The following is a 72,089-nucleotide window of genomic DNA, read 5'->3' as shown; positions in this document are numbered from 1 at the left end:
TAAACTTACCAAAGGGCCCGTCAAAAACACTCCCAGTACTAGCCTATACTAGTAATTAATTTCACCCTATGAGAAAGTCAGATTTTGTTAGATGTGCTTAAATACTCTGTCCATGTTCTGTGATTGAATAGTTTTTCACAATAAAACTGTGAAGCAGGGTACCAAAACGAATTCCTCCTACTATACCCGGACGCTACTGGATTAGACTGGTTTACATTAATTATGCAGTAATACACTGTAGCTTTGACTAAAGACCCTGAGTATCAAATGAAAACAAAGAAACAGAAAGTGTTAGATAATCCAGCAGCCTGTGTGGATCTGGTTCTTGTAACAGGGTTTGTGTATCTTCTGGGGAGTAAAAACAGTGACAATGTTAATCCAGTTTAAACCAGTAAAGTGAAAACAGGTCAAAGGAATCAAACCAGCCTGAGAAAATCTAAGATATTTATGTTTTTATTGCAAGACTGCATGAGGTGTTAGTTTTATAAACTTGTCAGCTGTGCAAGGTCTATTTGTTCAGGCCTACGGTACACTCTTAGAAAAAAAAGGTGCTAAGTAGAACCATCTAGGGTTCTTCAGTTTGTCCCCATAGGCAGAACCCTTTATGTAGGGTTCTTCATGGATCCCTCTATTAAGAGCTATACCAAGAACCCTTTTAACTTTGAAAGGTTCTTTCTAGAACCCTCTATGAATGCTTCCACCAGCCTTATTAACATTTAAAAATACTATTTTTATGACAATACATTAAGGACACATGCTTATTGCATGACATACTGTAGACTGACCAGGTGATGTCACTTCAATCAGTGTAGATGAAGGGTAGGAGAGAGGTTAAATAAGGATTTTTAAGCCTTGAGACAATTGAGACATGGATTGTGTTTGTGTGCCATTCAGAGGGTGAATGGGCAAGACAAAGTATTGAAGTGCCTTTGAACGGGGTATGGTAGTAGGTGCCCGGCGCACCGATTTGTGTCAAGGACTGCAACACTGCTGGGTTTTCACGCTCAACAGTTTCAAGAACTGTCTATATTAAGAATTGTCCAACTCAATATTAAGAAGGTGTCCTTAATGTTTTGTACACTCAGTGCATATCATAAGGCCTTTCTTTGAGGGACTGGTTATATTTTGGAATACACAGTGGTGTTAAGACATTTCTGGTTGAAAGGCTACATTAGGACTGCAAGTCACATTATGCTGGCTTGCAAAGTGAGGTGTAATTCCAATTGGAGTCCAGCCAGAGTGAGAATATCCAACAATTTGAACTTTTAATCACCTGCAACCTGCATTCAAAATGACTGCCATGGTAGGGAAGATTGATTAGTGAGGCTACCTAAATAATCCAAACTGGAACAACCATCTCAGTAACGAGTGCAATAGGTCCATCATCTATGAGTATTAAGTTAATATAACTCCTGAATCAACACTATAAATATTACACTGAAAAATCAGCACTGGGTAAAACTGGCTAATTTGCTGTGTAACATACAGTACACAGCTGATTCACTTATTCCCTTTTATTCTCCTACTCTCAGCTTAATAACATCACAAAAATACTCATTTGAAAGAGAGAGATCATGGCAAAGATATCAACTATGCCAGCACTATGTAAAATGATTAAGAGAATACCAGATAAATGCAAAAATAAATATAGATGCAGTTAAAACATTCTCACACTTTTTACATTTATCAGAGAACTCAAACTGCTGATGTGAAAGTTATTGTTATGTCAATTGTCAATGAGCCATTCAATATAATTTATTTATTTAGATTTTACATTGTCATCGTGATTTTTATGCAGTTTATATAAATACTTACGAGAATCATTGATATTGTTCATTCATTTGACCTAATTTAAGCCAGGCACATCAAGATTCAACAATATGTGATTTATTTCTCATGTATTCCCAAATGACCTCTCATTTGCTGTTTTCTTATGACTTCATACCATAGCTACTTCTGAAAACCAACATGTTTTATTCATAAGAAATACTTGCAGCTGTTTACAGGGTCAATTAATGTATGTCTAATATCTTCATCTTACTTCATGATTCTTATGGGTTAAACGTGGGATACAGGCAGCATTTACCGTAAGACACGTTTTTTGTTTAATGGGGTGAAAGAAATGTAATAATTGGTGACGAATGGGTCTATTTAAAAAAAATATGTATATATATTTTTTATTTTTTATTTTTAGGGGTGGATCAGCTTAATATTGCGGAAAGAATGTTGCTTCCAATGTAATTGTCTGCATCATTTCCAATCCCCCATATTTTTTGGGGTAAATATATATATCCATTCACGTATGCATACATATACACATATATACATACACATACCTACATAGACATACATACTTTTTAAAAAAAGTATACCTTTATTATTATTCCCTGCAAACCCTACCACCGATCCCCCAATTGGAGTAAACTGATAAACATTTCTGTTTTTACCTTCAATTTATACATCTTATACACATTTTACAGACACAGTCTACTTTATAATAGTTCTCTCTTGTTTGTTCTTAGTCCTTCCTCTATTTCTGTTGTCCATCCAGTTTGATTTCCACTTGTAACTGTGCTATTTCACAATAGCTCCGCACCTATACACATTTCACAGATCCCGTATGCCCTACATTGTTTATCTTGTTATTAGTCCCACCCTTCAGCTCCACTCAACCTTTCCCATCTATCTTCCAACATCATCCATTTCGGATTTTTATTTGCCATATATTTTTCAACTGTGCTGTGATGCTTCACAAAAGATTTGAACCTTCCTATTCTCATAGCTTCCACAGATTGTAAATTAAAAATAAACATTTTTGCTAAAATAATTATTATATTATTGATTGATTGACTATGGCTTTCCAAATCCCCCAATATTGCTATCTGTAGCGTTAGTTCTACGCAAATGTTGCAATTCTTCAACCATTCCTGGACCTGTGACCAAAAACGAGCTACATGCGGACAATACCAAAATAAATGGTCTAATGACTCTGCCTCCTCACAGCTGAATCTACAGAGCTGGGAAGATTGTATCCCCCATATATATAACATTCTATTAGTTGCAAGAATTTTGTACAATAATTTAAATTGAAAAATTCGAAGTTTTGAATCTGGCGTTGTTTTGCGTATCAATTCATAAACCATGTGCCATGGAATGGGTACATCGAAAATCTCTTCCCAACTATTTTGCAATTTATATGGCACAGCTGTAAGTTTTTTGGTCCTTAAATGAAATTGGTATATGTTTTTATTTATCACACTTTTCTTTAACCATTTATGTTCTTTAATATAAGGCCAACATACAAGTTCCTTACTTTTATCCCCTTCCACCTGCCTCTTCCATTTTTGTGGTAATGCTGCAATTAATTGGTTGTAATTTTGGGTAGAGCAGACATTTCCATATGTCTGTGTTAGCTGCATGTGTGACATTACTCCACCAGTCCTATTTATGATATCATTCACAAAAATTATACCTTTTTTAAACATTTCTTCGATAAATACAGTTTTTTTATCAATTACTATATTTGAATTTAACCACAAGATTTGTTGTACTATTTGTTCCGTCCTTTCAGGTGGATTCTATTTAAGTTTTAATAGTTTAATAAAGGGATAACAGCTCATCCTCTGTAAGTGTTATACCGTAGTAATGAATTATGGCATGGGGCCCCAAAGGTCAGGCCCAGATACAGTACAGTATATGTTAGTGGCCCACCGCCTGGTGACATAGAGAGGACAAGACAAGTCGGGTTGTGCTTCAAAAGGATTGCAGGGTGTGTGTGTGTGTGTGTCTGTGTGTGTAAAAGTGGTGTGGACAGTTTGGAGAAAGGGTAGCCCTCAGATCTTCCTGGGGCTTAGGTTTGAGTCTAGCCCTCATCACAGGACACCCTTATAAGGTCATAGCTGTACACTGGTCCTGTGTTCCACCCCCCCCCCCCCCAACCCCCCCCCCCCCCCCACCCCCCCGTCCACATTAAACCAGAGAGGAGATAAGACAATGATATATACCAGCAGTATAAGTGTTGCCTTCTGGTTGTTCTCTAAAGACGAAGTGAGTTTGTGCTCTCCTTTCTTTTGATGCCACAGCCAAGTGATGTGAATGATGAGGTAGTCTGCGGAAACGTGATATACTTTTATTGTGTAACAGTAAACATGTCTCTGCATTTCGCCACTAATGTTCCTAAGACAAGTGTTTAGATGCAATTGTTTTACAAGGTGAATACAGAACTGGTGTCTTTTTCACAAAAAAAGTTTCTAGGACACTTAGTTTAAACTTGTAATGCAGCTCTCCTCCTTTCAGCAAGGGTACAGAGAAACTTTATTGTAACTAACCGTGGCAGTACAGTAGAGTCCCATACAGTAGAGCGGTTTGCTAGTATTAGCCATCCATGGCTACTTGGAGATGTTTCTAGAGGGGCTGTGTGATGTGATGGTGGTGGTGGCCGGGTGAGGGGGACACACACATGGCTCTGATTAGATTATCGTTTACTCTTGGCTCTGTCACCATGCATGCCGAAAGCCAGAGGGCTGATTGAGTTTGAAGAGGGCCTTTGTTTGGTATAAAAGGTTTATCATGCCATTCAGCTATCATTTATCTTCTTGCCAATCTTGGCACATGGCAGAGAGAGTGTAGGGTCTGTGTGTGTGTCTGTGTGTGTATGGTGTGTGTGTGTGTACTGTGTGGACATGTTTAACTATTCTTTCCGGGACCAGAAGTCCCTACAAGAATAGTAAACAAACAAAAATTTGACCAGCTGGGGACATTTTGTTAGTCCCCACAAGGTCAAATGCTATTTCTAGGGAGTTTAGGGTTAAGGTTAGAATTAGTGTTAGGGTTAGAATTATGTTAAGGGTTAGTTTTAGGGTTAGGGTTAAGGTTAGGTTTTTGGGTTAGGTTTAGGGTTAGGGATTAGGCAAAATAGGATTTTGAATGGGACTGAATTGTGTGTCCCCACAAGGTTAGCTGTAGAAGACTGTGTGTGTGTGCACGGTGTGTGTATGTCGTTTTCAAAGGGATGTCTGATTGTGTCCTAAACAGTTTGAGAAACCTGATGAGTGGTTAATAAAGTGCCCACTCTGATTAAAGGCAATACTTTGGATATGGAAAGGAACACAGAGAATATAGTTCCGCTGAAGCCCTGAACAGGCTGCAGGAAACCTTTCCAGTTGAAAGAGAGCCCAGTGTCCTGAGGAGAGGCAGATAAAACAGACAAGCACACTATGCTACATACAGTGATGCCCAAGACCAGCTTATCATAAGTTGAGATATTATTATATCCCCCTCCCCACAATACAATCTAGACTCTATTGTCCCCAAGTAACTGTTCTTCAATGTGATGCATGGACACTGAATAGACAATATAAAAGAGGAAATATAGCATGTAAGTCAATTGTCAATAATTGTTCAATGGATGTGTGTGTGTGCGAGAGCGTGTAAGTGGGTGTATGTGTGTAAACCCGTGGTAAAATTAATACGATTTCTGGACAGATTAGGAAAGGATGTTGAATCATTATTATTCCATGTTTGTCTTTACAACTAAGAGTTAATGGTGGTTATTGGTGAGAATGGAGAGGGGCTGTATCTGGGGGATTGGGATGGGGTGACTGGTAGAGCATCAGACACTTTTCTGAGGTGTGCGTGGGGCCTCCACTCATCCCTTTTTAGTGTCTTGGAGGACCCACTCACCCCAAGTAGACAGTCACAGCCACTTTACTTTAATTGATACGGTAATACAAACCAACCACAATATTTAAGAGGCAGGCTTTCTTCAAATGTATGTACAATTTCTGTATAAAGTATCCGCAGTTTTTTTTGGTACATTAGGAGAGGAGTCTGAGCTAAAAAGCCATAAAGACATACTTTGCTTAATGTTTTTTTAAATGTTTTTTTTTGTGTGTTTTTTGTTAAATGTCTGCTCAGCCCATATGCTCTACAGTATATATGTAAGGTACAGTACCAGTCAAACGTTTGGACACACCAACTCATTCAAGGTTTTTTTTTTTTTTTTTTTTAATTATTTTCCACATTGTATAATAATAGTGATGACATCGACACCATGAAATCACACATATCGAATAATGTAGTAATCCAAAAAGTGTTAAACAAATCAAAATATATTTTATATTTGAGATTCTTCAAAGTAGCCACCCTTTGCCTTGATGACAGCTTTGCACATTCTTAGCATTCTCTCAACCAGCTTCACCTGGAATGCTTCTCCAACAGTCTTGAAGGAGTTCCCACATATGCAGAGCACTTGTTGGCTGCTTTTCCTTCACTCTGCGGTCCAACTCATCCCAAACCATCTCAATTGGGTTGAGGTCGGGTGCTTGTGGAGGCCAGGTCATCGGATGCAGCACTCCATCACTATCTTTGGTCAAATAGCCCTTACACAGCCTGGAGGTGTGTTTTGGGTCATTGTCCTGTTGAAAAACAAATGATAGTCCCAGTAAGTGCAAACCAGGTGGGATGGCATATTGCTGCAGAATGCTGTGGTAGCCATGCTGGTTAAGTGTGCCTTGAATTCTAAATTAATCACCAACAGTGTCACCAGCAAAGCACCCACACATCACACCTCCTCCTCCATGCTTCATGGTAAGAACCACACATCCAGAGATCATCCATTCACCTACTCTGCGTCTCACAAAGACACGGCGGTTGGAAACAAAAATCACAAATTCGGACTCATCAGACCAAAGGGCAGATTTTCACCGGTCTGATGTCCATTGCTCGTGTTTCTTGACCCAAGCAAGTCTCTTCTTCTGATGCAGACAATTACATTGATGGAAACAACAATCTATCCGCAATATTAAAGCTGATCCACCCCCTAAAAAAAATAAAAACAGCCTCTTCTTCTTATTGGTGTCCTTTAGTAGTGGTTTCTTTGCAGCAATTTGACCATGAAGCCCTGATTCACGCTGTGTCCTCTGAACAGTTGATGTTGAGATGTGTCTGTTACTTGAACTCTGTGAAGCATTTATTTGTGGCTGCAATTTCTGAGGCTGATAAATCCAATGAACGTATCCTCTGCAGCAGAGGTAACTCTGGGTCTTCCTTTCCTGTGGTGGTCCTCATGAAAGCCAGTTTCATCATGGCGCTTGATGGTTTTTGCGACGGCACTTGTATGAACTTTCAAAGTTCTTGAAATTTTCCGTATTGACTGACCTTCATTAAAGTAATGATGGACTGTTTTTTCTCCTTGCTTATTTGAGCTGTTCTTGCCATAATATGGACTTGTTTTTTTACCAAATAGGGTGTCACGGTCGTCTTCTTGAATGAGATTGGACCAAGGCGCAGCGTGTGCAAAATACATCTTCTCTTTATTTTGAAGATGAACACGAAACAAAACACTTATACAAAAACTATACAAAAACAACAAACAACCGTGACGCTACAAACGAAAGTGCACACACAAGCTACTTACGTTCAACATAGACAATTCCCCACAAACAGCTAAAGCCTATGGTTGCCTTAAATATGGCTCCCAATCAGAGACAACAATAACCAGCTGTCTCTAATTGAGACCCAATTCAGGCAACCATAGACTTTCCTAGATACCTACACTCAACCATAGACACAGCTAGACTTCTATACTAAACATAAACCCAACTACTCTAATAAACCCCCTAAACCTTACAACCACCCTAGACACTACAAAAACACATACATTCCCCATGTCACACCCTGACCTAACTAAAATAATTAAGAAAACAAAGAAAACTAAGGCCAGGGTGTGACATAGGGCTATCTTCTGTATACCACCTCTACCTTGTCACAACACAACTGATTGGCTCAAACATATTAAGAAGGAAAGTAATTGCTCAAATTAACTGTTAACAAGGCACACCTGTTAAGTGAAATGCATTCCAGGTGATTACCTAATGAAGCTGGTTGAGAGAATGCCAAGAGCGTGCAAAGCTGTCATCAAGGCAAAGGGTGGCTACTTTGAAGAATCTCAAATAGAAAATATACTTTGATTTGTTTAACACTTTTTTGGTTACTACTGTATATGATTCCATGGGTGTTATTTAATAGTTTTGATGTTTTCACTATTATGCTACAATATAGAAAAGTGTACAAAAATAAATAAAAACCCTGGAATGAGTAGGTGTGTCCAAACGTTTGACTGGTACTGTATACAACAACTATGTACAGTGTTTATACTATGATCCTCCCATTGGAATGCCCACCGCCCTCATAATGTATGCCATGTCTGCTGAAATGTTTTACATGGTTCTTCAATTACCTCAATTGAATAAGGCTTTAACATAACAAAATGTGGAAAAAGTCAAGGGGTCTGAATACTTTGCGAATGCACTATATATATATATATATATATATATATATATATATATATATATAAATATAAGGAATGGATGGATGGCTTTCTCATAATTCTATTGAACATTTGGAACAAAGTAGCCCCCTTATTTACACAAATGACAACACACATGCCACTCAATTCATTACTTCCTAGTTCCATATATCAAACAGTTATTTCAGTTATATTAAAACCAGGAAAATCTGGAGAGTCCCCTGCTGATTATAGGCACAAGTTTCATAAAGCAATAGAATGGCAAAAGTCTTACCAGACTTGATACATATCAATCAAACATGGTTTATTAAAAATAGACACAAACAAATACAAAAACACGTTTAAGTTTAATACAATATGCAAAAAAACAAGATCTAGATTTATCAATAATGGTTGTTGATGCCGAAAAGGCTTTCAACTGTCTTGAATGGCCTTTTCTATGTAAAACTTTGTAAGCTTTCAACTCTCCAGCTGAAATAATACATTTAATAAAAATATTGTATAAATGTCATAAAGTTAAAATATAAACAAATAATACCCTTATCTGATGAAATTGCTTTAGAAATAGGCACAAGACAGGGATGTCCCCTCTTCCCCCTACTGTTTGCACTGGCAATTGAACAGCTTTCAGAAAGAATTAGACTGGACCCAAAAGCAACAGGTATCAGTATTGGTAAACATTTATATAAACTAAACTTATTTGCAGATGATATCCTGTTAAACTTGGCCAATATTGAAAACTCAATGCTCCCTTTGCTAAAAATATTTTCAGAATACTCTAAAACCTCAGGTTATACAATGAACGTGGAAGAAACTAAATTATGGAAATGAAAAAAAGAATAGCTCATGAAACATCAAACCTTTAAGTGGACCACACAAAATATTACATACTTAGGATGCTTAATAAGTGACAACAAACATCAAATATATAATGAATTTAATTCCATTTCTCAACAATATCAAAGCAGATGTAATTAAATTGAATAATCTTTCCATAAATCTTACAGATAGAATAAACCTCTTTAAAATGGTATGGCTGCCAAAGTTTTAGTATTTATTTTTGGTAATACCAATTACCCCACCAAAGACATTATTTCAAAAAGTATACTCGGTTATAACAGCTTTTCCCCGTGACATATAGTTCAACGCACTAAATAAATGTTATGATTCCACCTGTCATCAGAGGGCGGCACAGACCATCCTAGAGATATTAACGACACCCAGGTGTGTTCGATTTACTCATTATAATTTCCCTGTTAAAAGAGGTGGGTTTTCTGTTGTCCTTTGCAGAAGTGTGAATTGTTTATTGTGTGCGGTCGTTTCCTGAGATAGTTTTCGAGACTTAGTGTTTGTTGGTTTTTCAAGTGTACTGTGATCCTGTGGCTACCGTTTCTCAGTAAAGTTTTGTGTTTAGCCTTAACCACTGATTCCTCATCTGGTCTCTTCTCTGCACCTGGGTCCAACCTTACCACATCACAAGAAGAACAATGTGTACATATTGAAGATGGGAATGCTCATCCCCAGAATCTTTTCATGGGTTTATTTTCAAATGATAAAGCTAAGAACATGAACATTTTCATTGTTAAGGACACTAACAATATTGAAAAATATTAAATGTATAGAATGTATTATACAAGAAACAAAACTCACTAATTCCGTAGCACAACGGCGGAGTCATATCTCAATTGCAAAACCAATAATGACTCCATAATCCATGCTTTCTAGGAACATGATAAAGTCTGGAAGTTGTGGGCAGAGCTAGAAAGTTGGTTGTCAGAAGGATTACAATGTAGAATTACTTTGAATCCATCTGTCTGCATATTTCAAGACATGGCAAATGGGCTGGACGATTCTCTTCTCACCACTCCTCTTGAAAAAAAGTATTCTAAAAACGTGTAAGTCAATCCGCCATCATTAACACAATGGCAAAATCAAATGATTTATTATAGACATCTCAACAAATCATTTATGTATGGACCTCGCCTTGTGCAAGGGGGCATTGTCACGCTGAAACAGGAAAGGGCCTACCCCAAACTGTTGCCACAAAGTTGGAATCACAGAATCGTCTAGAATGTCATTGTGTGCCGTAGGATAAGATTTCCCTTCACTGGAGCTAAGGGGCCTAGCCAGAACCATGAAATACAGCCCCAGACCATTATTCCTGCTCCAAACTTTACAGTTGGCACTATGCATTGGGGCAGGTAGCGTTCTCCTGGCATCCGCCAAACCCAGATTCATCCATCAGACTGCCAGATGGTGAAGGGTGATTCATCACTCCAGAGAACGGATTTCCACTGCTCCGGAGTCCAATGGGGGCGAGCTTTACACCACTCCAAGTGAAGCATAGAATTGCGTATGGTGATCTTAGGCTTGTTTTTGCGACTGTTCGGCCATGGAAACTCATTTCATGAAGCTCACGGCGAACAGTTCTTGTGCAGATGTTGCTTCCAGAGGTACTTTGTGACTTGGTAGTGAGTGTTGAAACCAAGGACAGATGATTTTTAAGCGCTACGTGCTTCAGCACTCGGCGGACCCGTTCTGTGAGCATGTGTGGCCTACCACTTCACGGCTGAGTCTTTGTTGCTCCTAGACGTTTCCACAATAACAGCACTTAGAATTTACCGTGGCAGCTCTAGCAGGGCAGAAATTTTACGAAACTGACTTGTCGGAAAGGTGGCATCCTATGATGATCACTGAGTCCCTGAGCACCTCAGTAAGGTCCTTCTACTGCCACTGTTTGTCAATGGAGATTGCATGGCTGTGTGATCGATTTTATACACCTGTCAGCAAGCTGAAATAGCCAATCCCACTCATTTGAAGGGGTGTCCACATACTTTTGTATATAGTGTAACTATTGAACGTGCATGGGCTACGGAGAGAGTCAAAATGGTAGTTTTAGGCCATGTGGCAAAAGTGATGGGTCGCTGGAGATGGGTGTGTGCTAGTGGGTCTGGGCAGGTGTGATGTAGTTGATATTTGTAGGATGTTGTCCTTTGTATGTGTATGTATTGTTTATAAAAGTTAAAATATATATATATATATTTTGTTTAAATACAGTGCCCATGGCAAGCTGTCCACAGGCATTTTGGGATAAATTAAATAATTAGTCATCCATAAATGTGTGATGAACACAGACTCATAAAAAGCCTCTATCGCAATTAAATTGTATGATCTTTAGCTTTTAAACAAATCATCCAACCTTTTAAAATGCATGATTTACCTTAAGCCAATTGGCAACCTATGCTATTGAGGTAAACACTTGTGTGCAACACCTGGCTGTTATCGATCAGCACCTTGATTAGACCGCCAACATCCTTGTGTTTTGATACACCAGAAGTACCTTCATTTCCAATTGATCACTGGGTTTGCCTCGCATCATTGCATTGCAGAGGTATTTGCAGTGCATTCATTCCATGTGTTGAGGAGGCAGTTGCTGTGCCTTCTGTGTGATGCAGACATCGAATATATCCAACATATGAATCAAATGGTATGATATATCAGACCGAAGGCGCCATTTTATCAATGCTGTGTAATACATTTTGCAGTCAAACTTCTTGCATGACGTAATACATATGTTTTAGTGGATAGGGTGAGTATTGGTTAAGTGGCACACCTATGTTTTGTAATGGATATCTTTAAATGTGTAAAATAACATACCAACCAATGTCTGTGTGCTAGCGAGGAAGTACACTACCGGTCAAAAAGTTATAGAACACCTACTCATTGTCACACCCTGACTTTAGAGATTACCCCACGCTGCATCTTGGTCCGACCATCCTTTCAACAACGATCGTTACACTCATTCAAGGGTTTCTTTATTTTTACTATTTTCTTAATTGTAGAATAATAGTGAAGACATCAAAACTATGAAATAACAGATATGGAATCAGGTAGTAACCAAAAAAAGTGTTAAACAAATCAAAATATATTTTCTATTTGAGATTCTTCAAATAGCCACCCTGTCAGAGTCGTGTGTATAGGTGGCAGGGAAGTCAGGCGCAGGAGAATCAACTTAGTGGAATGGAGTTGTTTAATGACTTAAAACAAAACATAACTCCAAAACTATAAAAACAAAGTGGGTACGAGGACCCGTCGTGCACCAATACAAACAACACAAAATCTGAACAACAAACAATCTCTGACAAAGACTTGAGGGGAAACAGAGGGTTAAATACATAACAGGTAATGAGTGGGATTGAAACCAGGTGTGTAGGAGGACAAGACAAAACCAATGGAAAATGAAAAATGGATCAATGATGGCTAGAAGACCGGTGACGTCGACCGCCGAGCACCACCCCAACAAGGAGAGGCATCGACTTCGGTAGAAGTCATGACACACCCTTTGCCTTGATGACAGCTTTGCACACTCTTGGCACTATCAACTAGTTTCATAATATAGTCACCTGGAATGCATTTAAATGAACAGGTTAACAGAAGATAGCCTTATTTGGTAAAAGACCAAGTCCATATTACGGCAAGAACAGCTCAAATAAGCGAAGAGAAATGACAGTCCATCATTACTTTAAGACATGAAGGTCAGTCAATATGGAACATTTGTGCAGTCACAATAACCATCAAGCGCTATGATGAATCTGGCTCTCATGAGGACTGCCACAGGAATGGAAGACCCAGAGTTACCTCTGCTGCAGAGGATAAGTTCATTAGAGTTACCAGCCTCAGATATTGCAGCCCAAATAAATGCTTCACAGAGTTCAAGTAACAGACACATCTCAACATCAACTGTTCAGAGGAAACTGTGTGAATCAGGCCTTCGTGGTCAAATTGCTGCAAAGAAACCACTACGAAAGGACACCAATAAACATGAGCAATGGACATTTTACCGGTGGAAATTTGTCCCTTGGTCTGGAGTCCAAATTGGAGATTTTTGATTCCAACCACCGTGTCTTTGTGAGACGCGGTGTGGGTGAACGGATGATGTCCGCACCGTAAAGCATGGAGGAGGAGGTGTTATCGTGTGGGGGTTCTTTGCTGGTGACACTGTCTGTGATTTATTTAGAATTCAATGCACACTTAACCAGCACGTCTACCACAGCATTCTGCAGCGATACGCCATCCCATCTGGTTAGGCCTTCATTTGTTTTTCAAATGGACAATGACCCAAAACACACCTCCAGGCCGTGTAAGGGCTATTTGACCAACACACCTGGCCTCCACAATCCCCCAACCTCAACCCAATTGAGATGGTTTGGGATGAGTCGGTGAAGTGAAGGAAAAGCAGTAAACAAGTGCTCAGCATATGTGGGAACTCCTTCAAGAATGTTGGAAAAGTATTCCAGGTGTAGCTGGTTGAGAGAATGCCAAGGGTGTGCAAAACTGTTATCAAGGCAAATGGTGGCTATTTGAATAATCTCAAATATAATATATGTTTTGATTTGTTTCACACTTTTTTTGTTACTACATGATTCCATATGTGTTATTTCATAGTTTTGAAGTCTTCACTATGATTCTACAATGTAGAAAATTGTAAAAATAAAGAAAAACCCTTGATAGAGTTTGTGCTCTAAAACTTTTGACTGGTAGTGTATGTGACAATAAAAAATGGGTTCAATTGCTATGACGCCATCATTGTGGGCTTGGCATCCCCTGTAATGACGCGTGTCTCTCGAGTCATAATGGTCAGTACAATTATATAAGATTCTGAGGTAAATAATGATAAGGTTATACAAAACTAAGAAAGGATATTTTGTGTTTCATTACAACATATTTTGTAATGGCATGTACTGTAAATCAAAATGACTGTAAATGGTTTTCTTACTACTCTCACCTTTTTAGAATATTTACATTTTGACAGTGTCCTGGCATGCCAATCGCATACTGTCAAACTGGGACACCCTGTTACTGTCAAACTGGGACACTCCTCTAGGCCATTGTAATGCAGAACATTTTATTTTATTTTATTCATATTACATATAGGCTACATCATATAATCATAATCAAGTATGATGATAATAATAATCATAATGGTAATAATAAATTATAATTCTTAATGTTCCATATAAATATCTAAAGAATATTTTAATACATTTCATTAGTATGAATAATTGAAGTTTATCATAAAAATATTGAAATTACTCATATACTCTCTAATTTATCATGTTTTACAATAAAGAATGAAGTGTCCCACTTTGTCAATCAAGGTGTCCCAATTTGGTGTTATAAACTGAAAAAAAAGGTGTCAGGACAATTTGTGTTTGAAGAAGAGTCATCCATTCTGTGTTTAATATTTATAAAACATTTCTTTGTATAGTGTTGTAGATTCAGTGGCGGATTTAGGTATAGGCGACATGGGCAGCCACCCTGGGCGACATCTTGCCGGGGCGGCATTGGGCGCCCGCACATAAGAAATCGGAATGGTGACATTTGCGCGATTGGTTTTCTATCGCTCATTTGCACGTCACGTCAATGATGTCATGTCACCGTGTGGGACTGTGGGTCAGTTAATCTTGTCGGAGAGGGCGCCCTGATTCTAGTTTGTGAGCTAAGCAGGCTACTGACTGGGAAGGTCTCCCATTCAGAAGTACAGATGGGGAGGGGGGCGAGGTTGACCTAAGGTCTCTCCACTGGAAGCCCGAGGTATGGAGAGCGGGGGAATCTATCAAACCTCTAACTTTGTACAGTACTAATGCAATTAATCAAATCAGTCACACTACGAAATGCTACCAAATAAACCACAAGCACACATTCATAATATTGTGAATACATAGTTTCACAGACACATTGTTGCATTTTTTTCCGGTTTGTGCAAAATCGTTAAGAATAATATAAAACCAGTCTGTACACCCCCAAAATGATTTGGTTTAGTCTTGACTCTTGGTTGACAGTGTTGGGGGATGGGTAATGTATTGACGCTCGAGTGCCAAATCAACAGAAATTTGTTTCTATTTGTCTTTGTTACTTCTTTTTGATATTTATCAGTCTTATTTTTGAATAGATTTTTATATTTATATAGTTTTAAATGTTATGATTATGTATTTGTGTTGTTCCAAATGTCTGAATAAAAATGACATTTAATGCAGAATGGTGCTGAAGGGTGCTGGGGGGCGCTGAAGGGGGAGGGGGGGTTCGCCCAGGGAGCCAGAACCGCCACTGAGTAGAGTTCTTAAGCTATTTAGAATGGTATCTTGTTGGGGTTAAGACAATTGGATGATTCTGCAAGGAAAGCACATTTTCACAAAGTGTCCCACTTTACCAATACTCACCCTATGTGTGCAACAAAAGTAGAACATTCAACTTTTGATAGTATTTCTGTCAAACCCATGCATACAATTTAATACATAGGTTGGATACATCCAATTTATGCGCCACACAGAACACTGAATCCACTGCAACTGCCTCCTCAACGCAATGCTGCAAGGCAAGCACAGCATTAATTAATTAATATGCTTCTTTCTGGTGTACCAAAACGCAATGACGCTGTCGGTGAGGTAGATAGGCCCACATGCATGCATTCAGTGTAGTTGTGTATCTCGAATTGAGAGGAAATGGTTTATAGGCCTATATCTCTCCCACATCGGAATGTGCTTTGTTTCACCATTTGGTGGAAAAGAAACCGAAAGTCTGTCTGTCACAGTCTGAGAGGATGAAATAACCAGACAGACAGACCAAATAGCATATGCTTCAATTAAATCAATAATTTTCCTGAAGGGCAATTTTGTCAACCTCAAATACTGTGGTGGCGAATAATTACACCAGTCTGTCTACCGAGGAGGATGGTCGTAAATGTTCCAAAATATGGAATATGCATTACATTTTCAAAAATTTGCCGTAACCGACAAATTCTAAGGATTTGATGTATTGAAGTCTGGCTATGGCCACAACAGATTTTTATATAACCACAGAACCACTCCATAGTGGAGTGCAGATGTTATTCAGTTAAAACAGTGGGATCATTCTGTCAGACAGAGATGTCTGGATGAAAGTAATCGAAGTTGGAGGACAGTGTCAAATTATGTCATCATTACAGATTTTCAGTCAAAATAATACATTTATATTTTAGGCTACTTATTTATCTGTCATAATTGGAAGTCAATGAAACGGCGTGAATTAAATTAGTGTGTCCTATGAGACATTGGACGTATACTACTGTAAAGTGGAAATCAATACACTCCAGTTAGGGTTTCTGGAGTTTAGATATTTTTTTTGCGTCACCCGCCCCTAGGAGCAAGATAGACGCTCGTTCCGAGGTTGCGTTCCGAGACAGACACGGTGACGCTGCGATTCACTAGACCCATCACACACACTCGTATAGACTACTCCTGTCCAGCGTGAGCTCACCGTTTTTCTACCTTTCGCTTGAAAATCTGCGTGTCCGTGAGAAACTGTACTGTTGGTCCACGCTCTTAGTGCAGCATATTACAGATCTGACTGTTTGACACTTTTTGGGGGTTTGCAAAAAAAGTATCTTCTTTATCCAATGGGTCCCGGGATAGTTATACTTTTCTCTCTGTTCGGAGTTCTCAACGGACAAGGTCAGTTACCGTTTTACTTCAGGATAGTAACCTACTGTTTCAAGATTGAATTCTTCCCATGAGAATCAATCCATGCCCATGCGTGATGCATATGGTCGGACTACCATATAAATTCACTCAGGCATGTTAGATATTTCAAACGTATCACCCTAAGTAGGCTACTGCACTATCACTGTATAGTTAGAGATAAGATCTGTATAAGGTCTGTAGCACTGGAGTTAAAAAGTGTTACATGTGATTTCATAAACACTTTATGGCAGTTATATTACAGTAGTAGCCTACTGTGTTACATGCTGTTCAGTGTGTGTGTGTTATTTTGATTTTGGTTTGCTTTGATTTGTGTGTGTGTGTGTGTGTGTGTGTGTGTGTGTGTGTGTGTGTGTGTGTGTGTGTGTGTGTGTGTGTGTGTGTGTGTGTGTGTGTGTGTGTGTGTGTGTGTGTGTGTGTGTGTGTGTGTGTGTGTGTGTGTGTGTGTGTGTGTGTCTTGTTGCCAGTAAAACATCTGTCCATGATTACCAGTTTAAAGGAAGATTTCAACATTCACAATTTGTCCTACGGTGATTTGACAGGGATTAAATGTATTTTGCGTTGTGTAAAATATGGACTAATTTCACCAGTAGAAATTTCTCAGACTACTGGAAATTATTTTCCAAGCTGAAACAGTAACAAGGTTTTAAAGTTTAGAGTACGGCGATGTGCCCAAAATTATTGCTGCTCAACCAGCCAACCAGATGCAGGGCAGGTCTCTCCTTAAAACTCAGACACACCAGTAGGATTGTCAATCTCTTGTGTGCTCACACAGCAAAGACTTGGACGTCGTCGGCCACTCAGCCTTGTTAAACTACTCCAAACCAGAAGGTGGTAGTAGCGTTTGACAGTGCATATCAGTGCGTATTGCTTATGGTCTAGATTCCAAGCTATCTGCGCTAATGTTGCTATTTTGTAGAACGCCCTTGTTGATACTTGCTAGGTGGCTACAACTAGACAACTAGCTAGCAAAATGACAAAGAAACAAGTTAATCCATCCCATACTGCCAGTGCCAGCCCACAGCCAAATGTTTAGCTAGCTAGGTAACGTTATCATATCTAGCTAGCTAGTTAAGGACACTGCACTAACTCAGCAGCTAACACAGGCAGCCGTTTCATGGAAACTACTTCAAACTAGCTAATCCATTGTGATTTAATTATCACGTCAATACTAGTTAAAGTGGTTAACTAGTTTGGACGCAGTATTTTGTTTTGTGGGAATTGTGTCTGTGCACTTAACTAGCTACCTTCCCATAGCCTATATTGCATATGAAGTGTGACTGTCTCATCCATGGATGTTCGAACAAATGCCCCCCTTTTCCCTTTTTTGTTGTTGTTGGCTCCCCCACTTGGGGTTTTTGTGCTCTCTGACTGGCTCAAAGTCATTGGCCACTTGTGAGCATTACGATTCTACAAGTAGAATAGGTAGGTTCGTCACTACGCAGCAGGTATCGCTTTTGTTCTAGCAAGAGAAGGAACGGCCTCCCACTATAATAAGTACTTATCAGAAGTGAGATTCACGGTGTGTTTCATTCTTTACACTATGAGGGTGTGTCAAATGAATCTGGAAACACTGAGCGGTGGCTGGTCTGGAAAGGGAGCATAGTCCTGATTTAAACCTCTACAGGTCCCCCACAGGATGGTTGAGCTAGGCAAATGTGATTAGCATGAGGTTGTAAGTAACAAGAACATTTCCCAGGACATAGACATGTCGGATATTGGCAGAAAGCTTAAATTCTTGTTAATCTAACTGCACTGTCCAATTTACAGTAGCTATTACAGTGAAATAATGCCATGTTATTGTTTGAGGAGAGTGCACAGTTATGAACTTGAAAATGTTTTAATAAACCAATTAGACACATTTGGGCAGTTTTGATACAAAATGTTGAACAGAAATGCAATGGTTAATTGGATCAGTGTTAAACTTTGCACATACACTGCTGCCATCTAGTGGACAAAATCAAAATTGCTCCTGGACTGGCATAATACATTATGGCCTTTGTCTTGCATTTCAAAGATGACGGTACAAAAAATATACAAAAAAATGCATGATGTGTTATATTCTCGTACATTAATTTAACATTTCCACAAACTAAAAAGTGTTTCCTTTCAAATGGTATCACGAATATGCATATCCTTGCTTCAGGTCCTGAGCTACAGGCAGTTAGATTTGGGTATGTCATTTTAGGCGAAAATTGAAAGAAAGGGGTGTCTCCTTAAGAGGGGGACCATCCATGGGTCACAGAGGCATGGGACGACCTACAGTGCATTCGGAAAGTATTCAGACCCCTTCCCGTTTTCCACATTTTGTTACGTTTCAGGCTTATTAAAAAATGTTTAAATAATGTTTCCCCTCATCAATCTACACACAATACCCCATCATGACAAAGCAAAAAAAGGTTTTTAGAAATGTTTTCAAATTTCTAAAAAAATTAAAATGAGAAATACCTTGGGATTCCCGAGTGGTGCAGCAGTCTAAAGTACTGCATCTCAGTGCTAGAGGCGTCACTACAGACCCTGGTTCGATCCCGGGCTGTGTCACAACCGGCCGTGATCGGCGGCGCACAATTGGCCCAGCGTCGTCTGGGTTAAGGAAAGGTTTGGCCAGGGTAGGCCAGATTTGTAAAATAAGAATTTGTTCTTAACTGACTTGCCTAGTTAAATAAAGATTAAATAAATAAACATTTACATAAGTATTCAGGCTTTTTTCTATGAGACTCATCCTTGAGATGATTTTACAACTTGATTGGAGTCCACCTGTGGTAAATCCCATTGATTCGACATGATTTGAAAAGGCACACACCTGTCTATATAAGGAACCACAGTTGACAGTGCATGTTAAAGCAAAAACCAAGCCATGAGGTCAAAGAAATTGTCCGTAGAGCTCTGAGACAGGATTGTGTCGAGGCACAGATCTGAGGAAGGGTAGCAGTCTTGGTGGATCCAAACATCTTCCTTTTAAGAATGATGGCCTCCAAATCATGGCGAATCAATTGAATTTACCAGAGGTGGACTCCAATCAAGTTGTATAATTGAAGGTCCCCAAGAACACAGTGGCATCCATCATTCTTAAATGGAAGATATTTGGATCCACCAAGACTCTTTCTAGAGCTGGCCGCCCAGCCAAACTGAGCAATCATGGGAGAAGGGCCTTGGTCAGGGAGGTGACCAAGAACTCGATGGTCACTCTGACACAGCTCCAGAGTTCCTCTGTGGAGATGGGAGAAACTTCCAGAAAGACAACCATCTCTGCAGCACTCCACCAATCAGGCCTTTATGGTAGAGTGGCCAGACTGAAGCCACTCCTCAGTAAAAGGCACATGACAGTCCGCTTGGAGTTTGCCAAAAGGCACCTAAAGACTCTCAAACCATGAGAAACAATATTCTCTGGTTTGATGAAACCAAGACTGAACTCTTTGGCCTGAATGCCAAGCGTCACATCTGGAGGAAACATGGCGCCATCCCTACAGTGAAGCATGGTGGTGGAAGCATCATGTTGTGGGGATGTTTTTCAGTCTTTCCCCTGATCTTTCCGGATCAATAGAAAGATGAACGGAGCAAAGTACAGAGAGATCCTTGATGAAAACCTGCTCCAGCTCGCTTAGGACCTCAGACTGGGATGAAGATTCACCTTCAAACCGGACAATGACCTTAAGCACACAGCCAAGACAATGCAGGAGTGGCTTCGGGACAAGTTTCTGAATGTCCTTGAGTGGCCCAGCCAGAGCCCGGACTTGAACCCGATCGAACATCTCTGGAGAGACCTGAAAATAGCTGTGCAGCGTCGTTCCCCGTCCAACCTGACAGAGCTTGAGAGGATCTGCAGAGAAGACTGGGAGAAACTCCCCAAACACAGCTGTGCCAAGCTTGTAGCATCATACCCTAGAAGACTCAAGGCTGTAATCGCTGCCAAAGGTTCTTCAACAAAGTTCTGAGTAAACTGTCTGAATACTTATCTAAATGTAATATTTCCGTTTTTTATTTGTAATAAATTAGCAAAAAATTCAAAAGCCTGTTTTTACTTTGTCATTATGGGGTATTGTGTGTAGATTGATGAGGGAAACAAACAATTTAATCGATTTTAGAATAAGACTGTAACGTTACAAAATGTGGAAAAAGTCAAGGAGTCTGAATACTTTCCGGCATGCACTACCCCAGATCAGGGTCCCCTGGACACACATGGGGCCAATTTCACAGTCTGCGGGGCTCCTGTCGGTGGTGTGCTAAGGAATTCTGGCCCATTGACTTTAATGTAATTGGGTCCAAGGAAAGAATTTGACATCCCCCCTCCTCCATTGAATTCAATGTTATTGGGCATGTCTCACAGGGGCCATACCCTCCCTCCAACACCTATCAGCGCCCCTTGCTCCTCTTCTCTGCTTCAATGCTACACGGGAGAGAGTCAAGGGTCAGGATGGTGTATCACTTTCGTTAGGTATGGTGTCAGGGTGGATTGAAGATCTGAAGCTGGTCCCATAGAATCAGGTTATAAACCGTCCATGTACATGAATCACTTATTCACATATTTTTGTATGAACTCAAACTTACTCGACTCAGTCAGACAAATACGTACCTGCAAATCGAATGTTATAATATGGCCAACAAATGCATTGCTACAGGCTATTCAGACCGTTAGTCAAATTACAAATGATAAAGATTTTAAGCACTTACATAAGGTAATTTGTGTCACGATGATGACAATAGGGTAAGCTGACTGAAGCGTGTTAGATAAAGGATGTGGACTGTGCTGCTGTGATGTCTGGGTCTGTCTCCAAGAGGCCTTTGCTGTGGGCTTAGGCTGAGGGACTAGAGCTCCACTGGGCTCATTAAGCAGTGTTTACATGATAAGTCTAGACATGGGCCAGCCATGTTCTCTCTCTCTCTCTCTCTCTCTCTCTCTCTCTCTCTCTCTCTCTCTCTCTCTCTCTCTCTCTCTCTCTCTCTCTCTCTCTCTCTCTCTCTCTCTCTCTCTCTCTCTCTCTCTCTCTCTCTCTCTCTCTCTCTCTCTCTCTCTCTCTCTCTCTCTCTCTCTCTCTCTCTCTCTCTCTCTCTCTCTCTCTCTCTCTCTCTCTCTCTCTCTCTCTCTCTCAATGCAATTCAGTGGGCTTTATTGGCATGGGAAACACATATGTTTACATTGCCAAAGCAAGTAAAATAAACAATAAGCAAAAATAAAACATTTGCAAATAGTTGTAGTATGAATAGTGGGGGAAGATAAATAAACAGATATACAGTACCAGTCAAAAGTTTGGACACACCTACACATTCCAGGGTTTTTCTATATTTTTTCTATTTATTACATTGTAGAATAATAGTGATGGCATCAAAATATTCTTTGAAGTAGCCACCCTTTGCCTTGATGACAGCTTTGCACACTCTTGTCTTCTCTCAACCAGCTTCACGAGGAATGATTTTCCAACAGTCTTGAAGGATTTCCCACATATGCTGAGCACTTGTTGGCTGCTTTTCCTTCACTCTGCAGTCCAACTCATCCCAAACCATCTCAATTGGGTTGAGGGCCTGATTCACGCAGTCTCCTCTGAACAGTTGATGCTGAGATGTGTCTGTTACTTGAACTCTGTGAAGCATTTATTTGGGCTGCAATCTGAGGTGCAGTTAACTCTAATGAACTTATCTTCTGCAGCAGAGAAAACTCTGGGTCTTCCTTTCCTGTGGCGGTCCTCATGAGAGCCAGTTTCATCATAGCGCTTTATTTTTTTTGCCGACTGCTCTTGAAGAATCTTTCAAAGTTCTTGACATTTTCCGTATGTCTTAAAGTAATGAAAGACTGTCGTTTCTCTTTGCTTATTTGAGCTGTTCTTTTACCAAATAGGGCTATCTTCTGTATACCACCCCTACCTTTGGTGCGGCAGGTAGCCTAGTGGTTAGCGCATTGGGCCTGTAACTGAAAAGTTGCTAGATCAAATCCCTGAGTTGACAAGGTAAAAATCTGTTGTTCTGCCGCTGAACAAGGCAGTTAACCCACGGTACCTAGGCCGTCATTGTAAATAAGAATTTGTTCGTTAAATGACTTGCCTGGTTAAATAAAAATACCGTGTCACGACACAAATGATTGGCTCAAACGCAATAAGAAGGAAAGAAATTCCACAAATGAACTTTTAACAAGGCACACCTGTTAATTTAAATGCATTCCAGGTGATTACCTCATGAAGCTGGTTGAGAGAAAGCCAAGAGAGTGCAAAGCGGTCATCAAGGCAAAGTGCGGCTACTTTGAAGACTCTCAAATATAAAATATATTTTGATTTGTTTAACACTTTTTTGGTTATTATATGATTCTATATGTGCTATTTCCTAGTTTTAATGCCTTCACTATTATTCTACAATGTGGAAAATAGTCAAAATAAATAAAAACCGTGGAATTAGTAGGTTTGTCCAAACTTTTGACTGGTGCTGTATATCTATTTATTTATCTGCCCACACTATTCATACTACAACTACCTCTAGAACAATCCCCAAACCACACACATCACTCAGGCTCTAATCCCAGATTCTCTTTATGGTATGAGAAAAGAGGGTGATAATTAGGTGTGTAAATGCCAGCAATCCGCTCAGCAGCTCAACGGGCTGGTGTTGAGAGGTGTGAACGCCTCGCTCTCGTAATGTTGAGAGAGAGAGTAGTGTGAAAACACCAGAACACACCAGGGAGTGAGTCACGTGACCACCGCTTTCTGTCAGTTGAGACTGAAAGTGAGACATTGTATGACATTCTCATTCTATGCCTCCTCTGAGCTTGGAAGGGAACATTCTAGAGCTTTGTGCTTCATGGTAGTTGTGCCCTGGGGGTTTGTCTGATGTTTCTAAAGACATACTGAGGCTTCCAGAGTCTAGGGTGTTTTGGCAAGGGGATGTCAGTTAATGGCAGTGGTAATGATCAATGAAAAGAATAGTTCAGACTGGCAAAAACTGGCCTGGGGGGCAGCCAAGCAAGGAGAATTGTTCACCACAGGAGGTGTTAACAAATTCCGACCATTCCCTACTCTTCCAGCAAATATATTTTCTTTACTTTTTTACGTGTGTAACTGTTCTCTCTCTGAGCAACACTTTTGACCCTTTCCAAGAGCATCCTGGTGTTGGTTTCTGCCCTCAGATGAAAGCAGAGATAGACCTTATCACTGTTGAAGATTGTGGCTCTAGTCAGACTGAGGCCCAATGAAGGCTGGTTATGGGGCCTGTTAAAATGCCCTCTCATCACCCCCTGTTGCTAAGAGCTTGGGGGGACAAGGAGTCTGGCTGGCCACAACACGCTCGTTCAGTGAGTCAGCAAAATAGTGTTTCTTGGCTTGGTAATGCATCTATTATACTACCTATTACGTTGTTGTTTGATTAGACACTCTGCTGTTGATTTACAATGAGAATGACTTTCACTTGCAGGAACAGTTAGCAGCATGGTTGTTGTATAAAGAAAGTGCTTTATATTAATCTGTCCACATTTTTTCATTGGGATTTCTCACAGTTAATGTTGACAGTTCTCTAATTTGCTTTGGCTAAATGACCATATTATTTTTATATTAAGTTAATTTGTTCACACCTTTGGCCCCTGCCTACAGTTACCATATTCAAGGATATACTGTTCAGTGCATTTGGAAAGTATTCAGACTCCTTGACTTTTTCCACATTTTGTTACATTCCAGCCTTATTCTAAAATGGATTCAATTGTTATTTTTCCTCATCAATCTGCACACAACCCACAATGACAAAGCAAAAACATTTGTTAGGATTTTTTTTTTGCAAGTGTATAAATATACAACTGAAATATCACATTTACATAAGTATTCAGACCCTTTACTCAGTACTATGTTGAAGCACCTTTGGCAGCGATTATAGCCTTGAATCTTCTAGGGTATGACACTACAAGCTTAGCACACCTGTATTTGGGGAGTTTCTCCCATTCTTCTCTGCTGATCCTCTCAAGCTCTGTCAGGTTTGAGGGGAGCGTTGCTGGACAGCTACATTCAGGTCTCTCCAGAGATGTTCGATCGGGTTCAAGTCCGGCCTCTGGCTGGGCCACTCAAGGACAACTCCAAGTGAGCTGTCGTGACTTTTACTGAGGAGTTGCTTCGGTCTGGCCACTCTACAATAAAGGCCTGATTGGTGGAGTGCTGCAGAGATGGTTGTCTTTCTGGAAGTTTCTCCCATCTCCACAGAGGAACTCTGGAGCTGTGTCAGAGTGACCATCGGGTTCTTGGTCACCTCCCTGACCAAGGCCCTTCTCCCCCGATTGCTCAGGTTTGCCGGGCAGCCAGCTCTAGGAAGAGTCTTGGTGGTTCTTAACTTCTTCCATTTAAGAATGATGGAGGCCACTGTGTTCTTGGAGACATTCAATGTTGCAGAAATGTTTTGGTGCCCTTCCCTAGATCTGTGCCTCGACACAATCCTGTCTTGGAGCTCTACAGACAATGGTGGGACCTTATATAGGAAGGTGTGTGCCTTTCCAAATCATGTCCAATCAATTGAATTTTCCACAGGTGGACTCCAGTCAAGTTGTAGAAAGATCACAAGGATGATCATGGGAAACAGGATGCACATGAGGTAAATTTTGAGTCTCTTAGCAAAGGGTCTGAATACTTATCTAAATAAGATATTTCTGTTTCTTATTTGTAATGCATTTGCACAATTTTCTAAAAACCTGTTTTTCACTTTGTCATTATGGGGTATTGTATGTACATTGATGAAGAAAAATATGAATTTAATCAATTTTAGATTAAGGCTGTAATGTAACAAAATGTGGAAAAAGTCAAGAGGTCTGAATACTTTCCGAATGCACTGTACACCAAGTTCCCTCCTCTGGCAGAAATAATTGGAACTAAAAAGATATTTTTGTATACTTTTTTATGGAACTGTAAATTTAAGATAACATCTCCAGACACTTGTCCTCCTTTACTTGAAACCTCTGATCCTGTTTCGTTGGCCACGCTAGATTTAGCAGTTAGACATCCCCTGATCCACTATGATATGTGTTATTATACGCTATTGTTCCTTGTTCCAACAACTGGTTTATTAGATGAACAAATATGATTTTACTTTTGAGTGTTCTTTAATAATGACATATGCCATTTAGCAGACACTTTTATCTACGGCAACTTACAGTCGTGCATGCATGCATTTTTATGTATGGGTGGCCCCGGGAATCGAACCCACTATCCTGGCATTGCAAGCACAATCCTCTACCAACTGAGTTACAGAGGAATTTTAGGAGTCCTTTAGGATTACTTATATTAATAAAACCAATTTGGCAGACAGGCCTTTGTTTAAGCCTAAAGCAAGAAAGGACCAGCCAACCTGCCAAAGCTATTTCACGTTTGGCAGAATACACTAACCACAAGGAAATGAATGTATTTGATCTGATTGCGATGGCTGAATTGTTTACAGAGTGGAGGCATTCCCGAGCTCTTTAATCCACATGAAGAAGCAGACGGAGCGCCACAGAGTTGGTCCAACTCTGGTCCTTATCTCTTATTTCTACACAACATATCCATCATTCAGTATTGCTGGCAAAAGGCTTACAGGCATTTAAAAACATTCCAAACAGCTTTGAATTTGTTTTTCAATCACTTGGAAGACAAATAGCTAATAGTGTGAAAGTGTGAGTGGCATTGGGTAACAACAATATACTTGTGCTTTGGACTTTTTTGTTGTTGCACTGTTTGTAAACATACTTTGCATAATAGTTCTAAACATGTCAATCCTCATGTTTTACTCACCCAGCAAAATAGACTCCATTGTATGCAAGACATGGCTTGAAACCTCTATTTATTCTGTTCTAACAGTTTAGTTTCTAATGAATGTGAGAGTGTTTCTTATCCCTTGGATTGACTGTCACCTTATGTAACATAGAAGGTGGTTCTGTGCATTATGAGTAACCTGAGCCCTGAAGGCTAGCGTTAGCTCACGGCACTAATGCCTGGGCTTTAGCTCAGCAGGCTAACACCCCTATCACGGGAGATTTGATGCAGATGTTGACAGCTCTCATGGGTCTCTAGCTGTTTTAGAGGACTGATGAGTCACACTTCATTTGGGGTCTCTAGATCTCCCACACGGATACTGTTGCAATCGCTTCAGTAGGCCAAGCCACAGCATTCAGCGTAAGCCTATGAATAACACACGCTGTTTGTTTGTGGTTGTGTCCATCCACAGGTGGAAAACAGATCTCCATAGATGAGTGCTGTAAGGATGGTCGGGTTCGGGGCATTGACAACCAGGACTGCACAGCCATCCCTCTCATCTCTGAGTCCACCACATGCAGGTGAGTGGGGCCTTTTTACAGTAGTACTCTCTGACTGAACAGCCTTACCCAGACAAATACAGTGACTATAGAAAATAGATTATATTTCTATGGTCTTAACCTCTGTGCCCATAGGGGGGACTGCTTACCTCAGTATTAGTCCCATGGGGTTAACTGTAAACTGTGTAGATAGACTATGGTGCAATATGTATGGTGGTAGGCCATAGTGTGAGATGACTTTACCTTACCCCCGGTCGTAAATCCCCAGCCACATTCTTGAATTGACGTGAGAGCAGGAGACATTACACTAGTAATAATAACAGTGTAATAACAGCTCTGGTAGTAAGAGTAGAAGGTGTTCTGCCACAGGTTCAAGGCCAATAATGAGGAGATCTGTTGCTCAATCTTCTCTCTGATGGCCAATGTATTGACCTTGGCTACCCAAGTGATCCAGAATTTGTTCAAATTATAGAGTAAGGGTGGAAGGGTGATGGTTTTTGGTTGAGGGGGGGATTGGGTTTAGGGTTTAGAGAGAGGGGGTATTGCCAAATCCAGGAAATACCACTGAGGTGAAACTATAGAGAGAGGACTGGAAAGGACTGGAGAGGGGGAAGAACAGGAAATCAGAGAGCTTATTTCAGACACCAACAAAAAGACAAGAAGAGAAAAGACAGACAGGAGCACTGCGGAGGTGACGTGAGTGCAGTTGTCGTGGGGACAGATCTAGATTAAATGGAAAGAGGGAATTTCTGGTAAGAGGGTTGATAAAGGCTAGTTGGTAGAGGAGTGGAGTGGAGAGGGGATCTAAGTGCTGCACTGTACCCAATCTCGTAAAACAGACAGTGGGTTTCACTCCCTTCAGACAGACAGACAGAAACGGGCAGACAGACAGACAGACAGACTCCCTTCAGACAGACAGAAACAAGCACCCCTGAACTTATTGCACTTCCTCAGAGTAGCAAACCATTTGAGGCGAAGCACAGTAACCCAAGTCTCAGTTGATGGTATGATAAAGAGGTGTACTGCCTGCTCTCACTCTCACTTCAGATCTGATTATTTACAACAGACTCACACAGCTCTTTGTCTACCTCCGTTTTCTCCTTGGAAGTCTTACGGTACTGTAACGGTTTCTGGTTTTACTGTAAAAGATTCATGAAGCCATTCCAGCTGGAGAGACAGGTCAGATAGGTGGATATCACTGGTCATCCTGCTGTCAGGAAGTTCTCCCAGGCCGGTCCAGACTCAGAGAGGGATGTATTCCAGTAATGTTGTCCAGGAAATCGGGTTACAAAATCCAAGCAGGATTTCTGGTAAACCTGGGAATTTTGGGAAGGTTACCGAAATTTTGCATCTCTATCTAGGAAGTGTTGCCGCCCTGCAGCCCTCTGTGTCCATCAGAGGAGGGACATCCAATGGGAGGTGGGAGGGTTAAAACAGTGACTGTAAATAATGGATTCTTAAGTTAGCTTCACTGTACACATAACAGTTAGTGTGGTAAGCCAATTGGAGACAGTGGTGCATTGACCCAACTCTGGTAAAGTGAAGATTATATACACAAAACAACGTTTTAATCTACCGTGTGTTTACACAGGGCTTTCCTTCTTCACTCAACCCACATATAGCAGCTGCACCAACCAGGACTATTAGCAGATCCCTAGTAGGCATGCCCAGGGCTCTTTTAACAGGAAGCACTTTGAGACAGCGCTCTATTCCACTAAGGAGCACAGTGATAGAGTTAAAAAAAGAACTGTGTTCCCTGTGTCTTTCCTGTTCCCGTCTGACAGGATAGTGCAGGAGCAGTGCTGCGCTGCGGTTCTGGAGGACAATATCTGCACCAGTGGCATCAACATGGCCAAAGACCAGGGGGCCTGTGACACACAGTTCACTGGAAGCACCTGCGAGACCAAGACTGCCAAGGTTTGTGTGTGTGTCTTTGAGAGTGTGTGTGAAAGACTGTCCGCGTGTGCACATACAGCCAAATACTTGTGTTTACATGCGTGTGTACGTGCGTGTATAAAAAGTGTGGCGGGGAAGTAATCCCTGACTGCTTCAAGAACCTCAAGCTGATCACCGTACATCACTCCACTGGACGTGCAATTTTTGCAGGAGAGTGAATGAGATGGAGTGTCAGTGTGTGTGCCTGTCGAGCAGGTTTAAACATGTCACTCTGGGGAGGAGTGAGGAATGGAGCTTGTTGCTGACAGGTAGATGATCAATTCCACTCAGATACTCTCTGCCAAGGTAGGCTCTCTACACCTGGCTGTCCTCTTCCTCAGGATCCTACACAACACTCTATGCCCCCATCCCGCTGCACACCATGGCATCAGTCAAGGTCCTTGAAGCACTTTGCCAAGTGAGCCACAGTACATTTGCCCAGGAGAATGAGGTGGTTGTTAGTGCAGCCAGCAACACGTCTTTACTTGATCCGCCCCTGAATTGCAGGTGTCGGCTGATTGCATTGAGGTGTGCTGCGTTTGATGAATGGGAGTTTAGAATGGGGGAAGAACCATAGCATACCTTGGTCATTTTTAAGCTCCCCCTAAAAGCTCTCAGTACACTACCACTTTATTTTCTTTGTAATTTAGCAGACGCTCTTACATGGAGCGACTTACAGGAGCAATTATGGGTTAAGTGCCTTGCTCAAGGGCACATAGGTATTTTTTTAAAGAGTCAGCTCGGTTATTCGAAGCAGTGATCGTTTGGTTACTGGGCCAACGCTCGTAACCACTAGGCTGCCTGCCACAACCGCACCACTCAACACCTCAAGGACAGAGATGATTGACAGACCAGACAGACACACTCAAACTAGATTCCTCCCGCTAGACAAGCCCGGATGGATCCCCTTCAGATAATGGTGATAGATGATGGTGGTGAAGTTGTAAAGTGGTGGTGATGATGATGTAATTTCCCCCCGTCCATCCGTCCGTCTGTCATTCTGGCCAAATTATGCATATAAACACATTGAATAATCGTATATATTTCTGGTCTGACCCCTCCAGATGTGCTGTGACTGTTGTCTGCTGGGCCGGGCTGCTCGCGAGCATGGTCTGACCTGTGACCACAGCCTGTCTCTGGGCTATCAGTGTGGCCTGGTGTCCCGGGCCTGCTGCGATGACGGAGCCCCTGATGTGGAGACCAGCAACTCCCTGGGTAAGAGAATCAACTCTAAGACGAGGGAAGGACTAATGGTAGAGGGTGAAGAGACGGTGGAGTGATCGAGGGAAAAGAGGTGGAGAAGTCAAGCGAGTGGAGCGGTGGGAGGAGGTGAACGCTGGAGTAGAGAGGTGGAGAGTGGAAGGATTTATGGAACGTTTTTCTTTCTAGTATATGTCCAATGCTACTCTGCCCTCTGGTGGTCATTAGGAGACAGGGGTCTTACTGCAGTTTCAGTAAAGAACTCCATTGTCCTGATGCATTCATTGGTTTCAACACTCTTTGTTTGCGAACTTAGTTTTGGCCTATACTGGTCAATCTTCTCTTTTCTTTCCCCACAGTTTCTGACAAAGACAACGAGACCCTCACTGAGAAGGAGAATCCCTTACCGAATAGCATGTGCAGCAGCGGTAACAACCCCTCCACACATGACGTTCACATGTTAGTAATAGACTGTGTCCTCACAGAGAAAGTCAGGAACATTAGTCATTTATTTTCTGTTTGTTTATAATGTGCACAGGATTAGCGAAGTGTGCACAGGAATGTGTGGGCAACAGCACCTGTGCCTGCTTCAAAGGTTACAAACTCAAACCAGATGGGAAGAACTGTGAGGGTGAGTAGACTGGAGGTACAGGACCAGCCATACCTTGTTGAAAAGTTAGTGAGCTGGAACAAAACATCTAGTAGCTCCCCAGGACTAGGATTTCTTACCTCTTAGATACGGCTTCGATACTATCCTCCCCTCTTCCTCCCTCCATCTCCCAGATATAAACGAGTGTCTGCTGGGGGCCAGTAACTGCAGAGGAGGCGAGCACTGCATCAACACAGTGGGGTCATTCCGTTGCCAGAGAGAGGTCAGCTGTGGTACTGGCTACGAGCTCACGGACAGCAACAACTGCAAAGGTCAGAGGTCACAACACAATGCCTCCTACAGGGGGCAAGGGAATAATGAAGGATCAATATGTATGATTTATGATTCATACATCCATGATAAACTGGATCTGTCTGTCTGTCTGTCTGTCTGTCTGTCTGTCTGTCTGTCTGTCTGTCTGTCTGTCTGTCTGTCTGTCTGTCTGTCTGTCTCTTTCTGCCTCTGTCTGTCTCTTTCTTTCTTTCTATCTATTCCCAAGAGCTGGTAGAATTTGACTGCAATGAAGCTATTGTTGAATATTTATGAGAATAGATTTGAATCACACACAGTTTGATTTTCCTCGTACAACATGCCTTCTTTCCCCAGACATTGATGAGTGTGAGTCGGGCACCCACAACTGCTCCCCGGACTTTGAGTGTCACAACACTCAGGGGTCATTCCGCTGTCTACCCAAGAACCAGTGTGGCGACGGATACATCCAGGACGCCATGGGCAGCTGCATCGGTAAGCATCAGGACCCTGACAGACGTTACCATGGCAACCTATGATCAAGGCAACACATAACCCCATCCATCCCACATGTACCCCCAAACCCAGTATCTTCAAAGTACAGTTCACAGTGTTCTCTGACATACATGGTATATTTTAGGAACTCATCATCGTAGTGGTGGCGGGGAGGAAGGGGCACAAGGGGTTCGGTGATATGACCCTGTGGTGCCCTATGTGAACCATATCAGAGTTGAGGAGGCGAAGCGAGAGGGCTGACTGCGCCACAAAATCTGTCCTTGCGAAAAATAAGCGTAAAGCAGACCAAGTGGGAATTTTTTGTATGAAGGTCAATGAGAGAGTGTCGAATTCGGTCAGCATAAAATTTAATTGCACATTTTCTAAGTGAGGCTTATTTGATCAAATAGAATAGAAGTTTCATAATGTTTACGAATGTGCTGATTTAAGTGGACTCACGTGGTATCCCGGCAACTTTGAAAAAACGATTCTATATAAGAGTTGGGCATGTTGTTCACATGAGTATCTGCCCTCTCATTGGCTAGAATGTTCCCACCGGCTCCTCCTCCTCCCGCCTGCCTTCCGCATTTGCGAGCATTCATTCCCATTGTTAGAGCAGACAGTCCAATATCTTGTCAATATATAGATAAGCTTTGCCTGGATGTATAGTATAACCTCTGACCTCTATCCCAGACATCAATGAGTGTCTGGCCCAGACAGAGCCGTGCCGCCCTGGCCAGTTATGTATGAACACGATGGGCTCCTTCACCTGCCAGAGGAACTTTATCAACTGTGGCCGGGGATATCACCTCAACGACGGCGGCAACCGCTGCGTGGGTACGTACAGCTGCCTCACTTGCATACTTAGACCTCATCGTTACAGTTGGGGATAAGGCCTCCATAAGGTCCCTCTCCTGGGCTATATTGGACACCTCTGTCCAAGGGAGCCTCAACATGCCCTGTATACACTGCAGCACTGCTAGAATGGATCTCTACCACGTTCACCTTCATTGATTAGCATCAGCAACCGGATACTGTAGTCTACATTTCCATGTATTTCCTGTGGCCTCGCTATCCTTTGGAATGCATTCTTTTGCTTAAGAATGTGCTTGTTTCTTCCTGTAATATCTTGTGGTCTCGCTCCCCCCTGGTGCAGATATCGATGAGTGTAAGGGTCCTGATGGAGCGTGTGCAGGCCACGGCTGTATCAACCTGGTAGGATCGTTCCGTTGTGAGTGTCAGGCTGGCTTCATCTTCAACAGCATCAGCCGCGTCTGCGAAGGTACGCACTGACTTCATCCTCCTAGTAGTTACATGACAGTGTAATGTCAGTTGGCGTAAGCAGGACGCCAACAGTCATGACTGTTTATGACATCTGTTATGTCATTGTTATCACAGTGTTGTGTAGGTCTTATGACAAAGGGTTCAAGTTAAGGGTCACGCAAGACTGGGTGGCTGTTATACAATAATATTATTTAAAAAATAAGGCACGAGGGGTTGTGATATACGGCCAATATACCACAGCTGAGGGATGTTTGTATGCACGACGCAACCTGGTGTGCCTGGATACAGCCCTTAGCTGTGGTATATTGGCCATATATCACAAACTCCTGAGGTGCCTTATTGCTATTATAAACTGGTTACCAACGTAATCCGAGCAGTTCTCAAACCACGCAGTTTATAAAATAATCGAATATATGCCATTTAGCAGATGCTTATATCCAAAGCGACTGACAATCATGCATGCATATATTTTTTTACGTGTTGGTGGCTTCGGGAATCGAACCCATAATCCTGGCGTTGCAAGCGCCATACTCGGTCAACTGAGTCATACAAGACCAGGATACTGTCCTCTGTGCTTGGTTCTGTGGATGTGTCATACAGGACCAGGATACTGGATACAGTCATCTGTGCTTGCTCAAACTGTAGATGTTCAAGTTAGTGTCGTTTTCTTCTGTGTCTTAGATATCAACGAGTGCAGGCACTACCCTGGGCGCCTCTGTGCCCACAAGTGTGAGAATGTCCTGGGGTCCTATAAGTGCAGCTGCACCCAAGGCTTCAAGCTGGCCAGCGACGGCAGGAACTGTGACGGTAAGGCAGCGTTTCAAAGATAACAGAGGTGTTTAAATCTGGGCTTCTCTCATTGGCCATCTCTTGTTTTGCCTTACTGAAGTTTGTGGTCATGTCTTTTTCTCAAGATCATGTGCAGCATCTTTTTTTAAAGATACAGTGGGACAAAAAAGTATTTAGTCAGCCACCAATTGTGCAAGTTCTCCCACTTAAAAAGATGAGAGGCCTGTAATTTTCATCATAGGTACACTTCAACTATGACAGACAAAATGAGGGAAAAAAATCCAGAAAAATCACATTGTAGGATTTTTTATGAATTTATTTGCAAATGATGGTGGAAAATAAGTATTTGGTCACCTACAAACAAGCAAGATTTCTGGCTCTCACAAACCTGTAACTTCTTCTTTAAGAGGCTCCTCTGTCCTCTACTCGTTACCTGTATTAATGGCACCTGTTTGAACTTGTTAACAGTATATAAGACACCTGTCCACAACCTCAAACAGTCACACTCCAAACTCCACTATGGCCAAGACCAAAGAGCTGTCAAAGGATGGCTGGGAAGACTGAATCTGCAATAGGTAAGCAGCTTGGTTTGAAGAAATCAACTGTGGGAGCAATTATTAGGAAATGGAAGACATACAAGACCACTGATAATCTCCCTCAATCTGGGGCTCCACGCAAGATCTCACCCCGTGGGGTCAAAATGATCACAAAAACGGTGAGCAAAAAACCCAGAACCACACGGGGGACCTAGTGAATGACCTGCAGAGAGCTGGGACCAAAGTAACAAAGCCTACCACCAGTAACACACTACGCCGCCAGGGACTCAAATCCTGCAGTGCCAAACGTGTCCCCCAGCTTAAGCCAGTACATGTCCAGGCCCGTCTGAAGTTTGCTAGAGAGCATTTGGATGATCCAGAAGAAGATTGGGAGAATGTCATATGGTCAGATGAAACCAAAATATAACTTTTTGGTAAAAACTCAACTCGTCGTGTTTGGAGGACAAAGAATGCTGAGTTGCATCCAAAGAACACCATACCTACTGTGAAGCATGGGGGTGGAAACATCATGCTTTGGGGCTGTTTTTCTGCAAAGGGACCAGGACAGAATGAATGGGGCCATGTATCGTGAGATTTTGAGTGAAAATCTCCTTCCATCAGCAAGGGCATTGAAGATGAAAAGTGGCTGGGTCTTTCAGCATGACAATGATCCCAAACACACCGCCCGGGCAACGAAGGAGTGGCTTCGTAAGAAGCATTTAAAGATCCTGGAGTGGCCTAGCCAGTCTCCAGATCTCAACCCCATAGAAAATCTTTGGAGGGAGTTGAAAGTCCGTGTTGCCCAGCAACAGCCCCAAAACATCACTGCTCTAGAGGAGATCTGGATGGAGGAATGGGCCAAAATACCAGCAACATTGTGTGAAAACCTTGTGAAGACTTACAGAAAACGTTTGACCTCTGTCATTGCCAACAAAGAGTATATAACAAAGTATTGAGTTAAACTTTTGTTATTGACCAAATACTTATTTTCCACCATAATTTGCAAATAAATTCATAAAAAATCCTACAATGTGATTTTCTGGATTTTTTTTCTCATTTTGTCTGTCATAGTTGAAGTGTACCTATGATGAAGATTACAGGCCTCTCTCATCTTTTTAAGTGGGAGAACTTGCACAATTGGTGGCTGACTAAATACTTTTTTTGCCCCACTGTATACACATCAATACCCTACGAAAAGCAGAACAGAGATACAAAACACTTTGTTAGCATTTGTCAGCATTTTATTTAACACTTGGAAGGAAATAGCACCTCCTGTGTTCACTGCCGGTAATACCGTATACCCCGGTATGGTACAGGAACGGTATGAAGATATGGAAATCTGGAGGCACCAAAACATCAAATTTTAGAGAGTTTTTGAGATTAAAAGTAAGGTGCGAAAAAAGTAAAAGCAGATTTACCTAACTCAGTGGAAATGGAAGGGATCTCCAAAGTTAGCCATCCCTGAGACCGGGTCTGGAAGCTCGTACATCTGTAGGTTAACAATGAAGTAAGGTACGGTGGAAGTTTGTGTAAGAGGGCTTTATAAACAGAAAGAGTGCAATGCATCGGTCTACGAGACCTCAGAGGGCCAGCCTACTTTCTGATACAGGATGCAGTGAGGTGTACTGAACTTGTCGCCCTTAATAAAGCATAGTGCGCTGTGATAAACTGCGTCCAATGGCTCCAATACAGTGGCAGCTTCGTTCATATTGCCGATATCACCATAATCTATACTGTCGACCGAATGATTTGTTTTCTTTTATTTAACAGAAGGCATGCCATATTCCTATAAATAAATACCATTTTATTTCTTAACTTCTTAACCAACTCATCCATATGCTTTTTGAAAGTGAGCTTTTTTGTCAATCCAGATACACAGATATTTAGAAACAGGGACACGATCAATGTGGGCCTAGAGAAAGTTTACTCTCCCTTTGCACAGTTTTCACATTTTGCTGTTTTAAAATAAAATTCCAAAATGTATACATTTTCTATCGGTGTACACAACATACTTCACATTTTCGAAGTGGAAGAACATTTTCTGAACATTTTCCAAATTAATAACAAATACAAAACAAAGATGTCTTGATTGCATATATCTTCACACCCAAGAGTTAATACTCTGTGGAGATACCTTTGACAGCCATTACAGTTGTGAATCATTTTGAATAAGACTCTACTAACTTTGCACAACTCTTAGGGCAACGTATATCCATTGTTTTTGTCAAAATTGCTCAAGCGCAATACATTTTGTTGGGAGTCATTGATGAGCAACAATATTCAAACCTTGATTTTCAAGCAGATTTAAGTCAGGACTAAGACTGGACCACTCAGGAACACTCAACACCTATTGGAAATCCATTATGGTGTGTCTTTGGAATTAACATTTGTGTAATTATCCCGCTGAAAAATATAACTCTATCCCAGGGTTATGTATTCAGAAGACTGAGTCAGGGTTTCCTCAAACTTTTTATCTGGCCTTTGCTTCGTTCATATTTCTTTTGATCCTGACAAAATCACCAGTCCCTGCCGGTGACGATCATACCCATAAATAATGCTGCCACCACAATACTTGAAGATACAGATCAACAACATTGCATTCACTCCACATTACCGGCCTGTGTGAGAAAGTGAAAATAATGAAGTCTGTGTTAAAAAATCCACTCCAAATCATCAATGATGTTTTCAACAAGGCTGTTTAGTAATACTGCAAGACAACACAGCAAATATATACACTTTCTTGGCCTAAATGAAAAACTACAGGCTTGGGTCAAATCCAATACAGCAAAACATAGAGTGAAACCCTGTATTTTCAAGTATTGCTGTAGCAGCATTATGTTATGGGTATGCTTGTCACCAGCAGGGACTATGGAGTTTGTCAGGATCAAAATAAATATGAAAGGAGCAAAGCCCAGATATAAAGTTAGAGGAAAACCCACCTGAGTCTTCTGAAAACCGAACCATTTGATAAAGTTGTATTTTTCAGCAGGACAATTACAAGAAAGTGCATGCCAAAGACACACCATAATGGTGTTCCTGAGTGGTCCAGTCTCAATCCTGACATATATTTGCTTGAAAATCAGAGACAAGATTTGAATATTGCTGTCCATCAATGACTCCCAACCAAATTTACTGAGTTTGTGCAATTTTGACAAAAACAATTGGTACATGTTACCCTAAGAGTTGTGCAAAGTTGGTACAATCGTATTCAAAATTATTCACAACAATAATGGCTGCCAAACATGCATCCACCAAGTATTAACTCTGGGGTGTGAAGACATACACAATTAAGACATCTTAATTTCTTTATTTTTAATTCATTAGGAAAATGTGGAGTAGGTTGTGTAGATCAGTAGGAAAATAGTCAAATTAATTCCCTTTAAAGGCAGATCATCAGATACATTGTGTATAGATCACACGTGTTATCTCTAACTGAGTTATATTGTTGGGAGTAGATCTAAATGAATGTGAGAGCAGCCCCTGCAGTCAAGAATGTGCCAACGTGTACGGCTCCTACCAGTGCTACTGTCGCCGTGGCTACCAGCTCAGTGACATAGATGGCATCAACTGTGAAGGTAGGAGATGCTAAAACGGTATCCGATGAGCCATAGCCATTACTGAGGTATTTCTTGTCTTTACTTCCTGTACCCTTTACATCGACCATGTTTGACCTCTGATCTTTAACCTCTGACCTTTCCAGACATTGATGAGTGTGCCCTGCCCACCGGGGGTCACATCTGCTCCTACCGCTGCAACAACACCCCTGGGAGTTTCTACTGCACCTGCCCCGCCACCGGCTACACCCTGGCTCCCAATGGACGCAGCTGCCAGGGTAAGGCCTCACTCCTCAGGGGGGTGCAGGAATCCACAGCATGGGGGTCATGGTCATACTTCATATCAGAAGACATATTGTAACAGTGATGATTCGGGGTACATGAGTAACCTTTCCTGAGACCTGAAATCGTATGCTAGCTCCCTGAGCTAATGCCTAGGCTTTAGATTAGTGGTCTAACACATTCAAGGTTTGAACCCAGGGTTTTATGTTTGATATAAAGCATTTTCCATTTATGTGGTTCTGAGTTTATTTGTTTCTCTTCCTGTCCAGATGTTGATGAGTGTGTGACAGGAACACACACATGCTCTGTGACAGAGAGCTGCTTCAACGTGCAGGGTGGATTCAGATGCCTGTCATTCGAGTGTCCGCCCAATTACCGCCAAGCAGGGGAGATGTGAGTACCTACCTACCTGAGGTCTCTTTCTCAAATACTGGGGATATCTGTTTTAAGTTCACATACCCGTACTTGCGTCCTAAATAGTAGGCTCATTTTGGCTTTGACAACAGCTGATCAATTAGATATGGGGATGCGCTACCAAAATAGCGGGAAACAAAGCAATCACGCATGATGCATTCTCAGTGTGCGAAAATTGGATGAGTTATAGTATTGAATTTTTAAAAATTGAGTATGGTTTAAATGCCAGGATGTTATACTAATTTTGGCTCTTCGTCTAGTAAAGTTCAATGCACTCTTTTCCACAATGCATTGGAAGAGGTGGGCTGCGAGTGATAGGCCGTAGTTCTCTTGAAGTAGCCAGACAACAAAACTAGGCTACATAATTGGGAAGATGCCGAATAGCGAAGCTTCTGCGGTGGTGTTCCAATGTAGGAAAAGTAGTTTTTGTTCTCTTTAAAATGATCACGAGTATTGCATTGTAAGCTACATCTTTGAAAACAAAAGTATTTTTTTTTTTAAAGAGGATTTCTGTTTCCTAATTGAACATTTGTTTTGTTCTCTTGGCCTCCGTCAGAGCTTTTAAACTAAATAATAAACCATCTTTTGCTGTCCAGCAGTTCTGGAGGGGATGGCTGCCTTTTTAGGGGCTCCTAACCAACTGTGCTATTTTGTTAGTTTTTTCGCATTTATTTTGTATGTAATGTTGCTGCTACCATCTCTTATGACCGAAAATAGCTTCTCGATATCAGAACAGTAATTACTCACCTCGAACTGGATGAAGATTTCTTCTTTAATGAGTCCGACTCTAAGGATATACTGCTTGGATATACTGTAAAGACAACACTGAAGCATGCATGAGAGCACCAGAATCCTCGTCATTCGCGTGAAGAAAAGACAGAAATACAGAGTGTGGAGGTCGGGGTGCCTTGTGAGAATTCGTCGGCGAGTGGGTAAACCACTTTTACCATCCGTTCTATTGGCAAACGTGCAATCAATGGAAAATAAACTGGATGATCTACGATCGAGACTATCCTACCAACAGGACATTAAAAATGGGAATATCTTATGTTTCACTGAGTTGTGGCTGAACGACGACACAGATAATATAGAGCTGGCTGGGTTTTCCGTGCATCGGGAGGACAAAGCAGCTACGTCTGGTTAGACGAGGGGTGGTGTGTGTGCCTATCTGTCAATAATAGCTGGTGCGCGATGTCTAATATTTAAGAAGTCTCGAGGTATTCCTCGGCTGAAGTAGAGCACCTCATGATAAGCTGTAGACTGCACTATCTACCAAGAGAGTTTTCGTCTATATTATTCGTAGCCATCTATTTGTTACTACAAACCGATGCTGGCACTAAGACCGCACTCAAGAAGCTGTATAAGGTCATAAGCAAACAAGAAAATGCTCATCTAGAGGTGGCGCTCCTAGTGGCAAAGGACTTTAATGCAGGCTAACTCAAATCAGTTTTACCAAATTTCCACCAGCATGTCACATGTGCAACCAGAGGGAAAAAAACTCTAGACCACCTTTACTCCACACACAGAGACGCATACAAAAAAGCTCTCCCTCACCCTTAATTCGTTAAATCTGACCATAATTATATCCTCCTGATTCCTGCTTACAAACAAAAACTAAAGCCAGCAGCATACCACCCTGCATACCACTGCTGGCTTGCTTCTGAAGCTAAGCAGGGTTGGTCCTGGTCAGTCCCTGGATGGGAGACCAGATGCTGCTGGAAGTGGTATTGGAGGGCCAGTAGGAGGCACTCTTTCCTCTGGTCTAATAAAATATCCCAATGCCCCAGGGCAGTGATTGGGGACACTGCCCTGTGTGTAGGGTGCCGTCTTTCGGATGGGACGTTAAACGGGTGTCCTGACTCTCTGAGGTCATTAAAGATCCCATGGCACTTATCGTAAGAGTAGGCGTGTTAACCCCGGTGTCCTGGCTAAATTCCCAATCTGGCCCTCAAACCATCATGGTCACCTAATAATCCCCAGTTTACAATTGGCTCATTCATCCCCCTCCTCTCCCCTGTAACTATTCCCCAGGTCGTTGCTGCAAATGAGAACGTGTTCTCAGTCAACTTACCTGGTAAAATAACGGTAAAATAAAAAAATAAAATAAAAAAAACAGGAAGTACCAGTGACTCGCTCAATACGGAAGTGGTCAGATGACGCGGATTCTACACTACAGGACTGTTTTGATTAGCACAGACTAATCAATATGGAATATGTTCTGGGATTCATCCATTGGCATTGAGCAGTATACCACCTCAGCCACCGGCTTCATCAATAAGTGCATCGACGATGTCGTGACCGTACGTACATATCCAAACCAGAAGCCATAGATTAAAGGCAACATCCGCGCTGAGCTAAAGGCTAGGGCTGCCGCTTTCAAGGAGCGGGACAGTAATCCGGACGCTTAGAATAAATTGCGCTATGCCCTCAGACTAACCATCAAACAGGCAATGCATCAATACAGGACTAAGATGGAATCCTACAACCCCGGTTCTGACGCTCGTCAGATGTGGCAGGGCTTGGAAACTATTACCGACTACAAAGGTAAACCCAGCCGCTGATTGCACAGTGATGCAAGCCTAGCAGATGAGCTGAAAGCATTTTCTTCTCGCTTCGAGTCAAGCAACACTGAAGCATGCATGAGAGCACCAGCTGTTCCTGATGACTGTGTTATCAGGACGTGTACTCAGAGCATGCGCGGACTAACTGGCAAGTGTCTTCACTGACATTTTCAACCTTTTCCTGACTGAGTCTGTTATACTTACATGTTTTAAGCAGATCACCATAGTCCCTGTGCCTAAGAAGGTGAAGGTAACCTGACTAAATGACTACCACCCATAGCACTTACGTCAGTAGCCTTGAAGTGCTTTAAAAAGCTGGTCATGGCTCACATCAAGACCATCATCCCGAAAACCCTAGACCCACTCCAATTCAAATACCACCCCAACAGATCCACAGATGATGCACTCTCTATCGTACTCCACATTGCCATTTCCCACCTGGACAAAAGGAACACCTATGTGAGAATGCTGTTCATTGACTACAGCTCAGCGTTCAACACCATAGTGCCCACATAGCTCATCACTAAGCTAAGGACCCTGGGACTAAACACCTCCCTCTGCAACTCGATCCTGTACTTCTTGACGGGCCGCCTCCAGGTGGTAAGGGTAGGCGACAACACATGTGCCACGCTGATCCTCAACACCGGGGCCCCTCCTGTACTCCCTGTTCATCCACAACTGCGTGGCCAAGCACGACTCCAACACAATCATTAAGTTTGCTGACAACACAACAATGGTACGCCTGATCACCGACAACGATGAGACAGCCTATAGGGAGGAGCTCAGAGAACTGGCCGTGTGGTACCAGGACAACAACCTCTCCCTGAATGTGAGCAAGACAAAGGAGCTGATCGTGAATTACAGGAAATGGAGGGCCGAACAGGTCCCCATTAACATCGGCGGGGCTGTAATGGAGCGGGTCGAGAGTTTCAAGTTCCTTGGTGTCCACATCACCAACAAACTATCATGGTCCAAACACACCAAGACAGTTGTGAAGAGGGCACGACAACACCTTTTCCCCCTCCGGAGGCTGAAAAGATTTTGAATTGGTCCCCAGATTCTCAAAAAGTTCTACACCTGCACCATCGAGAGCATCCTGACCGGTTGCATCACCACCTGGTATGGTAACTGCTCGGCATCCGACCGTACGGCGCTACAGAGGGGCCAAGCTTCCTGCCATCCCGGACCTATGTACTAGGCTGTGTCAAAGGGCCCAAAATAATGTCAAAGACTCCAGTCACCCAAGTCATAGACTGTTCTCTCTGCTACCGCACGACAAGCGGTACCGGAGTGCCAAGTCTAGGTCCAAAGGGCTCCTTAACAGCTTCTACCCCCAAGCCATATTACTGCTGAACAATTAATCAAATGGCCACCAGGACTATTTACATATTGACCCAGCTACTCGCTGTTTATTATCTATGCATTATCACTTTACCGCAACCTACATGTACAAATTAACTCGACTAACCTGTATTGACTCGGTACCGGCACCCCCTGTTTATAGCCTCGTTATTGTAATTTTATTGTACGTTTTTATTTCTTGAACTGCATTGTTGGTTAAGGGCTTCTAAGTAAGCATTCCACGGTAACCTGTTGTATTTGACGCATGTGACCAATACAATTGCATTTGATTTTATTTCTGAATGTGTCAGCACCGGGGAATGGGGATGTGGCTGCGGTACTGATGTCATGTTAATCAGGCCTTTTGATTTGAACGTCTGGATTGGTTTTTGTTTTTGTAGGCGTGGCTACCTATTTAATTATTCAAGCCTTAGCAGTTATTCTGATCTCGTTCCCAATGATCAGTGCTTTAGATTATTATGTTGCTGTCCAGCGGTTCTGAATTTGCAATGCACCCGACTGTCCACGTTTTTCGGTCCGATAGCCTTTTGATTTGAACATATGAAACGTTTTGAGGTGTGTTCTAGGCTGTTTAATTTCATTTATATGTGTTACAGCACTTTGGTTTCACTAATAAATATGTTGACATGAAACCAAATTATCGGTTTCTGTCTTCAGTCCTTTTTAGACGGGCTATATGGGCTACGGTATAGGTCGAATGTGATAGTCTGCCTATAACCAGCCTGAATAGGCCTATAACGCATTCTTAGTCTATTCAGAGCTTAGAGAAATTAATCTAATTGGAATTGAACTATTATCAGGCTGGTTATTATCAGGCTGGTTATTATCAGGATGGTTATTATCAGGATGGATAATGCGATGCATGTCTGTTGAATTTGGAAAAATCCACCAACACTCGGCCCCGCCCCACCTGCTCAGCCAGTCAGGAGCTACCACTGCGTTGCGGCCGTGTCATACTGCATACGTTTTACTAAACAGTATGTGCTAAATAGTATGTAACGATGAGTACATACACAGTTTAAATGACAGAGTAAAGTTAACTGTAATTGAAGAACATTTTACTCTGCCACATATAACATTTGGTACCAGTCTGAAAGAGTAAAATGTACTCTGGCAACAGTTATTTTTTCACAATTGTATATGCTGAATTTAACGTAGATATTTAACTCTGCGTCATTGCGGTTCACTTTGTACAGTATTAATTTAAAATAAATCGGTTACTTTTTCAACTCTCTGCAGGGGTGTTCGGTATTCTAGAGTTAATTATTTCGAGTACTGTTCATTCTCACAATATAATCGTAAGAGTTAATTCAACTCCTGTGTCATCAAACTCAACACTATTTGGAGGTTTACATGGTCACATTTAAGGGTGTGATATTAATGTGTCATATTAAGGTAGCTTGCAATGTGACATCCATTCTTTGTTGGTATATATTTTAAAGGGAGGATTGTCCAGCAATTTCACATCACCCACAACTTCTTATTTTTTATTATGTTTTAATTTTAAATTTTTTACTTTAAGGTCTACACCTGTTGTATTCGGCACATGTGACAAATAACATTTGATTTGATTTGGCTCACATTCAGAATGCATGTCAGAGCAGGGAGGAGAGTACTGTTGTTAGAGACTACCTACATAAAGTAAACTGGAAAAGCCTTCTCAGTAAGAGTTGCAATAAATCCAACCACTTACAGATTAGATTAGTTTAGGAAAATGTATGTTACATATATCATTGTGTAGCATAAGATCAAAATCAATTATTGTGAAAACACAGATATTGAAACAAACAATTTTTGAAAAATGTACCTGCAACAGAGCATGCTGAGATATATGACAATAACGCCCCTCCCACATCTATGGATAACTTCATAGTTTTATCTAGTGATGGGGAAACAAAGCTTTCTGAAGGTTTTCCAGGCAATTGTGTCGAAAATAAGTTTATTATTGTTCACTAGTGGCACCTGCTGGTCAAAAGAATTTAGAGCAGCCAAATTATTATAGATGATGTCCCACACCCCGTAGTGCATACACAGCATAACTTTTTTGTCTTCTACCAAACCAATCAGGTGGTTGTCCGACAAAACGACGCTTCGGACGTCATTGATCACGTGCTTCTGGTAATGTGATACAGGCATCGGCACACTGCTTCGAAGTACACTGCTTAGCGATTTTGACACATGCCTCAGAGCTCCGGTATTAAATGTAACATCACTAGTTTAACCACCTGATTGGTTCGGTATTGGTTTGGTAGAAGACAAAAAGGTTATGCTGCGTATGCACTACAGTGTGTGGGATGTCATCTATAATAATTTGGCTGCTCTAAATTATTTTGACCAGCAGGTGCCACTAGTGTACACTGTGTTGATCAAAGCATTGAGTAAAGAACCTATTTTCAACAGAATTGTCTGGAAAATCTCAATGCTTCATGAAGCTTTGTTCTGCATCACTAGTTTTAACTCCCTGTCTCTGGATACTGTTAATGGAGTTGAAAGTACTTAGTCCCAATTAACTCCAGTTATCAACACTAACTCCCGGGAGCGTATCACTCTGTTCAGGGTTAAATCCAGTAGAGTGAATTTAACTCTAAATGTTTTTACTTGGTCATTTCAACTTTTCTTGGTTTACTGTGTAGTATGCAGTTTAAGTATGCAGTACGTTAGTATGGCCAACGTCACAACTCGTCAGGTAAGGAGTTCTCAGTTAAATTCTCATTGACTAAGGGGATGATTTCAGGGAACTCCTTGTTGGTCAAGAGAACATAATCCTTTTCACTCTACTGAGCCGAGTCAAGCATTACTGGGCTGGCCTGGTTACACATTCAGGATGTGGATGGAAAGGATAATGTGAAAATAAAAATATCAGAGCCAGCACTGCATGGTCGGGTCGGTATAGTGTGGATCAGGCATCAGTTATTTTATGGCCACTGCTCTATAGTGTATACACAACCTCAACCCCATCTCCAACCCCTACCTCTGTATGGAAGCTGTGCATGCCCAATGTTGATGCACAATCAGTTAGGATTCAGTTAAAGCATGTGCGGGCAGAGTGACACTTGCCGTTCCACAGAAACACAAGGCTGCTGATTCTGATGTGACTTTGTCCCTACCAACCTAGCCCCACCCAGCTAGCAGCATGCCATGCACGGCAAATCAAACTTATACCTCTCTATTTTCTCTGTTTCTCTGTTTGTTCTATCTGTCCGTCTTTGTCTTGTCTTGTTCTGTACCTGGCCCTTGTCTTTCCTTACAGTCGTTGTGAACGCTTGCTTTGCAATCAGACTAGCGAGTGCCTGGCCTCGCCTTTGAGAATAACCTACTACCACCTCACCTTTCCCACCAACATCCCTGTGCCAACTAACGTCTTTCGCATGGGCCCGTCCAACACCGTGCCCGGAGACCACGTCCAGATTGCCATCGTCGGCGGCAACGAGGGCAGCTTCTTCAGCGCTCAGAGAGTACCCTCTGGTGGCGTGATGGCTGTGGTGCAGCCCATCACCGAGCCGCAGGACTTTGAGCTGTCTCTGGAGATGAGAGTGCTGCGTTACGGCATCACCAGCACCTACCTAGCCAAAGTCCTTGTGTTTGTTGTCCAGGAGCACCCTATAATGCCGTTCCAGAGTAGTGAGTAGTAGCATAGCAGCAAAAACAGAGCAAACACTGCCACGATAAGCAAACACCAACACAGCTGACGTAGACCTAAAGCGGCATAGCTGTCATTTGTCTCCTTGTTTTTGTTCCTGTTGTGTTTTTGTGATTACTGTAGCTTATTCCACGTATTCCCCAGCAAGACAGGCCAAATGTAATGTACTCTGTTGGAGGTATGGCGTTTGAATAGCCACTAGGTGGCACTCTAGGGTAGTGTATTGAGGTAGTTGCCTTGGGATGCCTATTGATTACTGTACAGTATTGTGAATGATCATTTACATGGTGTAGTCCTAATATTTTATTGTTGATTTGTTGAATAAATTGAATCAGACGTTCAATCCGTATCTATTTTCTAACATACAGTATGTTTGTGGACAGCATCAGATATCTCATTTTGAATAGGAGAATTACATAGCTGGGGGCACTATGACCTGTAACGTAAGTATGCAGTTAATGTATGGGGCAAGAGCATGTGATTTGTAAACACATATCTTCAGTGGCACATCTGTTTGATTGAACTGTGATATTCCAGTAGGTGATTATCAATGTTTTATATGGCGAATTAGCACTGTCAAGTCATGGTTGATTTGGTGGAAGCAGTTAACTGTTGGATGTACATACTTCTATACCGGTCTCACATCCTGCACAAGCCTATTGATATTTTAGGAATAATGTGAAATGCACAGATAGATTCTACTGCGTACTGCGTGTATAAAACCAAGCACACAGTGAATCAAATACAAGGCAGGGTAAGTGACAGGTGATGGGATGCAGTCGTGGAAGACAGGGAAATATATCCAGCACACAGTATAAATAGCCTGACGTGCCGTTAGGCCACTAGTCAGAGTCTCCCTAGGCTGTGGCTTAAAATAACTGTAAATTCATGTGTGGGTACCAGGTTCCTCCTGACCTGTCAGAGCAGTAAGGATGCACCTCTCTATTGGGGATATCCTTCAAATAAAAAAAAACATGGCGGTCGGGACACAGCTACAGAACACTAGATTTTCTTCTTTACTCTGACACTGAGTTATGGGGATCTGGGTTCTGGCCGGTGGTCTGAACAATTTGTGGTGGAGCAACATCACCGCTCGGAGAATGAATGATGCCCTGCTGTATTTGTGTTGGGGCGTTATCAATCTACTGGCTATAAATAATAATTACCCAGAAAACTTTGCAGCGCTTGACCAGAGGACTTCCATCCCATCCAACAGTCTGTTTTCCTTTCTGGTCTTGAAGTATTGGGGTTTTTCTGTAGGGCTGGGTCTCTCCGGGCCACGTGAGCTGTAGAGAGAGAGGAGAGGCCGGGGACGCAAGGGCCTTCCTGTGGCACACGCACGCCCCCCCCCCCCCCCCCCGCACACACACACACACACACACACACACACACACACACACACGCACACACACACACACACACACACACACACAGAGGCCATAATTAGCACTCTTCTCCACTTGCTGTCTTGTCTTTGATGTACCCCGCTCTGTGCGAGGGGCAGTTCACCCTGGGTCATTATAATCTCGTCAATTTACTTTGTGGCCCAGCGGAGCAGAGCATTCGCCCTGTCCTCCAGGGCCTGCTCTCTCCTCTCGCTGCTGCAGGCCGAAGTATTATAAACTTGGAGAACATTTTGTGGCTTTGGCCTGGACCAAAGCACAACTTGGACCCAGCCGCTAATTGCTAATTACAAGCCCCTACCCAGTGGCGGCTTTCCTTTTTGTCAGGGGCTTTTCCCCTCTCTCCATGTAAGGAGCCGTGCAACCCGAGCCAGGTTCTGGCCTGGGGTTGAGCTGCAGCCTATAGGTCCCACGAGGAGAGATAATGAACCACTATGTAGCTACATTATATATTATACTGGAGCAGTGGTGGACGTTCACTGGACCTATACATGTTACTCTTGGAAACCAGAGCCAAATCATGTAGGCAGTGGCCAGCTACTTACAGGGTGACTTACATTGCATAAACTTCTGTTTGAAGCCCATCCACACGAGACTATATAAGCGGCATACAGGGTATTTTGGCTGTTTAGACTAGGTTCATGGAGAAGCTGAGTTCATTGGGAAGAGCATAATACATCCTCACACTCCACCAAGCTGAGGAGATAACAGCTGACGTTGAGTTGTAGAATTTGTTTTGATATGTTTCGTAACCAGGACCTCTCTCGTCGTTTCCAGGGCATTGATGATTTAAAGACGGGGCTCTGTCCCCGGTGCTTGGTGGTGAAGAAGCAGTTCCTCTCAGATTCCAGTACAGGTTCCTGGCAGTGTAGCGGCCCTGTAGTTGTAGGTATGCTGGTGGGTGGCGTTTGTTTCAGCGGGGTCTCCACTTGAGCTGCCACTGATTAGACTGTGTAATAAACAGTCTTAAATAATGGGATGAGAGCAGCTTGGAGCGCTTGGGAGTTGTCTAGTCATGTTCTTCACAATTTAGGAGACTTTTAGAATCCCCCTCGTACCATAAATTCTCCACAGGAGATTATCAGATACGAAGCCGGGGACACACGCTCAACAAATCCAAAATATTTTCCCGCGAGCAGGTCGTGCATCATTCTCCCATCTCCTCTTAGTATTTCATATTTCACTCCTCTTCTCTCCGCAACAAAACGGTGGCATCAGAAACGAAACCATCAACGTCTACCAAAGCCTCCAGCAGGCAGCTACAATCTGCCTGCTATGTGATCTTTGGCCGTCATTGTTTTATTATTTTTGCTAGCCACATTCAGTACCATTGGTTTTTTGATGTCGAACACTATACCCAGCATCCCCCACTGTAGTCGTACAGATCGTGTTTGTGTAGCGGTCGTTTCACAGGCCCTGCTGAGTTCTTGATTGTGCGGTTGTACTTCTCCCTTTGAAGAGGATGCCCTGTCATTGTGATCACCAGGGAGGAACTGAAGGCGGTTGGTGCCTAAAAGCTTTTTATAGTCTCACCCCTAAAGGTCAGAGGCTGTGTGTGTTTTTCTTCTCTTAGCAGGGCGAGGGTTGAGCGCTCAGACACCATCCGCTGTGTGAAGTCGTGCCAGCCCAACGACATCGGCTGTGTCCTGGACCCCGTACACTCCGTCTCCCACACTGTCATCTCCCTGCCCACCTTCAGGGAGTTCACCAAGCCAGAAGGTAGGGGAGCAATCTCAGACACTTATTTGGATTACAGCTAACTTTTTTTTCTTCATACCCAGTGTTTTTTTTCACTGTATGTTATATTAAAAAAATACTTGCAAGTGTAGTCCTTTTTATGTTACCTCTTGCCCAAAATCAGCCAATGCTTAAGAGTGTTGTTGACAGTGTACTTGTAACGTCCTCCCAAACTCAGTATATATTTGAGCTGTGTTCATTCAAAGCCTGGGGATGAGGTTAATGTACTGGTAACACTATCAAGTATTGGCTAGCCGCTAGCCCAAAACCAATGACTAAGTGTCACTTAGGATGGATCTGACTGACTGACCACTGTAATCACACACAGACAAACCGAGACAAACTTAGTCCTACATGTGGTGCATGTTTCAGACACACTCATCCTCAACTTCATGGGAAGTTAAATCCTTGTTGTTTCTCATGAGCTCCTCGTCGGGGTGTTTAGGAATTGCAGGCCTCCAACTGAACAACAGCACTGAACACCCATTTGCCCCGTCATAACCTCCTCTGCACACAATAAACCCAGAGCTCAGCCGCCTCCCATTTAATTGTCTTCCCCCGAGGAGAAGTTGGCACGAGCTTGGCTGTTTCAATCCCAGCCTGATTATGAGGGTTTAAAGCTCTGTAAAGCTCTTTTGTCTCTAATTGTTATCTTCTTCCAACAGAGATCGTTTTCCTGAGAACCATGTCGCCGGCGCACTCCTCCCCCCAACTCAGCTCTGACATTGTCTTCGACATTCTGGAGGGGAACGTCCAGAACTCCTTCGACATCGTCAAGCGACAGGAGCATGGCATGATTGTGGGTGAGTGGAAAGAAAGAAGGAGGGAAGGTGGCTAGGAACAGATTGTGGGTGAGTGGAGCAAAGGGATGCAGCTAGCTAGGCCATGCGTCGCTTGACTTGGGTATTACGGTATACGTAACTCCTCAAATGACTAGGGACAAATAACAATAGCAGGAGACCACTATGGGTTCTCCCTAGTCCCGAGGCCTGGACGGATGGATTTTTAATTTGCTCTGAGACCCCCCAAAAATGTGTGGTTTTCTGACCTAATTTCGCATTACGAAAAGGCTTCTTTTTTTTTCTTCTTTTTTTTTAACCAAACGCATATGTGTCTCCATGTGAGAGCAGAGTGGGGAGGAGAAGAAAGAGAAGCCTTGGATTGAAAAGCATGAAATTCTCCGTCATAAGGATGCTCCTGTGACATAAGTACATCTGACACGCACTTCTAATAACATTTGCACTCTGGTGGCATTTGGGAGCTGTCAGCGTCTTCTGTGGCCCTTTATGTCTCCCTCTAGAGAGCTGTCCTTTGGGTTGTCCTCGGAGACCAATGAAGGACGGCTTTCTCTTCTTTCTCCACCAAACATTTGGCGTCAGTTTGTCCCACTCTTGTGGGAAAGCACCATTTAATGAACTTATTGACCGCCATGTTTTTTCCACTCCTCTTAAGCAACAAAGCCCTTCTTCTCCCTGACAGATTATTGTGGCTACGATGTACAGAGATGGCCTTATACTTTTGCATATCAAGCAGTCTGGATGTGCATATTTCCATGTGCGTGTGTACATGTCTATGACTAATATCAGTCCTTATACAGGCCTTGAGACAGTCATGGACACTAGTGGCAATCAAGGCTCAGATCTAAGTCTGTTTATGTAAAACAGAGAGGAGAGGAGCCCTAATGGGTGTGACTACATGTGGAGCCTCTGTAGTTTAGGAGCCCATCCCTCTACTGTGGCCTCCACTGGTCTGGTGAAGATCCAGCGCTGCTCACTGTCTCTGGGGGAGATGAACCGAAGCCTGGCCCCAAGAGGACGGGGGTGTACCGGTGACACATAGTTTGGCCGTCTTGGATGTTTTGGCTCTGCGATGGGAGGATGGCGGGATGGGGACAGTGGGAGAGAGAGTGAGAGATACACACTGTGCTGATGGATGAAGGTGGATGAAGGGACAGCACACTGTGCTGATGGATGAAGGGATGGCCTACATACATCTGTCTCTTCCCAGAACTGAGCAGGGAAATAATGGAGAGAGTCTGCCAAGCAGTCATCAGCTCATAGGTTATGGGCGCACGCAAGGTCTCACATTGCACACATACATATGTGTATCGTCACACAGACACACAGGTGCCCACACACAAGCGTACACGAACATAACTCGAACAACCACGCAATAGAGTGCAGATACCATCTATGGAGTTCAGTGGTTATCGTGTCATTGCTTTTGGGGGTATAAATGAACTATCCTTTGGTATTTGGGACTTACTTCACCACTCCTCAGAAGTTAAACTGCGTGCATGTATGCGAGAGAATGTGTGTGACTTGCGTATGTGTGAATGTGTGTGTGTGTGTGTGTGTGTGTGTGTGTGTGTGTGTGTGTGTGTGTGTGTGTGTGTGTGTGTGTGTGTGTGTGTGTGTGTGTGTGTGTGTGTGTGTGTGTGTGTGTGTGTGTGTGTGTGTGTGTGTGTGTGTGTGTGTGTGTGTGTGTGTGTGTGTATGTGCGTGCGTGCCCAATGTGTGCAGAAGTAATCTTAGGCTCTGTGATTCATGTGGTTAAATGTATTGTTCATTTCCCCCACTAGCCCTCAGTGTCTCGCGGAACATTAGAGTTCTTTAACTGACTACCACATGAAAGGCCTGTTTGTGAGGAGCCACTTCTCTCCCAAACTCTAGGATGCTTATTGGATGCAGCTCTCACATGTTAGCCTTAGTCGGCCATGTTGACGTGCTCTGCTGACAAAGGCATGGGTCAGTGACCGTCTGCTTTGAAGTGTCTGTGTCCGTGATTAGCTATAGAGTTTGCTTTATTCAGCTCAGTGGTGGTGCTCTGCTCTGGTTCGTTTGGCTACTGACTGTGGCTTAGCTCTGTAGCTAGCTGACGTGTAAACTATCTGTACGAGTTGCTTATAAATCTACTTTGTGAGTGAGAGGAAAGTCCTCCTTTGTATTCACCAATAGCGCTTTTAATAGACTGACCACTTTGACCAGGGTAAAACCATTTAAGTTTGGTACACTGCTACTTTGGGAAAATGATTCTGAGTTGGGGCTCTGTTTCACACAGTGACGCACAGTCTCACCCACTCTCACACACACACACTGGCTATACAACGAGCCACACACTGCGAGAGAGCCGCACCACTCTTCTCTAGTCATCCATCAGTGTCACAGGAGAGGTTTTCCCAGCTCTGTCACGTCTGGGTGACAGCCTTGACAGCCTTGACAGCCAGCCGCATCTGTGCAAACACAACAACCCCCCAACGCTCGGGAAAACATGATCACAACCAATTAAACACTTCACCCAATCCAATGTCCTGGAGCCCAGCGACTAGCCCAGCACCATGTACTGCCACGACCGCACAACAGACGCTGTGTGGTCGTGGCAGTACGTGGTGTCTTACGCCACAACAGGTAGAGATAAAGTAGATCCAGCTTGATGGTATGTCATGACTGGCACATCAGATGACACATATTCGGAAAGACGAACGGTGAAGGAAGAGGTATGCATTACTGAGACGATCTTGCACTATCACACGTGCACTTCTGATTTGGTCAGATTGAGGACGACGTCTGTTTGAAGGGACATGATAGGATGATTGATTCTGGCAGCCAGCAGGTGGACTGCGGAGCTACTCCATTTAAAAACAAGGGTTTTGTGGCTCTGTGGTCTGCAGCACAGGGAACAGGTGGTGGTCCAGAATCAGGGGCTTTCCTCTGCTGCAGCTTGTGGTGATGGTAGTGATGTGTGTGCCCATGTGTGTATATGTGTGTGTGTGTGGTGTGCTACAGATTGACGGTGGTCTTTCCAATGGTCTTCCATGGTGTTGGTGGTTCCCCTTGTTTGACTTCCTCTCCCAGGCCATGCTTTCCCAGTGGGACTACTATTGTTTTAACACCACTCCCAGTGAACGCATGGTGTGGATGCACTGAGCTCACGTCATGCTCATGTTAGCAGGCAAAGGTAGCTATGGCTTGGCTGGGGCTGGTACTGAGGGTGGGACTGAAGATGAGAATAGGGATGGGGCTGGGCTGGAGTAGCAACATGTGATCTATATTAGATAAGAAAGAGGGTGGGAGTAGCATCTCCAGATTCTCCACAGAAGGGTTCAAAGCTTTCCTTCTGGCCACCATGAGTAGGGAAGTGAGCAAACCATCGCAGGGATAGTTCCTAAACCTCATCCTTTGGTGACGCTAGTATCTTCCGACAGTAGGTCTAAACCACCAACAATGGTCCCTATAAAGCTTCCCTGGACTGGCCAGAGGGCCCAGAAGCCACAGCTTGATTCCAACCATTGTAGAGAGCAGGTAGAAAAATGCTTGTGGTTCAATTCTTCCCAAACAATTTGGAATGCCTAATTTTGATGTTATTGGCATGGAGATGTCGGGCTGTGAAGGGAACCATGGAGTAAGTAACCTGTCTGTGTCTGGCCAAGTAGCCTACTATATGTGGCCATGGGTCAAGATGTCAATGGAGTCTTCCACAGTAGCTGGTGTAATTTGTGCGTGGTGTGTCAAATATTAGCAGAGTGTTACTGTGGAAGAGTGGGGCTTGAGGCTTAAGTCTAGGAATGTGTCTGAAATGGTATTATTATACTGTATAGTGCACGAGGGTGATTCCTCACTAAACTAGAACAAAAAAAGACCATGATTTTCTGAATTTCACAAAGTCCTTTGGAGGAAGGATTGTTCATATTTATTTGACATTTGTATCTTAAAGCATAATTGAGAAATAGTTAATTGAAGTTTGAATATTTGTGACATTTTGGCCTTACCCAGGCCTGCTTTAAAACTCCATAATGTTTAATCGGTAGGTGCTACAAAGCTGTTGGTGTCATATGACACTTTAGCTCTTGCTATGTAATATGAGTATTCCCTTTATTTCAACCACACATTTCTTACGTACATTTATGGAAATTGAAAAATATGAACATGAATATTGAAAATATACCTTTTCAGATTTGGCTAATTCTTCAATATAGTGTTTGAAATAAATATAATCTACATGTATATCAAAGTTCCTGAGTGGGATCTATGCTAGTTTTAAAGTTACGGCCCATTTTATACAGAGAAATTGGCATAGTAGGCAATGTAACCAATCACAGCTCTCCTTTTATTTGTATCAGTGCTCATCCATCATCGACCATTTTGAATCCATTTTCACATTCACTGTGTTGGTAATGGATCATAAAAGTACCAGAGATCCCACTCTGGAACTTTGATATTCCCATAGAGTATATAGAAAAATTGGCCAAATAAAATGTTTTCAATATTCATGTTTATATTTTTCAATATTCATAGATGCATGTAAGATTTTTTATTGAAATAGAAATACCACTCATATTACAGAACAAGCAGAAAAGCTTTATCTGACAATAACAATTGCTTTTTTAGCACCTACAGATGAAACATTATGGAGTCTTAAAGGAGGCCTGGGTAAGACCAAAATGTCACAAATATTCCAAAACCAATTAATTATTTCTCAATTATGCTTTAAGATACACATGTCAACAATCCTTCCTCCAAAGGACCCTTCTAAGGATACAACTCCCCCCAAAATCATGATCTTTTTTGGTTCTTCTAGTTTCATGAGGAATCATACTAGTCAATAGGTTGCCATTTCAGGCGCAATCTAGTTGATGTGTTGTCTTTGTGTGGTTCGTGTGGAGCTGACGACAGAACTGTGAAGGGTAGGGTGATAAGCAGAGAGCGGGAAAGGAGAGCAAGAGAAAGAGGGAGATAAAGAGAAAGAGAGAGTGAATGAGAGAGAGAGAGAGGCTGTCTGTCAGGGGATGATCATGAATCATGACATGGCATCAGCAGGCCCCACAAGAGCGGGCCAAGCCCATGAAGAATCCCTGCCTGCTTGCCTGCCTGTCACTGAGGGGATTAGTACAGCTAATCAAAACAGTGTCTTCTCCACCCGACAACCCCACAGCACAGCCAAACACACAACGCCTTCTCTTCCCCGAGTTGGTCTACACTGATGCTAGATATTGTCACACACACATGCGCCCACAGACTGTATGTAAGCTTGCATGCAATATTGCACTCTTCTGCATACGCCTGTACATACAGTATGCCTACACACATCCTCAAACACATACTGTACCCACACACATTGAGACACCATGGATTCTTACTGTAAGTGTATTACAATAATTTGCCAGACAGAGCTAACTAAGGACTTGTCTCCCTCTCCCCTGCGCTCCACTTGATTTGTATACAGTTGTTCATCATCACTCCATACTAGTATCTCCACAGCCACGCAGCTGTTTATTTCAGCTTTATTTTGATTATTTATATTTGACTAATTTATTACCACTTCATGTCAGTGGAGGCTCCTCAGAGGAGGAAGGGGAAGACCACCATCCTCAGTGAATTTCATAAAAATTGAAATTGTAAAACATTTTGATAAAGCTAAATATATATATAAATACTAAATATAAACACGTCACCAAATAATTGATTAAAACACACTATTTTGCAAAGAAGGTTGACAGTAGCCTCAACAGAAATTGATGATAATATGATTGTGGGGGCTGTCTTGTTAGACTTCAGTGCAGCTTTTGACATTATCGATTATAGTCTGCTGCTGGAAAAACGTATGTGTTATGGCTTTACACCCCCTGCTATAATGTGGATAAAGAGTTACTTATCTAACAGAACACAGAGGGTGTTCTTTAATGGAAGCCTCTCAAATATAATCCAGGTAGAATCAGGAATTCCCCAGGGTAGCTGTTTAGTCCCCTTGCTTTTTTCAATTTTTACTAACGACATGCCACTGACTTTGAGTAAAGCCAGTGTGTCTATGTATGCGGATGACTCAACACTATACACATCAGCTACTACAGCGACTGAAATCATTGCAACACTCAACAAAGAGCTGCAGTTAGTTTTAGAGTGGATGGCAAGGAATAAGTTAGTGTCACGTTCCTGACCTATTTATGTTAGTTTTTGTGTGTTAGTTGGTCAGGACGTGAGGTTGGGTGGGCATTCTATGTTATCTGTTTCTATGTTGGTTTCGGTTTGCCTGGTATGGCTCTTGATTAGAGGCAGGTGGTTTGCGTTTGCCTCTAATTAAGAGTCATATTTAGGTAGGGCATTCTCACTGTTTGTTTGTGGGTGATTGTCTCCTGTGTCCGTATGTTATGTTCGTACCACATAGGACTGTAGCGTTTGTTTGTTTCGTTTTCGTTTCGATGTCGTCTGTTACCTGTACGTAAGTTTATGTTTAGTTATGTAAGTTTATGTTCAGGTCTCGTCAACGTCATTTTGTTATTTTGTAGTTTTGCAAGTGTTTGTTTCGTTTCGTGTTGCCATCTTTATCGTTGTTTAATAAAGATGGCTTATCTCCCTGAAGCTGCGTTTTGGTCTGAGGATCCTTCTCTCCTCACCTCGTCCGAGGATGAGGAGAGCGTCACCCGTTACAGTTAGCCCTAAATATTTCTAAAACGTAAAGCATTGTATTTGGAACAAAACACTCACTAATCCCTAAACCTCAACTAAATCTTGTAATAATAATGTGGAAATTGAGCAAGTTGAGATGACTGAACTGCTTGGAGTAACCCTAGATTGGAAACTGTCATGGTCAAAACATATTGATGCAGTAGTAGCTAAGATGGGGAGAAGTCTGTCTATAATAAAGCGATGCTCTGCCTTCTTAACAACACTATCAACAAGGCAGGTCCTACAGGCCCTAGTTTTGTCGCACCTTGACTACTGTTCAGTCGTGTGGTCAGGTGCTACAAAAAAGGACTTCAGAAAATTGCAATTGGCTCAGAACAGGGCAGCACGGCTGGCCCTTGGATGTACACAGAGAGCTGATTTTAATAATATGCATGTCAATCTCTCCTGTTTGAAAGTGGAGGAGAGATTGACTTCATCACTACTTTTATATGTGAGAGGTATTGACATGCTGAATGCACCAAGCTGTCTGTCTAAACTACTGGTACACAGCTCGGACACCCATGCATACCCCACAAGACATGCCACAAGAGGTCTCTTTACAGTCCCCAAGTCCAGAACAGACTATGGGAGGCAAACAGTACTACATAGAGCCATGACTACATGGAACTCTATTCCACATCAAGTAAGTGACGCAAGCAGTAAAATTGGATTTAAAAAACAGATAAAAATAGCACCTTATGGAACAGCGGCGACTGTGAAAGCAGCGGGGACTGCTTTGCCAGCAGCTAATGGGGATCCATAATTCATAATAAATACATATACAAACAGCACTCTGTAGGGTAGCACCATGGTGTAGCCGGAGGACAGCTAGCTTCCATCCTCCTCAAATTAATTTCTTCCAAAAAGAAGGAGAAGCAAAAGAGGAATAGTGAGAGAGATGTCCTCATTTTTTCACTTCTAGTTACACTTACTTAGCTATCAAATGCAGCTAGCTGGTTTAGCCTACTCAAACACCTTGCTCAAACTGAGGGATGCTATGTTAGCTAGCTGGCCATGACTTTCCATTACAACACTGGAAATTTTCCAAGTCAACGTAAGCTTTTGGTATTACGAATTTATTGCCACTGGGGCCCACCGGTGTAACTGCTTACTGACTGTACATTGTAATGTTACTGCATGATTGTAGCGGGTTTAGTAACGCGTTAGTTCTATTAGCTATGCTGACTATGACATTACATTAGTGAATATGGTGAGAACGATGTTGGCTGTGTGTATCAGTTTGGCTTGAAAAGGTTTTTTCGCCTGGTCACATGTAGCTGATGTGTTGTGCATTGAAGTCAACAAGCGAAGGGAAGAGGTGAGAGGAGGAGAGCGCATCGATGCGAGAAGGAATACAACGTGGCTGCTATGTAAGTGAACTGTGTTTACGTGTGATCATGGGTGTATTCATTCTGCAAATTCTGTTGGAAAACATTTCTTAAACGGAAGCAAATGGAACAAAACGGGGATTAACATACCTTCATTTGTCCAATAGAAACTCTCGTTAGCAAATGTTGGACCAATGATTACACCCTATATCAGCTTGATGCAGGCAAGAGTGTGCTAGGCAGTATTGAATGTCACATATTTGTCTCTCGACCTGTCTACACCTACGTTGTAAACTTTCATTCATAGGCTAGGTTGTAGCAACCTCAGGATGGGTATAGGGAACATTTGAACATTATGCAGTAGCCTAAACCTATCGCTGTTACATTGAACTAGGTGAATGGAATATGAATGAGAGTCATCCAGTATGCTGTTATAGAAATAAGACCAGTCTCATGAAAAAAAATAGTTCTCCCTCATCTTAAATGGCACCGACCGCCACTGCTTTATGTATATATTTTTGGCCAATACAGATAATGTAATGAAAGGTATCCAGGGATACTGACATACTGTATCCATTTATCAAATATGGATCCAAAAGACATTCACCAGGAAAAGCGCATGTTGAGAAATCAATGTTTCCAGGAAGTCCACCAAATCCAGCATCAACTTCTGTTGTAGGTTTTAATGCTTTGTTTCTAGATATAGAGTGCTTTTGTCTAATCTGTCCTATGCTCCTCACCGGTAGTTTAGGTTACTGTACAAGGTCACTTTTACTACGAGGTGAAGGTCACAATAAAGATAATGTTACTATATCATCAATGCTACTCATCCATTAAACAACCACCGAAAATAGAAAGTCCAAGAAAAGCAGCAATCTTTTCCTTCCAGCTACTGTAGCTACTTTTTCAATGATGTCACAAACAGTGGAGCATGATTGCATGCGTCCAATGGTTCATTTGATCTGTAACTGTGACTCATTGCTAAATGACCTTGAAATACCAAACCACACGAGCTGGCCTTTCAGACTGGGGGTGTTCAGTGCTCACGTCTCCTTTGGAGTGGTCAAGGGACTGTTTAGACAGCCTGGCTGGACTGCCCAACCGTCGGTCAGTTGGTTGTGATCAGGAGCTATACCAAACACACAAGAAAGGCCAGTCAGGCCCGTGCCCTATGGTCCGGTCCCCAAGGGGGTTCATGCTAATCCTATGCCTCTCTCAGAACGGCCTGGGCCTGGGCCGTAGCGTGCTCTGCCTGGCCTTTGTCCAATGGTTTTACAGCACTGAGTATGCATCGCACCACGGCCAGCGTGTCATTATACAATACTGTGGTGAGGCCGACGCATCCTTTTCATTTGTTTTTGGTGTTAAACCCGTTCATTTTGGATTTTGTCATACACTTCCTCGCCGAGTTGTAGAAACCAGAAAACCCCGAAATTGTACTGTTTACATGTAACCCTTTAATATTGTATCCCTCGCAGCCTCCTGACATTTGCTTCACTTTGTTTTGTGGCAGTGTCTCCTCTGATACCATGTATTTAACACTTAAAATACCGGGCCTCGCTACCCCCCTTACTACGCCAATGAGCAGCCATTTTGACTGCAACGTTCTAACTGTCTAATAAGTACATTTCACATATCCTATCAGAAAAAGTATCCTTTGGTTGTGTTCATGAAGGTCTTGGGTAACAATCAAACACCATAAAATTTTTATTAGTTTAAGTTACTGTGGGGGATCTCACGTGTGGAGCGCAAAAGAACAGCGGTTATTCATGGGAAAAAGTGACATTTTGAAATAGATTTATTTAGCAAGGTTAAGGGTTTTGGAAACCTCAGAATCTGCTCTATCTGATACTATATAGAACTCAGAGGAGGCTGGTGGGAGGGGCTATATGAGAACGGGCTCATTGTAATGGCTGGAATGGAATAAATGGAATGTATCAAACACATCAAACATGGAAACCACATGTTTGACTCCGTTCCATTGATTCCATCCCAGCTATTACAATGAGCCCGTCATCCTATAGCTCCTCCCACCAGGCTCCTCTGATAGAAATCAAAACGTCTTACCTGCATGTGACTCTATAGGATGATTAGAAAAAGTCACTTTTTGGTAATCCAGGGAAAGAAATGACATGTCCTCCTAAAACTTCTTATAACACATATTCCGTTCGTGATATCCAGCGGCGACCAGTCATTCAGGGCAGAGCCCCACCTGTTTTGAGCCCCACATTTTTAGCTAAAAAAAACCAGGGTTGCCTGTTTTGCATGTTATTTTGTTATTAATATTTGTTTGCAAACAATGTAAAAAAATATATAATAATCATTGAGTTAACAAACGTTATCTTTTCTGCTTTCTTGAGTAAGGCCGCTCCAAAAGGCAGGTGTTTCAGACAGCTCAGTGCTTTCTCTGGTGGTGGGGCAGCCAGCGGAAAATACGGAGCGTAGGGGTTGGTAATGTTCTCTAGTTGCGCCTTGATTGGCTCTCTCACTCATGGGGACACGACGTCACCGCCAAATCTAAGGGTAGAGCTCTGAAAATTCAAGCCTCTTGGGTGCTGCCATAGAGATACATTAGAAGTGCCCATGCAAGAAGGCTCAAGGTCATTGGCCACAGATAAAATTACGTCACACCACGTTATATCTACAGCAGCTTTGATTGGACTGATACTTTCAAACTCTTAGCCAACAGTCATCATCATGAATCAAGTCGACAATCTATGGAAAATCTTCTTTAATCCTTGTCATATGAAGAGAAATAATGAAAATAAATTGTAGATGAAACATATCGGTGCTCATTGGACATACACATTACACAATAAGTTGGAAATAGTAAATTCAACAATGAGTGGTTTGGAAGGAATCAGTGGATAACTGCGAGCATGGCAAAGCAATCACTAGCCTGCTGTTCAGTGGAGTGTCTGTGTGGTCCCAAATCTGGGTTTAAGGGTCTCTTTTCCAAGTTTGAAATGATAAACATTCAACATTGGCCATACTGTCAATCCAGCAACATTTTTGCCGCGCTAAAAACAACTGTAAACTTGGAACTAGGAAATCTCACTTCAGCGAGTTCAAGACAACTGGGAACTCAGGATAAAACAATCACCCAATCGGAATTGTAAGTCTGGAACTCGGGCCTCTTTCAAGAGCTACGACCTGAAGATCACTGACTTCATCATGATTCAACCTTGTTTTTTCCGAGTTCTCAGTGGTCTTAAAAGCACCATAAATCCAGAGAATGCCAGACTTTGATGACAAAGTTTAATGACAAAATCTGTCCACGAAAGACTGCCTCGCCACCTTCCAATTCAAGTGAGCACATCACAACAAGGTGAGTCCAAAAATGTCTTGTACGCTGCTGCATAAATGATGAAATATGCCGGGGGGGGGGGGGGGGGGGGGGGGGGGTGTATACTGTAGCTATGAAAATAATACTAGGAGTATGTTGTGTAGTAAGCTGTTAGCAGCCCATGTGCCTCACCCTAATAATTTGGTATATTTTCCCCTCTTAATTTCGCCTACTGTTCTGACTTGGTGTTGCCTATAACCTGTTTTCAGAGAAAAGGAATCATTGAATATTGTATGAGCTTTCATTGTTAATGTGTTGTTTTGTGTTGTGTTGTGTAGGGGCTTTATTTTGCCCCACCAAGATTTACATGCTACAATCACCAATGGTGATATCTAAATTCTAACAACATATGTGTGTTAAATACACTTATTTAGGAAAATTCAAGGAAGGAGGGCAGCATGACTTAAAAAAATTGAAGAGATATTTCAATTTGAAATTCATATGCAGTCAAAATGACTGCCTCTGCGCCTCTAGTGTTAATGCCTTTTCTACTTACAGGCTATTTTATGGTGTGGTGGAATGTTCTGGGGAACAGGGGGTTTGTGCAGCTGTGTGTTTGATGGAGGTTGGAACATGGTGGGGTCACCTCTGCACCCTGCGGCAGATATACTACCTCAGAGGAACAGAACAACGCACTCCCAGGGATAGCAGAGCAGAGCACTTTCAGGCGTACTGTAGGCGTACAATCATATCCTGGAATGTACTAGATACACAAAGTAGAGGAGAGATGATATCAGTGAGAGATCTGGTCTTTTTATTGTTTATGTGTAAAGGCCTACACCTCAGGTACTGATGATATGATTGCATCAAAGTAAAACCTGGTAGCTTTGAGGTTTTCACCTCACCACAGCTCGTGACTGAGTGAAATGTTTGCAATGATTATGTGGTTGTGGTGGTTTGGTTGAACCTCAGGTTCATAGCTAGTATGTTGAGCTCCAGCTGTCACTGTAGATGCCTTGTCTTCATGGAGGATACAGTACTCTGTGTGCTGTGGATGTGAAACATGCTGAAGCACAGAGCCCTTATAAGGCTTCATACAAGCCTCTTCGGGTGTAACATCTGGCTGGTCTAACTGCGCAATTAAAACATGGGATCATTAAGAGGAACACACACTGCATGCACTACATCACTCTGCCACTTGCTGAGCTGTGTTGAGCCAATCAAGGGACTCAGCTGCTACACCTCACTGATCAGTGACTACATGTAAGCTGCTGACAGTAGAACTGAGCACAGTTCCTGAGAAAGCCGTGAGACGCCTACAGACGTAACATAGTTGTGCAATGCCATTTAGATATTGAGGAGTTTTGACTGTTGATGCTCATGGCAACATTTAGTTGAATCCTACATTGTCTAGTGTATTTTTTATATCATGTAAATTTAAAATAATGTAACATTTCGCTTGTTTGTCCCTCTGATTTTCATTTGTCCTTGAGACATTTTGTTTGCGGCAGCAGCAAACTTGGCCCCAGCTGACCCCTGTAATGAAAAACATTTAGAGCATCCATTGGATTCGGGTCACATTTATGATCTGAGACAATTGCTCTACTCCCAATAAAACAGGGCTATTGTGAAAGTGAAATCCATGCCGTATTGTGGTGCTCCACACTGTATTTATAATGAATGGTATGTTTCATTGTGCTCGTCTCGCTCTCGCTCGCCTTGATTGGGTATTCTAGTTCATCCAATATTGAACCCTGTGAACTGATTGACTTCGAAGTTACATTAGCAAATTTGAACTTCATGAACTCTGTTTTTTCTCATGCATTGCACACAGTGCACATATTGCATTGGTAGTATATCTTGTTGTATGTCAACTACTTACATGCAGTGGATCAATTCCCAAACTCAGTCAACTTTATGTCTACATTATCTCTCCGTATTGAGTGAATATTTGGCACTTGTATAACTGAACAGCATGCCACCTCCATTTGCTGATGATGATAATAATTGTTTCATATACGCAAAGCCCCAATCTGTTTTTCCATGTCCTTTATTTTTCTGAACATTAGTGCTGCAGCACTGTCGTTGAGTTCACACAGAGGTTCCTTCTCTCTGATGGAGCTGACGGTTTGGAAACAATAAAACCCCCGCCCGCTCCCCTCAGCCCCTCAGCCCTGTGTCACTACGCAACAGAGTCCCAAAACACCAAAACAAGGGGGCAACCCTGGTAAGAAGGGCCCTATTCCACACTCTTCAGGCGCTTATCGCTGAAATCTTCTGGAATCTTCTGTGTGGCCGCAGGGATCCAGACTGACTGGGAGAAGGATGAGGGGAGAGGGGACGAGAGGGGAGGCTCAGTAAGACTGACTCTGGTTGAGCTTCTCTTGCTGCCGCCTAAAGATGGATCCCTGAAGGAATGCCTGCCTGCCTTCATGGCTGTATCGCGTGACAGACCAGTCCGCTTCCCGTCGTCCAACACATGGGACTAATTTACCCTCGCGGGCCTCAATGAGGGTGCCACAAACATCAGGCAGGCCCCCTTAGGAAGAGGAGAAGATGAGACAGGGAGAAGGCAAGAGAGGAGAAGAGAAAATAATGTTCGCGTTTTAGAGAGGGTCTAGATTCTAACCCCACACCATGCCAGTGTCCACCCCAGAGGACATTTGCAGCAACCAGCTCACCCTTGATCTTCATCGTTTGCCCTGTGGTGAGAATGAGGGCAATTCCACGGAAACAGGATGATGCTGAGACTCCGATTTTTCACTTTAAAAGTATGCCAAACAAAAACCATTGATTGCAAAGTTAAACAAACCATGCAACTCTATGCACAAGGAATACTTTTTATTTAGACAGAACAGTTTCCAGAATCACATTTACTCGAAGAACAGTGCAGATGTAAAGTTTGGTAACAGATGGACGGTAAAATCTCCCTGTTTTTTATGTGACCATGTTTAACAAAAACTCTTAAATATCTGCAGAAAGAATGGGGTGCCAGCTATGATATAACACCTTAAGTTTGAAAAAAATCTATTTTGGTTATTGAACTATAATACAGATGTAGGTTCTTCATTTGAGCCAGTTTGCTACAGCAGGAAAATAATCCTGCAGCAACAGGAAATGTGAATTATGTGGATTATAATTAATGGGCAAATCAAGTCTGAAATTTCAATGTAGAAATTACAAACTTTAGAAACCTTTTTAAACCTCAAATACACTACAAGTTTACATTTCCTTCTGTGTAGGAAAATTCTCAGCAACGAAAGAGTGGTCAAATTAAGATCCTACATTTGTAAGTGAAGTGGATTAACACCCATTAACAGACTGATGGTAACAGAATGAAATCATGGGTCTTTGATCTGTACTATACAGAAATGCATAATTATGAATGTCCTTCTCTTCATGGCAGAATTTTTTTTACATCTTCCTTTACATGTTTGGGTATTATTATACACACTGGCTATTATTTGAATGAGCTCCACCTCTAAACAAGACCAAATTTGGTTAGTCCGGACCGGACATAACAGAATGCCAGTGGAAGGGAGGAAGGTAGTAGGTGACCCAACTGTGGTTTGTTACTACAATGAATTCCCACTGTAGCCAATTCAGTTGCAGTCATTATGTTACTGATTTTGTAATGACAAGACAATAGGCAATATTTAGTAAACGTATGGCAAATAATTTCTGCAAAAGTAAATATAAAATGTTGATATTAGTTGGTAGGGTCTTTACTTTGCCATACAACACTCCTTCCGTGGCCTCCAACTGCTCTTAAACGCTAGTAAAACCAAATGCATGCTTTTCAACCGTTCGCTGCCTGCACCCGCACGCCCGACTAGCATCACCACCCTGGACGGTTCCGACCTAGAATATGTGGACATCTATAAGTACCTAGGTGTCTGGCTAGACTGCAAACTCTCCTTCCAGACTCATATCAAACATCTCCAATCCAAAATCAAATCTAGAGTCGGCTTTCTATTCCGCAACAAAGCCTCCTTCACTCACGCCGCCAAACTTACCCTAGTAAAACTGACTATCCTACCGATCCTCGACTTCGGCGATGTCATCTACAAAATAGCTTCCAATACTCTACTCAGCAAACTGGATGCAGTTTATCACAGTGCCATCCGTTTTGTTACTAAAGCACCTTATACGACCCACCACTGCGACCTGTATGCCCTAGTCCGCTGGCCCTCGCTACATGTTCGTCGTCAGACCCACTGGCTCCAGGTCATCTACAAGGCTATGCTAGGTAAAGTGCCGCCTTATCTCAGTTCACTGGTCACGATGGCTACACCCACCCGTAGCACGCGCTCCAGCAGGTGTATCTCACTGATCATCCCTAAAGCCAAAACCTCATTTGGACGCCTTTCCTTCCAGTTCTCTGCTGCCTGCGACTGGAACGAATTGCAAAAATCTCTGAAGTTGGAGACTTTTATCTCCCTCAACAACTTTAAAAATCTGCTATCCGAGCAGCTAACCGATCGCTGCAGCTGTACATAGTCCATCTGTAAACTACCCACCCAATTTACCTACCTCACCCCCCATACTGCTTTTATTTATTTACTTTTCTGCTCTTTTGCACACCAGTATCTCTTCTTGCACATGATCATCTGATGATTTATCACTCCAGTGTTAATCTGCTAAATTGTAATTACTCGATTTATTGCCTACCTCATGCCTTTTGCACACATTGTATATAGATTCTCTTTTTTTCTACCATGTTATTGACTTGTTTATTGTTCACTCCATGTGTAACTCTGTGTTGTTGTCTGTTCACACTGCTATGCTTTATCTTGGTCAGGTCACAGTTGCAAATGAGAACTTGTTCTCAACTAGCCTACCTGGTTAGATAAAGGTGAAATAAAATAAAATAAAAACTCCAACATTATTGTGTTTTGATGTATTCTAATACCTTTTAAGACTTTTTCTGTTTTCTAAGACCCCTTTTCCATCTGCTTGACCAGAAGTCAAAGCCTTCGCATATTCCTAATTTTTAGGATGGAAACGGTAGAAAAATGTATAAAAGCCTTAGTTTCTCTAGCTTTCGTTTGACATCAAATGTGATGTGCTCATATGAACTTCATATGTTAGTGCTCATGGGGCTTTTAACATGGAAATACCCATGAACAAATGTCTCTCACTGGTTTATGACAATTGTGGTACAAAGGCTTTTCATGCGTCACATTGAGTGATGGCGTGACATCTTGTTGATTTGATTTAAGATAATTCATCATGCTGTACTTTTGATAGACTTTACCGCATTGAATTGAATATATTTTTGAATTATGAGACCAATACCTACTTCATCTAATACCTGTCTCTCTGTGTGAGAAACCGTTGAGAGAGAGGGATAGATAGAGAGAAAGACAACAGTGAAAGGACAGTGCAGTGATTGTGCTGCCTGGCTGCACGCTGGGCGATGGCTGTTCAAACAGGACTGAGCTGAAATGTCACCAGCCCTCCGCAGAGAAAAGGGCCTGCTGACAGCCTGGATAAACACTGGCGTTCTTTCACTCTGTAATCGCATGTTCACTTAAAAAGAGCTTCCAACAAATTCCATGTGCATTCGGTCATTCTTGGGTCTCGGTCTAAAGCAGTGGTGGTGTGTTTCCCCCACGTTGTTACCGTGATAGGAGAGTGTCTCTTTTGCTTGTCCTCCAGGGGAGGTTGGCGGTTGGAGGGAGGAAGGTGGGGACGGGTGGATGGATGGAGGGAGGGAGGGATGAAGGAGAGAAATAAAAGCCCGAGTCACATGAATAGGTTTGACATTCCTCTCATCATATGAGGTCATCACGTCACCAGGCTCCAGTAATACTATTGCTGCACGTGATGAGAAGAAAACAACATCGATCCATCCCTGCTGTCACTTTTCATTCTAGAATGTCCCGAGATAGAACTAGAATGGGCCTATTACTTCCATACAGTATGTTACGAGTAAGAATGCAAAAACGTAGAGAAAGGTTTCCTATCCCCTGTAAGGACGACTGCTAACTAAATAAAACAGTTTTAATAAAGCTAACTTGATGGTCAGTCATAACACCCCCCTTACCCAGTACGTTTGGTACCCTTCACTCTCTGACTATCCCTCTGTGTCTCCCTTAGGTGTCGTCCGACAGGTGAAGCCCCTGATTGGCTCGCTAAACATGGTGTTGAAGCTGGCTATGAACTATGTCACCTCTGGGGTGGTGTCTCATCGGAACATCGTCAATGTCCACATCTTCGTTTCCGAGTTCTGGTTCTGAGTTTAGGACACGCCACCACCACCACCACCACCACACATATCCACACAGTTCTACCACAGTACTACCAGCACCGTCACATAATAGCCACAAAGTACTACCAATTACACATTACTACCACACAGTACTACCACCGTACTATAACTTACCGTCCTAACATGAAGAGAAATTTGAATTCTGAGTGTGTGGAGGAGAAAAGGAAGATTATTTAGGTGTTTAACTATAAGGATGTGCATGCACACCATTGGGAGGTATAATACAAGTCATTCCTGACAAACCCAACACAACACATTGTAACTAACTTTTGTTAATTTTTGTTCCATTTCCATTAAGATAAACAGACCACAAGCTGCTTAATCACCTTTTTATTGTATGAAACTAAGGCACACTTCCCAGTCAGTTTACATGTAATAGAAATTGATGTAACAAGCCAAGCCATGAGTTGATGCATGCATCTGGCATACAGAGCTTGATGTGAAGACTCATATACTGTATCATGTAATGTAAGCATGCTATCATGCTGAAGACAATAGAATGTGATTGTGAATTGAAAGTGCATGCGTAGACATGGAGATGTGAAAAACCATTGAAGGATTTAACAGTTGAATGTAACACTTACCCATAAGTTCATGGTGTGTATTACATTTCCTTTTCTTACTTTATACACTGCGAAAGGTGTTACGGTACTAAATAAACCATCTTGTTTTTACCTGTGAAGCCTTTTCTTTGCGTGCGGGTGAGTGAAAGCTTCAGATTGGTTGATGAATTTAACTTGTATTCAGTTGGAGGAAAAGTGGGACAGAAGTAATTTCTGGTACAGTGATTGAGAGTGCAGAAAAAAGGGTGAGTCAGGGGAGAGTGAAAGGGTACATAGGCACTAGGAACCAGGAACCACAGCCCTAATTAGGTTAGTCACTGAACCAGAACGGTTCTCTCTACTCCCACTAAGTCAGCCTAGTGGACATGAGACACTATTAGTGGAGCAGATGCCAGTAATGTTCTAACGATGGGGCTGTAATCATCCCTGTGGTTGAGGCCCAGGCAGAGCTTTCCAATGCTTCAGACAATAGAGGAAGGAGTGACATCCATCAGGAGCCCAGCCTGTCTACACGGACGGCTCTAAAGGTACTGAGGAGATCATTGCCTGGATTATTGTTATTTTTTGTATTTATTAGGAATTACTGCACCGTTGGAGCTAGAAACACAAGCATTTCGCTGCACCTGAAATAACATCTGCAAATCTGTGTACGAGACCAATACACTTTGATTTGATAGAATAGAGGCCAAGAGGTCAGACCTGTGGTCAGATGTGAAAAGGAAAGGAGGAATATTTGGAGTGTGTGTGTGTGTGTGTGTGTGTGTGTGTGTGTGTGTGTGTGTGTGTGTGTGTGTGTGTGTGTGTGTGTGTGTGTGTGTGTGTGTGTGTGTGTGCAAACAAGGAAATAGATGACAATACTATGATGGTTAGATGAGCATCTGTAAAGACATACCCACGGAGGTAAAGGCAATTAGCCAATCTGGAAGGACATTACCAACTGTCTGACGTGGGGATTATTTGAAGGACCATAGGACAGACACATTGGGTCGACGTGTGAGAGTAGCTAAGTATAGCTGAACATGAACAGTGTGACAGCGTGTACAGACTGTACTGGGCAGAGTATAATGTGTAGGAGGACAGCACAGATTCCAACAAGCTGAATAATATGGACATTCAGGAAAGGCTGGAGCAGCAGTCACTACTCCCTGCACTGCTGCACTACAAAACCACATACATGTGTGGGGACAAATGAGCAAACATCTCTCGCCAGATTCCCTCTGCAAAGCCAAGACGAGCTGCTTGCCTTACACTGGAAGCTCCTATGACTAACCAGCTAGCGTGGGCCTGATGAGTCGACATAATGGCAGAGCAGCAGAGAAGACCTGTGTGGACTGGTTTGGCCTGTTTGTTTATGTACTCTACTGTGGCACTGTGGTGGTTAGGGCTCTCTGTGTGAGTTGTCATGGTGGTGTCTGGCTCTGGGGGAAGAAGGAAAGCGGTATGGGGACTGAGGTGACCTGATCCCCAGCCTGGAGGGCTCAGTGGAGGAGGAGAGGCTGTGGCAGGAGCCAGGACAGACACCAGGGCCCACGGAGGCACGTGCTGGGGCTGACTCCTGCACTCGCCTGCTCCCGCTTTTTCCTGGCGGCCAACCCTGGCTACCACCGCAACATATGTTATAGGATATAAGTGAGTTCTTTTAATAAATGTTGGGGTATTTTTTTTTTTAAGGTTATAAACCACTGTTTCTCATTACAGAAAACACAAAAATGTTGCTGTTAGATGGATACTACTAGAATGCCAATGTCCTACCCTCATCTGCACTATATATACAAAAGTATGTGGACATCCCTTCAAATTAGTGGATTCTGCTATTTCAGCCACACCCGTTGCTTACAGGTGTATAAAATTGAGCACACCGACATGCAATCTCCATAGACAAATATTGGCAGTAGAATGGCCTTTCTGAAGAGCTCAGTTACTTTCAACGTGGCACCGTCATAGGATGACACCTTTCCAACAAGTCAGTTCGTCAAATTTCGGCCCTGCTAGAGCTGCCCCGGTCAATTGTAAGTGCTGTGATTGTAAAATGGAAACATCTAAGAGCAACAACGACTCAGCCGCGAACCGTTAGGCCACACAAGCTCACAGAACGGGACCAGCGAGTGCTGAAGCGTGTAACGCGTAAAAATCGTCTGTCATCGGTTGCAACACTCACTATCGAGTTCCAAACTGCCTCTGGAAGCAACGTCAGCACAAGAACTGTTCTGTCGGGAGCTTCATGAAATGGCTTTCCATGTCCAAGCAGCCACACTTCAGCCTAAAATCACCATGCGCAATGCCAAGCGTCAGCTGGAGGGGTATAAAGTTTGCAGCCATTGGACTCTGGAGCAGTGGAAACGCGTTCTCTGGAGTGATGAATCACGCTTCACCATCTGGCAGTCCAACGGATGAATCTGGGTTTGTCGGATGCCAGGAAAACGCTAGCTGCCTGACTGCATAGTGCCAACTGTAAAGTTTGGTGGAGGAGGAATAATGGTCTGGGGCTGTTTTTCATGGTTCTGTCTAGGCACCTTAGTTCCAGTGAAGGGTAATCTTAACGCTACAGCATACAATGACATCCTAGACAATTCTGTGCTTCCAACTTTGTGGCAACAGTTTGGGGAAGGCCCTTTCCTGTTTCAGCATGCACAAAGCGAGGTCTATACACAAATGGTTTGTCAAGATTGATGTGGAAGTACTGGACTGGCATGCACAGAGCCCTGACCTCAAACCCATCGAACACCTTTGGGATGATTTCGAACGCCGACTGCGAGCCAGGCCTAATCACCCAACATCAGTGCCTGACCTCACTAATGCTCTTGTGGCTGAATGGAAGAAAGTCCCCGCAGCAATGTTCCAACATCTAGTGGAAAGCCTTCCCAGAAGAGTGGAGGCTTATGTAGCAGCAAAGGGGGGACCAACTCCATATTAATGCCCGTGATTTTGGAATGAGATGTTCGACGAGCAGGTGTCCACATACTTTTGGTCATGTAGTATATATTTCATTTACATGACCTTACAGTAATTTTTCATCCATTCTGAAGGTGACAGGTTAATTGTCAAAATTTGGTTGACACTTATTCATGTTTATTCCTCGCAACTTTTGTGTAGTGACTGACACCGAGTGATATGATCCCCTATTCACTGTAGTTGTATTGACTTGTATTCACTGTAGTTGTATTGAGAAATGTATGTAAACCTGCAATCATTTATGTAACATACAGTAAATATTAGACCTGAGTGGAGTAAAAGTCATCTAACACATCAATTTCAATTACATTCTTAACTAAACTTACAGTACAGCACATGCACTACACCCATCTTCTCTTTGGTTTTCTACTTGGTGTTTCACAGTAGTCCAATAGATGGCAGACACATACAACACAACACTTCCTTTACACAGCTCTCTGTCTACTGCGACTGCTTTAACAAGGACTGAACTGCTTCACCATGGTGGAAAACCAACCCAACACAACTTGTGCTAATTCCTTTCTTTAGGCCTTCATGGAACCTGGCCATGGCACTCCCAATATCCCCTCTCATATGATCAATGAAACTCTCTGTGGTTTTGAAGCAGAGACAGTGGACCAATTACCCAGCGGGCTCCACCTTGACCCCAAAGAACAACATAAAACACCCAAGTTGTGACCCTCCATAACTTACTGCTCCAGACTTAACCACCCTATGACCAGTGCTGAACTCACCCTGATGCCAGAGTACACACTGGATCAATCACATCGGGGAGTAGGGAGTCGGGCCGTACTCATGAAAATTCAGAGCACAGTCTCTCTGTTGTTGTAGCTCCTGAAAAGAACACCATACCGCCACTCCTTATTTTGGGAGGAGAGACGCACGGTGACGTCCGCAGAGCTTAACTAGATGCATATCATATGGAGGGAAAGATGGATAGGAGACGGTCTGAGTACCTCATAGTGTTGCAAACGACCCTAAAATAGATAGTGACATCAGGTTGTAAAGTGGCGCTTTTCATATGGGTTGATGGGATGAGAGGATGGATGGCTTTAGCATGACTCTATTCATTACAGACACATATTTC

The 72,089-nt window shown here is 42.6% G+C and overlaps 1 protein-coding gene across 2 annotated transcripts; it reads left to right on the top strand.

Moving 5' to 3' along the window:
* The first annotated feature begins 16,509 nt into the window (after positions 1 to 16,509).
* Positions 16,510 to 68,161, top strand: LOC129862678 (fibulin-1-like). Of its 2 annotated transcripts, XM_055934562.1 has the most exons (17): positions 16,512 to 16,797; positions 26,980 to 27,088; positions 28,852 to 28,984; positions 30,067 to 30,217; positions 30,562 to 30,630; positions 30,741 to 30,833; positions 30,986 to 31,123; positions 31,458 to 31,595; positions 32,289 to 32,432; positions 32,752 to 32,877; positions 33,561 to 33,686; positions 37,660 to 37,779; positions 37,905 to 38,036; positions 38,310 to 38,433; positions 48,994 to 49,139; positions 49,823 to 49,960; positions 67,316 to 68,161. In XM_055934562.1, exons 1-17 carry the CDS (start codon positions 16,743 to 16,745, stop codon positions 67,453 to 67,455), a joined length of 2,082 nt encoding a protein of 693 aa, XP_055790537.1. In that variant the 5' UTR covers positions 16,512 to 16,742; the 3' UTR covers positions 67,456 to 68,161. The 2 variants fall into 2 exon arrangements, with proteins under 2 accessions (XP_055790539.1, XP_055790537.1); XM_055934564.1 differs by lacking the exons at positions 48,994 to 49,139; positions 49,823 to 49,960; positions 67,316 to 68,161 and adding an exon at positions 45,628 to 46,360 and having other exon boundaries at positions 16,510 to 16,797.
* Positions 68,162 to 72,089: the final 3,928 nt, after the last annotated feature.

The sequence above is a fragment of the Salvelinus fontinalis genome, chromosome 9 (genome assembly GCF_029448725.1).
Source record: "Salvelinus fontinalis isolate EN_2023a chromosome 9, ASM2944872v1, whole genome shotgun sequence".
Taxonomy (NCBI): domain Eukaryota; kingdom Metazoa; phylum Chordata; class Actinopteri; order Salmoniformes; family Salmonidae; genus Salvelinus; species Salvelinus fontinalis.
The sequence above is the reverse complement of the archived record's forward strand: the minus strand, read 5'-3'. Positions and strand labels throughout refer to the sequence as shown.

Excerpts from the sequence above, each read along its gene's own strand:
- LOC129862678 (XM_055934562.1), top strand. The coding sequence starts at position 16,743 with ATGGGTCCCGGGATAGTTATACTTTTCTCTCTGTTCGGAGTTCTCAAC. Across the intron at positions 16,798-26,979 it reads CGGAGTTCTCAACGGACAAG|GTGGAAAACAGATCTCCATA; the intron begins GTCAGTTACCGT and ends GTCCATCCACAG. Across the intron at positions 32,433-32,751 it reads CGGCGGCAACCGCTGCGTGG|ATATCGATGAGTGTAAGGGT; the intron begins GTACGTACAGCT and ends CCCCTGGTGCAG.